The sequence below is a fragment of the Triturus cristatus genome, chromosome 8 (genome assembly GCF_964204655.1).
Source record: "Triturus cristatus chromosome 8, aTriCri1.1, whole genome shotgun sequence".
In the NCBI taxonomy this organism is placed as follows: domain Eukaryota; kingdom Metazoa; phylum Chordata; class Amphibia; order Caudata; family Salamandridae; genus Triturus; species Triturus cristatus.
This window is the reverse complement of record NC_140591.1, coordinates 520,142,475-520,214,563: the sequence shown is the minus strand read 5'-3', so window position 1 is coordinate 520,214,563 and position 72,089 is coordinate 520,142,475.

Here is a 72,089-nt window from a genome sequence, read left to right as displayed (position 1 = left end):
TGCAGCTGTAATTTAGAATACTTTTAATGTAGGCTCTGAAAGCATACATGTTATCACTTTGCATGATGAGACGATCGCCGAAGGTAGTTTCCACCTGATTAAACATGGTGGCAATTATGGTAGCAATCATTGCCACTTTAGCAGCGGCTGGTGTGTTGGCACCATCTGCTTTTACCATTTTACAAACAAGATGCAGCAGAGTATTGTTTCCAAATACTTATCCATGGACTCTGATACAAAAACTCTATCGTGCCAATGGTGTCAAAGTGGCTAGAGGCGATACTTCGATGACTTTTATTTTTGATACTGCTCTGAATTGGCTTTAGGGAAAACAAGTCCAACTCTGACTTGGCACATTCTGCTGATGCACAATGTAAGAAGGCCATGTTTCAGGTTGTTGTTCATGCATTCAGAGACAGCAGATGTCACAGCTCCTACTACATCCCACTACATCCTGGACAATGTTCGAGGCCACCGCTCTAACGTGGGTTTTTGCAATTTCATAGCCTCTTATCAAGAGAGGCATAGCTATTCTGAAAAAACTATGTACTTTACAGGGGTCCCTTGAAAGAATGATGGCCCTCCATATCCGGCCTGGTGTCTGTAATCGTCCCTGCACAGAATGGAGTCACCGTATGTTTTCATGATCACCATGATGACTTCCTAATATTCACTGTCACTGCCTTAAATGAAGCTTAACAATAACTTTCCCGTATTTAAAGGACAACGGCTCAGATTGATTGTCGAAGATCATGACCAACATAGTGTCAAAATGTTTTTTAGAAATTGCTATGTAGTCAGGTTTGCTATATTGAATATTAGTCACCATGTAATTTCCCCCCTTCACCTGGACCCATCTTAACAATGGTGAATAACTAACGCAGATCCTCTGTGGCTCTACAATGTCACTATACACATGGAGGTTATAGAACCCTCCATTAATATCTGGGCAGAGAGGGTCCAAAGCTACCTGGCTTTTTATATGTTGTACTGTTACCCATACACCTAAACGCTGTATCACAATTTGGAGCTTTAAGAAACCCCTTCCTCCTAACCTTATCTAATACTAGCTGAATATTCAAATACGTTTTGATGCTGGCTATGGATTTGTTGATGGCCTTGACACCGCAACAATGCTTGGGTAATAGCCATGAGAAAAGCCAGCATGGATGCTCCAGGGGTCCTGATCATGCTTTATAGTAAATTTGTCCTCGAGCATTGTACATGTATTTCATGTTCTTGGGTATTGGATTTTGGTTAGGGCTACCTCCCAGTCCCGTTTTAGGTCCACAGGTTTAACCAGTTTCACTGTATAATTAGAAATTTAATTGTCAGGGTACCATGTCCTTCGGAACGTTGGATGGTAAGGTCATATATAACGTTGTCTCAATATTGTTGACTTCAGTGAGCTCCCGGTACTCATGCACCCTGCAGGGAGCTGGCCAGCGCCCAACTGTTAGATTTCTCGGTCCACTCCGTCCATTAGACAAAGAGTTGTCTGTTAGCCTCGCTACCTTTTCATTTCAGAATCTTTTAAACCCTGTACACCTGGTGTGGATCATCTGGTATCTTTTGTAGCTCTTCGTTGTAAAAGGTACACAACACCATTTCGTCATTGTAGTCCTTTAGCCTTTAAATTTATATACCTGCTTTATGCTCCACACTCTCCACTATAAATATTTTGGCGCTAAAAGTCTGCTGGTAGCCCTTCGTAAAGACCCATTTCAACTTTGAACCCCTAACAATCACCTTCTTTTAAAAGAGGCTTCTTTACCTTGGCAGCAAAACAGCGTCTGTACACCGTTCTCAACATTGCTTGGAATTATCAGTCATCACCTCTATGGGAGAAGTTTTGATGGTTCAGTAATAACTGGTGTTATACGCATCTATAAATGCCTGTAGAACATCCACATATCAGTAGGTGTTGTAGGCTGTGCAATATCTCCACATGATAGATTTTAAAGTTCTGTTAAAACGCTCTATAACAGCAACTTTTGCCTCTGTGTGCATTGCAAAATGATCAACAGTGTGCTGTTTTAATAATCTCTGAAACAAGTTGTTTCAAAATTATTTGCCGGCATCTGTTTGCAGTTTTTTAGGGGCATGCCCTTTCCAGAAGATGGCTTTAAAGGCAGTGGTGATGTAGTACTGCTTTTATCGCTTAGCGCTTCTGTAAAGGCGTACTTGGATAATACATCCATTACCATTTATATATATCAAGCCCCATTGTTATGCTTGGCTAGATCTTGAAGACTGATTATGTCTTTTCCCCAGATAACCAGGTCTTCACCTGTGTTCTGTTTACTGACTCATTAGGTCGAGCCTAGCGCAGCGCGTATATGCTGCCCTATGAGAGGCTTCTTGTGAGCACTCCAAACTTCTCCGAAACTTCTTCGTGTGGGTGTGACGCTGCCCACACATTTGATTGACCTTTGCGTGTGGCTTTTAATAATGAAAGCACACAAATGGTCAAAGGGGGGTGCCCACCTCTTCTTGAAATGTTCACTCCCACGGCGTTTGGGTCTCGGAAGAATTTATCCATCTTGGGAGGATGTGACGGACGTCCCCTGCTGCCTCACTTTTAATAATCTTAGCGCCACGAGCCCAGCAACGTAGTTACAGCTTATGCAAGTAGTGATTTGCTTCAGTTTGCCATGTACAGCATGCTGGGTGCCTTTTTCTTCCTTTCATGATGTAGTGATTATGTACATACAGCTGCTCCCAAGGTGTACTGGCAATAAGCCACAGCTGGTTTGCACAGTGCAAATAAGATATTTGGGCTACTCAGGCCCAAGCTATCCTAACATCTTCATGGCGAGATATGGGGGTCTTATCTATTAACGTTCGTGTGATTTTGCATGTAACACTGCTGTTTGATGCTCACATCTTTTTTACAAGGTAGCTTCATACCTCATTGGGTGCCCCGCGGCAGTAGTTTACCACAAACTTTGATGTATTAAATGGCTAATGTAATGTAAAGGATAATGTGCTGCATGACTAAACATTTAGAAGGTCCCAAAGGCGAGACCTATTGGCTATGCCAATGCTTGTTTTTCTATGAGAACCATTCTAAACAGAGCTTCAGCACTTCTGACCACACTTGAATCATAATAAAGCTTCCTTAACCCATCCCTCAACATATTATCATCCTCTGCATCTCTCGAAATGAAAGATAATGGTTTGGTGTGAAGATATATTCAATTAAAAATGAAGAATGCTAGCAACACATAAACAGGGCATACTTTACAGTTTCATGGTAAAAGTCTTGTCGTCGTTGTTGGACACTTTGCTGACTTTTCACTACATATAAATATTATGACACATGCTACATATGTTACTAGGGGCCCAGCAGGTAATTTGCCTTAGCATCACAAGTTTTGATATTTTTACAGCTACACCCTCAACGGCTCTAGAAAGGACTTCCCGCTCACCCCTCCTATAGCTTTGTACAAAAGATCATACAATTCTCTGTCATACAATACAAAACCTTTATTTCTGAAATAATCTTCGGTCAGAAGCTTCATGGCGATATGTAAGGTGGTCGTCGGTGATAGTATTAATGCCCTCCTACGGCATTTGTACACGCTCTAGTATTCATCCGTTTTAGGTAGCCATGCATTGATACACCAGTTGGCTATGCACGTAGGACTGTCATACTGAATTGCCATGGGCTGCTCACCAAGCTTCAGATAGCACAGAGTAACAGGTTGTATTTCAGCTTTTCTTTCTTTAAGCAACATATATACCAATCTAGCAATACATATGTATCCTGGACGTAACTCAGAATCATCTTGTGCGCCAACATTCTGATGCTTGTTCTAAAACTAAGTAAGTATAACACGTTAAATAATACATTAATGACACACTATCGGGAGAACTGTAATTTCATTACCTCTTTCTGCCATCCTTATAACAAAATACGTACACAAACCTTGCACACAACAGAGTTTTGAGCTTGGCTAGCTAGAGCATCGGATCTCTTTGAGTGTGGTCGACAAGATCTTTAGCATATCAAGCTGGACATTTTTTGTTTCCTCAGACAAACCTCAGACAAACCATGCACCAACCTTCATAGTTTATATACTTTTTTCAGGTCTAGCAAGCTACATATATGACAGATTGTTCTTGAAGTGTATGAGTTTTATAGACACTCATGAGCCTCCTGCTGCGGATCATTTATTTTATGGCCATAACAGAGGTTACAATAGTCACGTTTGACACACTTGCTCACAACAATCGCACTAAAAACTTTCACAGACTAAAGCCTCCGGAGCCGATTCCACCAGAAATCCCATATCTTAATAGACTGGTGAGTTAGGAGCTGTTATAGGTTCTTCATCATCTTCATGCCTATGAAATTGTTTTTAGCATTTGCTTTGCTACTCAGATCTGTTGACTGGGTGTGAGTGTTTGATTGGTTCTGATGCTCCGTCCATCACCACCCCCTTTTGTACCGCTTTGTTCGCCATAAGTTGGCAGGGTATGCTCAGACGTGAGTCCCTTGCTCACTTTGCCACTGGATTCAAGCAAGCCTGGCTTAAGACGGCTGAAATGCCAGAAACCGGTCCTAGGAAGCTTGTTTCCGGTCCAGGGAATGCATGGCTTGGCAGTTCGAGCTGGACTGTTCCCATGAGGCACAGGGTCAGACTGATTTGCATATGGCCATGTCTGAACAGGGGTGGCAGAGTGGTCTAAAGAACGGTGATGGATCAAACCCAGATCTGTTGACTGGGTGTGAGTGTTTGATTGGTTCTGATGCTCCGTCCATCACCACCCCCTTTTGTACCGCTTTGTTTGCCATAAGTTGGCAGGGTATGCTCAGACGTGAGTCCCTTGCTCACTTTGCCACTGGATTCAAGCAAGCCTGGCTGAAGACGGCTGAAATGCCAGAAACCGGTCCTAGGAAGCTTGTTTCCGGTCCAGGGAAGGCATGGCTTGGCAGTTCGGGCTGGACTGTTCCCATGAGGCACAGGGTCAGACTGATTTGCATATGGCCATGTCTGAACTGGGGTGGCAGAGTGGGCTAAAGAACGGTGATGGATCAAACCCAGATCTGTTGACTGGGTGTGAGTGTTTGATTGGTTCTGATGCTCCGTCCATCACCACCCCCTTTTGTACCGCTTTGTTCGCCATAAGTTGGCAGGGTATGCTCAGACGTGAGTCCCTTGCTCACTTTGCCACTGGATTCAAGCAAGCCTGGCTGAAGACGGCTGAAATGCCAGAAACCGGTCCTAGGAAGCTTGTTTCCGGTCCAGGGAAGGCATGGCTTGGCAGTTCAGGCTGGACTGTTCCCATGAGGCACAGGGTCAGACTGATTTGCATATGGCCATGTCTGAACCGGGGTGGCAGAGTGGGCTAAAGAACGGTGATGGATCAAACCCAGATCTGTTGACTGGGTGTGAGAGTTTGATTGGTTCTGATGCTCCGTCCATCACCACCCCCTTTTGTACCTCTTTGCTACTCAAGGCTTCGCTGCTGGAGACTTTAATAGGGGATATCCGTTGCAGCAAATCCTTGATCGTTTCCAACCGCCAGCAGAGCTCCTCGTCAAAACTGGTGACGTTGTGACCACCCTCTTTAAGGTCGCTCTGCTGCGCGTTCTGGTCCATTGCAGCAGGTCTCAGGCTATTATAATATCTATCAATAGTGTTCAAACCACCGTCAGAGGGTGTCTTTTTATTGAGGTGGCTGTATCTCTTCATATTGACCAAGCAATCTTTTTCTGGAGGGTGGCTCCTGGGTTTGGCATAGGCTGCTTAGGGTCTCCTTATATGTATTCTAAACATCAAAAAAAGGGGCGTACTCCTCTACATCACATCATGGTCACCTGATCTCCAGTGGCTCTGGTTCATTGAGGGCTGCTGCACAGTCCTAACCATGTAGAAAAACCATGAGCACGTAACTAACACGTGACCCATCATGGCGATGTGACCCCCTGGAAATGATGTCACTTCCATGGAGGGCCCTCAGAGGGCCTGGTAGTCCCGGTAGCAGAAGTGACATCACTTCCAGGGCAGGACAACTGTCACTTTTTGCTTGATATGTTTGGTGTCCCTGTGTACTACTGACGTTAATGCCTTCTATCATTCAGGACTGATTAATATGTCTTATCTAGTTCAATTTGTTAACTATTCAATAACAACTAGCCAATTCAGAACATGATTAATAAATAAAGAAGCTAACAAATCCAAAACGACTTACACATAAATGAAATTATGGAATAAAAAGTCATGCAGGAATTGAACGTTATGAACGAAACAAAAATCATTCACTAGGAAAGCATTACAAAAAGATGTTAAACGTGTTCCTATGATAAATCTAAAAAAGGTGAAAAATGTCAGCATATCTAAGTGGTGAACTACGTGGCTGAATCACAAGTGAATGAATACAGTCTGGTAAACGTGAGGGGCTAGTTTCAGGATTTGGAGCTGGCTGTGATTCCACTATCGGAAACACAGCACTTGCCCGGTCTCTAAATGAGGTTGGCGTACACAGCGTCTGTTAATTTTTGGCAGATGGTCGGTTACCGGCTCCTTCTGAATGAGAACCTTACTGTGTATTTTAAAAGCAGTTGCAGAGGTCTTATTGTACCCAGTTATAAAGATGAAATGCCAATATTTAATGTTACCTCGGTTACTAGAAGAACAACACATACAGATGGTTCCCTTCCTTGTCATTTTCATTAGCTGCCTCGTCAATAGTGGTTGCATTCATGTGTGAAAATATAAAACTGTGTCTTTTCTTGCAAGGAAAGGTCTGAATGATGGCTCCAGAGCATTTTGTCTTGCTTTCACTGTATACAAGATTCCCTGTAGATAAAAGATGTGAAAAGGCGGCAGGTAAGAAATTTAATTCACAACAAAGAGAAAGCCTTGACCTGTCACAAACAATTTCCTGGTGGCTACCGAAATTCACTCATTTGATCATGAGGATAAGCATTTCTTTGTAGGATAACGTGTCTCTTACATTAACTTCGAGCATTGTGAAAAACATTATTATAGCCTGCCGTAGCGGGCTATACCGGCTATTAAAGGCCCGAACCGAAGGCGAGGGACTTTAACAAAGCAGCGGGACTTTAATAGCCAGTATAGTCCTGCTACGAAGGGCTATAAGGCTATTAGAACATTCTATTGTACATTCTGCCAATAGAGGGCAGAATGTTCTAACAAATAAAACAAAGCCTTCAGGGAGCGCAAGGGGATTCAAGTCCCCTCAGGCTCCCTGAAGCCTTTGTTCACAGCCAGAGCTGTGAACAAAGAAACATTGGAATGTTGGAGCTCCGTGTTTTTATCAGCCATTATAAGCCCGGAGCACTCCATTGTTTTCAATGGAGCTTCCAATACTCCAATGTTCTAATATAGCCTTATAGCCCGCCGTAGCGGGCTATACCGGCTATTAAAGGCCCGCTGCATCGTTAAAGGCCCGAGCCGAAGGCGAGGGACTTTAACAAAGCAGAGGGTCTTTAAAAGCCGGTATAGCCCTGCTACGAAGGGCTATATTATAAGGCTATTAGAACATTCTGCCACTAGAGGGCAGAATGTTCTAACAAATAAAACAAAGCCTTCCGGGAGCGCGAGGGGATTCAAATCCCCTCAGGCTCCCTGAAGCCTTTGTTCACAGCCAGAGCTGTGAACAAAGAAACATTGGAATGTTGGAGCTCCGGGCTTATACCAGCCATTATAAGCCCGGAGCACTCCATTGTTTTCAATAGAGCTTCCAACACTCCAATGTTCTAATATAGCCTTATAGCCCACCGTAGCGGGCTATACCGGCTATTAAAGGCCCGCTGCATCGTTAAAGGCACGAGCCGAAGGCGAGGGACTTTAACAAAGCAGAGGGACTTTAAAAGCCGGTATAGCCCTGCTACGAAGGGCTATAAGGTTATTAGAAATTTCTGCCACTAGAGGGCAGAATGTTTTAACAAATAAAAGGAAGCCTTCAGGCAGCGCGAGGGGATTCAAATCCCCTCAGGCTCCCTGAAGCCTTTGTTCACAGCCAGAGCTGTGAACAAAGAAACATTGGAATGTTGGAGCTCCGGGCTTATACCAGCCATTATAAGCCCGGACCACTCCATTGTTTTCAATAGAGCTTCCAACACTCCAATGTTCTAATTATTCTTACAGACAATTAGAAGGACAGTATACAGTGCCACATTAACGAATCATGATTTAGCGAAAACCTCGGTTGCTGTTCAAAATATAAATTAACTTTCTCTTTCAAATGATTTAAGTAATCAAAATATAGTGATTTTCTGTTCATTTAAAATAAAAAGAGAGTAATGTCCTTTAGTGTCTATCTACAGGGGATTCACTTTCTACCAGTCTGCCAGCAGCTCCTTAACGAAGATTCCCCAATTACCTTCAATTAGTGTGCATCTCCTAGGGCATCATCCACTGCTACAAAACAGTGTTTTGGGGCCCCGTGCAAAAATATGGAAATTCCCCAAAATGTTCACTAACAATGACCATCTCATAGTTATGGATAGGCCATGGATTGAATGTGCCTCCCCCTCATTGCACAACGAAGGTAGTAGAGTGTGCTATGATATGCAAAAGGCAGCCTTTTAATCAAAACCAGGAGCTGATCTATCAAGACACCAGTGCAAAGTCACACAAAGTCAGTGCTTAATTTGTAAAATAATTAGTGCCAGGGCCCTGACCAGGAGACCACTGCAGGCCGCATCACCAATTGCCCCTGTCATCGCTGCCATTGACAGTACCAAAACAACTACTAACCATCTCCCTCCTGCAGGTGGGACAGTTCAGAATATTCCAGGTCCCCAAAACTAAAGGAATGACTGAGGAGGCAGATATTGGTAATGACTAACTGTCTTGATTGCACTTGTTGACAATCAAGTGCTGGTGCCGAGCACCAGAAACCATCAGCTCAAATTAGGCACTGCACAAAGTGTCACAAATCGACCCAATGTCTTGATAAATTATAAAATGTTTTGCACTGGGAAGCAGTTCTAAATGTAATGCAAATAGTGCTCTGTACTGCGCATTGTGTTACTTTGCATCAAACGGGTGTCCCATGGACAGTACATGTTTTTTTCATGCAAAACTCTATTTACTACCCTATCTACTACAATTTCTATAGAGGGGCTTGCACCAAAAATGTATTTCTCCTTGAGGCAGACATTAAGAAGGAGGATTTCTCTTAACTTACACAAATTGCACGTGTTCTGCACTGTACAGCTCACATCCAATGTGTGCAAAATGTAAAAGTTAGCCTAAGCAAGTATTTTGTACTGGAAGGATGCCCTTCAGTAAACAACCTGCACAAGACATCACACATACTCCATTGCATTGTGGTGCCAAGTGGCCTATTTGTGTTCCAGCCCTGAGGATGACAGCAGCAGCACTTTATCCTAATATATACAACTCTGTGATGCTCTCTTTCTACGGGGAATGCAGCACAGCAACTTTGGTTACTGCACGATTATTCTATTTTTTAATAAATCTGCTGCAGAACTTTGTCTTGCCAGCAGGAAATTGACAAACACCTTTGAAACTTTGCATCATAGTGTTGCAGTTAACTGGCAATATTAAGATGTGTTTTGCAAAGCACTATGGCCCTAATTTCGAGTCTGTCTGTTCACAGACAGCCAGACTTGCGGGGGCACAATGGTGGCAGTCTCCCAATCACCCCACTAGGAGTGGGGCAGTTGGCCTGCCACAGCCCCGCCGCAGCTGCCAGGGAACACCATTCCCTGGCAGTGTAGAGGCATCCATATGCTTGGCGGGACTGCCGCAGTGCCGGAAAGCATATCAGGAGTTTCCCCTCCGCCAGAGTTTACATGGCGGTTCCTCTTCCATGAAAACCCTGGCAGAGAGGAAACAAAGGGGCCCTACAGGACCCATGGTGCCTCTGCATCCAGTGGATGCACATGTGCCCCCCTGTGTTCATGCACACCAGTTCCTGCATGGCATGGACTTTTCAGTCCATGGTGTGTAGGAACTGTTTTTGGCGTTCCCATTGTGGTGCCTGTTTTTAGAGCCACCGCTATGTGAACACCAGCAAAAGCCTGCCAGACAGAAGGAAAATTCTAACCTGGTGGGCGGCCCGACAACGGCTTTGGCAGTGTGGCGGCAGGGTGGACCCGGCACTGCACCGTGAAAGTCGTAATCAGGCCCTCTGTGTTAAACAGCCTATAACAGTGATTGACCTTAATATCATTGCAGAAATATCAAGTGACAACAATATTCTATCATCATATAATATTGTGCTTTTTAAGGTTTATTTTTTTGTTTTTATTGCTTTATTTTCTGTTGTAGTTTTTACTTGATATATTATGAATATCTTTTCTGACTTTTGGATCATTATTGGGTTTGTAGGGCAATAGGGTAGGGATCTTTCAATATTATATGTTTATTAATATTTTTATAAATTTATTAATTGATATAGTCAAGTAATACACTATTTCTTCTATATTTTCCTTAAAAATGAGTTAAAGATTTAGTGGTGGGATTTTGGGATCTCTGTGCATAGAATTATTGATTACAGCACTTTCTCAAAAGTGTCTGAGAGCCTGATTTGGAGTTTGGCGGAGAGGGTACTTCTGCCCCAAGTATGATGGAGTACCCTCCCCCAAACCCTCAATCGAACCCCTAATTCGCAGATGGAAGAACCTTAAGTATGTCAGCGATGGAGCCTACTCTGGCTCTGTTGCTGACTGACTCCTCAAACACCCCGAGAGAGTATGGGTCATTGAAAGTTTTCACGGAACACAGTCCACCTGATTTATGTTGGATGGCGTTACATTTTTATTTTTGTTTTGCTGTTCACCACTGTAAAACCTGGTTGTGAGAGACAGTAAAAAAATATATAATGGCTTCCCACATGGTAGGAGACAACTCCTCATTAATTTCTGCCTTTTCAAAAACAAAACCCTGCTTTGCGAGTTTGAGGGGCAGTTGTCGTGTTTGAGGAAGCTATCTGTCAAACCTTTAACACATTGGCATGAACAATATGATGGTGGTGTTCCTGCCAATGACTAGAGATCTTTGCAGGCCCGGATGTGAATTCATCGCCTTGACAGAGTAAATACAATTCTCTGCACTCCAGATCAGGATGTAAGTTTGGAGTGGGAATAATGAGTTTAACCTCCACAAAGTCCAACATTTTCCTCAAAGTAGCTAACGTTGGAGTGGGAATCACACATTTTGACTTGACTTCTTGAGAGTCTAATAATATCCATAGCATTACTAGGTTTTGAGTGGGATTAGTTAGTTTGCTCACCCTGCAGTCCAACACTTTCCAAAAGAGGCTACCTTTGTTGTGGATAGTAACTGTGATCTATCCAGAAGCCAACACTTACCCCAAAGTGTCTAAGTTTGGGATGGTAATAGTAAATTTTACCTCTCCAGAGTCCAACTCTTTCTTCATAGTTCTTACATTTTTGAGTTGAATAGTAAGTTAAAATAATGTTTTACTTATTGTTATTAACATTTCTAACTTTTATTATAAAACATTTTTTATATATTCAATTTCAAATTTTTCTGTGGTTTAATGATACTGTAGGAAACAATTGCATTTAATATTTGTTATTTTCTAAGTTTATAATGTAATGAAATGAAGTGTATAACTTTTTATGCTATAAAACTGCTAATTAAGTACTCATCAAGATTGTCACATGTAGTTAGTAACAGTTTTATTGTTCCGTAATACATTTACAGTACATTCTTCTTTTTACATTTAAGTAGTTTTGTTAGATATTAACAAATATCGTTGTTAAATTAAATCTAATTTATCAGTATTTATAATATATCTTTACTTAAATATTTCAAACAATTGATTTTATGTTATGTAATAATTTTTAATAATTTCTAATCAATTTGGAAACTCTGTAAGTGGTTTGTCCTCATTTCCATAAACTATCACTATACTGGGACATTTTAATTATCACTTGTAGGATCCGAATAACCTTGATTCAGTTGAACAAATTATAGTCCTGGCTGCTTGATATAACAAAATATTTGTTGTCCAGAGATTTGTATTTTTGTTAATTAGAGAAGTCATTTAGCTTGGGTAGAGATCGCTAATCCGGGCTGAATTTTTCTGTACAGCATTTTTAAAAATGGCGGATGTGTTGCAGTGCTGATGTGAAATTTCAGAAGCCATGAGACCTATATACTTCATTTTGGTGTCAAAACTTAGATTTTTGGGGTCAAGTAGTCTTATAGAGATGGAAAATAATTCCTCAGATCATTCCTTCCACCATTTTCCAAAATGGCGGCTCTATAATGATGTGTTCTAGCCATCATATTGGTAATTTATTTTAATATTGTTTTTGTTTCAGGTTTTCCATTGATTCAAATGCATAAACATGAGTGAAGCAGGTGGTAGCAGAGGATCTTTACCTCCTGACAGAGTGTTGCTAACTACAAAATCTGAAAACTACTTTAACAAAGAAAAATGTGCCATATGCCAAACTAATCCGAAAGAAAAGCTAACATCAACTGCGGCTGGATAGAAGAGAGTTTGAGATGTTGCAAAAATACAGCAGGACGAAGTTCATAAAATATTGAAACTGATGGATGAATAGGATCAAATATTTTTTCATTGTAACAACAAGTGCTACAAGTCATATACAATGGAAAAAGAGGCTGTGAAACATTTGGCAAAAATAACAGAAACCATTGAATCACAACAAGAGTCTGAGCCTTCTGAAAAAGTGACAACAACCAAACCCAATGCCAATAAACTTAGAAGATCAATGGCTACCTCTTGTCCACCTCCAACAACTGATCAGAAAGCGGAGGATCCTCAATGTGTTATCTGTGGTTTAGCCAAAACAAGGGAAAACGGGATTGATGAAAAAATAAAGTACAGGGTATGAGTCTCAAGGAGGAAACATGTTTTTATCTGCAGCTAGTTTCTTCCAAGATGACGTTTTCAGCTGAACAGCTGATCTAAACAGCGAGGTGAATGTATTTGCAGCAGATCTGTATGCCAACCCAAACTGCATGCATGTATGTATTCCAAAATATGTATGTACAATGAGCTCCCAGCAGCATCGTAACCATCAACCTTCAGTTAAGTTTGCACTCTTTGAAAAAGCAAATGAAGATTCAAAGCCACTTTTGAGTCCTGTCTAAGGGTTCACACTCAGTGATAATCAGAGAAATAATGGTCAACATTGATGACTGTATTGATCTATAATACAACTAAGATTTTTTGGGTGAGAATGTACAATGAAAGAATTAGTTTTTGTCATTCTAACAAAAAGAATGAGCCACTTATGGTATTCTCGGCTGATTTGACTCCTGAAGCTCTTGCTGCCAAAATAAGATCACAGGATGCAGTAAAATCAACAGAAAGCATTTTAAGAAACGACCTGAAAGATTTAGATTTTGGACTTAATGACAAATTTTGAGAGGCCCCAGAGCTCGGCAAATAATGGGAGTCAACAAGAATGCCTGATGTTGTCTTAAGATGTTTTACATTATTGTTTGATATCAACAAAGTAAACTGTTACAAACTAAAGTTCTTAAGTTTAGAACAGAAACCAACATGAACTTGCAGATGTTACTTCGCCAAAGCATTGCTGATGTTTCAGTGAACACTGAATTTCCAATTATTGCAAGTGGAATGATTGTCAATGAGGAGGTGATGCCTGCAGAGATATATTCAAAAAGGTTTGGGCCATATTGTTGTATAACTTAACAGCCAATTGGAGGAAGCTGACCTTTATGTTGTGCCACATGTTGAGTGGGCTGTACGAAATGGTTCCAATCGAGTCATTGTACTGTCAAATGACACAGATGTTATTATTGTGCTACTTAGATTTGTTGCAATATTAATAAGTCAAGGATTGTTGGAGTTATGGATATGTTATTGAACAGGCTAGAAAAGACCCTTAATCCAGTTACATATTCTGGACAAGAAACGTAACCCAAAAATGCCCAGTGTTCTTATCAAGGCAAATATTGTTGCATGTGGTGACACTATGAGCAAAATTGGAACAAAGCTTGGAGCTTTAACTGTTGAACCTGTGAAGTTTCTAAAAGGATTTGCTGAGACAAAGGAAGAATATGACTTTAAAGACGTAGAAAAATACCTTGTGTGTGTGTGGAAAATGAGTTCTGACTGTCACATATTTGATGATCTTCAGTACAGTGAGTTCAAGAAATCAGTCTTGCTAAGTGACCTTCCACTGACATCATATTCTGTGTGTGGACACATTAAAAGAGCATTCTACTTGATCAGAAGATGTGTAAATGTTTTGGATCATGCATATGTAGAGAAAGATCTGTGTGAATTTGGTTGCGAAGATATTGATGGGGTGCTAAAACATACGAAATTTCTAAAGCCTCTACCCACAGAACTTACAAGTACATGTCCTTGCAAAACCTGTGCTACAAAAAGGTGTCCCTGTCGATATGCTCTTCTGAAATGTTCAACATTCTGCAAATGTACCACAAGCAATTGCCTAAACAAATAAAGAAAGTAAACTATGAAAATGTGTCTAAAACACTAGTGATCAACATTACTTTTTTATATTTAGATCACAAACATTGTTTGGTGTATACATAAAAGGATTAAAAAACATTATTATTTCTACATGTCTTTTCTTCTTCTATTATAGCCGCCACTCTGAGGAGGTATTTTCTGTCTTTATAAGACTACTTGACTTCCCAAACCTATGTTTTGACAGCAAAAAGAAGTATGTAGGTCTCATGGTTCCTGGAATATTACTTCATCACCGCAACACATCCTCCATTTTTTAAAATGATGTCCAGAAAAATTCAGCCTGTATCACTAATGTCTACGCAAGCTAAATTACTTTTCTTATGATCCCAAAACACAAATTGAAAATGAAAATCTCTGGACAACAATTTTTTTACAGAGGTTTAATCAGGGGGCCGGAGTTATTAATGCCCTTTCAACTCTTGGTTTTCTTGATTAAGTAAGGATGCTACACATGTTGCTATCCAAACTTTGAATGCATTTTTCTGCAACCATGCTAGGCTCCTTTTGACATTCCATTTCCCCTACCCCTAGCTTGTTTGAGCCATTTTGCTATGCCACTTAGATTAGAAATCCCCTATCTAACTCACCATGTTCCAGAGGATACAGCCCCCCTTTTGGCTGCCCCTTTGCTAGTATTTATTATCAGAATTTGGACTTCACCCAACAGGCAAATCCCTCTGGCATTCTAGATGACTTTACTCCTGCTGCCAAAACTTGAATTTGTGGTCGAGGGGGCCTTTAATCCTGCTGACACTAAACGTCCATATAAGTATAAAAGAGGCATGAATACATCCCCTGGTAAATGAAAGAGCTCCGCGGGTTGAATACCTCATTCAAAAAAATAAAACGTGCCTGGAGACAAAATTATGATAACAAATCGTGAACTTTAAATGAAGTAGCCTTACATATTGACAAACAATATAGCAAAACCTGTTTACTATTCTCTTATTAGCCTAACAAAAAAAACTACCTGGTGACTCAGTTTAACACTCTGGAGTCTAATACAAATTTTGTCATTGCCACTCAAGAACTATGTCACAATTTAGCTTTTTTCCTTTGGAGAAAACATTGAGAGTATTTCTTTAAGATTCAGCATTTGGTCTACCAGTATGACCAGGTTTATTTGAAGTGACGTTCATCTTAGTACAAGATACTTGTTTAGACAATTTTGAACCTATTGATAGAAGTTAGATATTCAAGTTTTTTCAGTCCACAAAGACAAGATACCTTTTTGATTCTTGTTCCCTCTTCTCCATTTCTTAAGCTGATCAGCAATTATATTGGCCCTGTGCTGCAATCTTTCCTTAGCTTCATGGACTGTATTATTATCCTGGAAACAGGTTACCCCTCATCTTGAGAAGCCCTCAGCCAATCCTACTCAAATCTCCAAATATAGGCCTTTCTCATTACTTCCCCTTCCAGCTAAAATGATTGCAAATGCAATCAATGCACTGTGTTTTGCCTACAAGAAAGAGACAACCTTCTTGTCTCATCCCAGGCAGGTTTTAGAATATCACACAGTGCTTGCATGTGCTTGCTTGTGTATAGTAGATGATATCAGATTGATCCTAGATGATTGCAGCTCTACCACCTTGACACTCTTTGGCATTCGAAGGGTTTCACACAGTGCTTTTACCTAGATTGGCTGTAATAGGGGTCTATAAGAATGCACTTATATAGTACTGATCTTTTTTCACTGATAGAACACAGTCCATTAGCATGCCTACATTTCACTCAACCCCTTTCACTCTTAATTGTGGTGTCCCACAAGGTCCTTCTTGAGCCCAACACTGTTCAATGTTTACATGGCCCAATTAGCTCCCCTAGTCACAAACTCTAGTATTAAATATATGTCATATGCCAATGCATCCACCAAAGATAACTTGTGTCAGTGTATGTCTACCATAACAAAGTGAATGAATCTGCTTTGTCTCAAGCTTAGTGGGCAGAAGACTGATATCCTTTTTTAGAAACCCAAGCCTCTGCTTGGGTCACAGTGGTTTACTGAAGCCTTGGGCGTTGCCCTTGCTCCAGTAAATTTCGTCAGGAATACAGGTGTCATTTTTTTAAAATTAACTTACTGTTCACTGCTCAGGTGAATCATGTATCTGCCATGTGTTTTCAAATATTTCCGCTGATCCCAATCACCATGCCCAAAACAGTTATTCAAGCCCTTTTAGGTTTCAGGTCCCCTTCCTCACCTAGCTGATTCATGTTTGGACTATGAGGTCCGGTGTGCTGCAAGGACCTTTAAAGTTGACAGAGAGGAAGGGCTATGAATACCAATGCACTCTCCCACAGTGCAGGATATGTGCAGGACGCACTCAGGTGATGATCAAGCCAAGAGTGGGCCCATCTGCACCTGAAAGTGGCTGGGACATCTCTCTTTCATTTGCCATCGTCACAGAGGTAGATTGAAGACAGCCCATGATGGGTAAGCCTAAATCTGTTGGTAAACCAAACTCTCCTAACAGTAGCAATATTATTGACTGATTCATTGTGTGGGCTATTGGTGTGTTGAATAAGGAGATGAAATTAGCTGAAAGAAAATTCTCAAGTCAGGTGCGCGCTCTGGATGGTGCAATGGATAATAATTGTGTTTTAGCTTTTGCTCCTTCCCCCATGTGTACAACTATGAGCAGCCCTAGCCTCCCCCTCACTACTACTAACCACAACACTCATGCAATGGAGCCAATGTTCATGCATAAGAGGAAGGTGCTGAGACAGCCTATCACCTGTAAAGTGAGTGTCAATACTGTAGAAAGCAAGCCATGTTCCAGCCCACTGGAATGAGTGCTTATTGAACAATGTATGACAGAATGGATGGTTTACTTAAGAGCTTATTAAACCATTATCAGAGAGATTGTCACATATCGAGGTGACTCTGCCTTTAACTGTATAAGCTAATACCATAATATTACCCTCTGAAAGGCCTTTGGTAACATCGCTGGTGGAGTTAGTGTCAATCCAGAGATGACAAGCATACCATCCATTATCCTAACTGCAAGTGCTGAAAATAGGAAATTTGATCCAGCTGAAAATACTGCATTGGGTGAGGGAAGGTGCTTTGAACAAAAACAGGAATGTGCCTCACAAGCAACCTATATTCAACCTTCCTACAGCAGCCTCTCTCCATATGTTCTAACTTTATTCAACATCCCTCGGTTAGAGAAAGGGTAACTGAAAACCCAAACCAACTCAAGAATAAGGTTATCCACTGGCTTACCAAACATCTTCATTTCAACCTAGCCAAATCTAATCAAATTTTCCTGTTGAGGTGAGTATTGCAAATTGGTTCTGCTCTAAAATCATTTGGAGGGGACACTTTCATAATCAACTTCAAAAGCCCCCACATTTGCTTTCCTGTGTCTGTCATCCCTGTGGTGGATCCAGTGATATTTTCCCTTTGGTTCTTATTATAAACTTATTTTATGCACATCTCATGTGCCCTTGAATTTAAAAAGATCCTATGACATTATGCGAGAAAAATCAACTTTAAACTCACTATCACTTTTTTTATTTACAAGATGCAGCTGTTGTTGATTGACAATTCTGGCATCCAAATCATAGTAATACAAATGTAGTTGGTGGCCCTAACTTTAAGTTATCTGTCTCTACTTCAGGTGGTATAATCCATCCGAGCCCAAGACTTGTAAGGGTTGGGAGCGTAAACATTATGCGCGAGGCCACCAGGGCTAAGTGTAGTGCTTGGCTTTTCGTTATTGAGACTTTTGACATTATCTTGATACAGGAGACCTAGGAGGTGTCTGCGATTCAGCATGATGGATATTGCTGCTACTCCATGGTTGCCCAACTATCCAGCTTGGGGAGAGCTAAAGGGGGCCTTTTAATTCAGCTGAAGTTATCATTATACTTTAAGGTTATCCCTATAAATGTTGACAGTGAAGTGATGCAAATATTAGTTGTTAAACATGGCAACTATTTATTTTAATTTATTCATATATAACTTCTATAATGATTCATTTTTCTAATCAAAAAATGCCAACTTCAAGAGATTGTTCCAAGTAACAGATAACATCTCTAAGCAATACAGGGGGATGTTAAACTGTACTATTATGATTTTATGTGGGGATATTACTGCTGTTTTAAATGTATATACATTGGAACAAGACTATAGGATCTATTCTGTCTTATTCAATAGTACCTTGAGTTCTAACCTCAGAAGGACAGAGTTAGGGAATTTTAATCTTGAAAGGTATTTGATAAATATTTATGAATTGTGTCATCTCAAACCCCTTACTGTCCCTCCTTTTTTTACAAAATTACGAAACCTTTAATATGGGTGTATGAGATCAGAGTCCTCTTACAATGCTGATTATTCTCCTTGTTTCACAGCCTACCATCTGGCCAGGTTCAAGAATTCATTTGTGCCCCAAAGATAGTAATTTGAGAGTGGAATGAAAACTACTGAACACCACCATCTTTTTAGCAAAATGTATTAAGGGTAGGCTTGAGACCCTTGAAATCTGTCTCACAGGAGAGGGAGAGAGTGGTACTGTAGTTGAGTATTTCTCTGTGAAATGTATGTTGAGAAAATTCCTTTGTGAAACCTGTCTCTAGCCTGGACCTTCAGACTCATAAGTAGTTTGACTCAGCATGTTCTTTAGCAAATCAAAATTTGAGACTTGCCCTGGGTACTAGACCCAGGAATAAGGAAGACATATGGAAGTACAGGTCTTATTATAAGCATATCCTTAAGCATAGAAACAAGGAGACCAGTTCAAATAACCTCAAATGTATATTGAAAACTAATAAATAGAAAGATATGAAAACCTTTTGGTGTATGGTTTATCGTATTGGAAGCAGCAACAGAAGTATGACACTACTTAGTTGTAACATCACTGAAGATCATTATGTCTCTCACTTCTGAAGTGTTTATTGCCTCAGTAGCAATGAAAGAATGTATATAAGTCAGCCTGCTGTTGGAGCATTTAGCGTCAGCTTAAAGATAGATCTGGATGAAGTAATTACAGCCCTCTAGGACCGCCCTTCAAATAAAGCCCCAGAGTTGGATGGGGTTCCAATTAACTACTTAAGTGTAATTAAGATATCTGGGCCCCTTTGCTCACCAATGTCTTCAAACTATTGAATGTTGCATCTTTGCCATCCTCTTGGTCATCCTCCTTGATAGTATCTATTCTTAAGTAGGGGTATCACTCAGACGCATGGTGTTACCAGACGATCTCTTTGATTGACTCAACTGTAAAATTACTGGGGAGAGTGATTTTTAGTCTGAGAAGATCCCCAGTCAATGACCATAACAGGTTAAGCTCTTGCCAGTATGGGTTCAGCGAGCGATTGGGCACAGTGGAACAGCACCTGAACCTCCTACTTATTACAGGAAAATATGTTGTTGCTAGGCACTGTCCACTATACCTAGCCTTCATGGACCTGTTGAGAGGCTTCAATCACATCAACAAATCCAAAATTATGGCCAATGTCACTTGACAAAGGTTTGGATCCTGCCGTCGTTAACTTTTTTTCCACTTTTGATGAAAATTTAACCGCAAGGGTGAGATATGGACAAATGGCAAGTGTTCTGAGCCTTTCAGTTTAGAAAGAGGGGTCCAACAGGTTTGTGTTTTAGCACTGATCTTATTTGTCCTCTATATGAATGATTTGAGCTATCATCTGACACTTTACGGACAAGATGTACCAAGGATCAGCAACCTGCACGCAAGCTGAGGAGAATGTCAAAAATATTATTTTTAATGTATTTTTACCTGTGGTAGCTCCAAAAGTTGAAGAATGATTTTTTGAAATATAGAATGGTCTCTTATCTGAGTCAAATGTCATTCCTCTGACTATCATTTATTTCACACTAAGATTTTGATGTTTAGAAGACACAAGTGAATAGTGATTTATGTGTCCAAATCTTCTACCTGCCTGGGTCAACCCATCCTCCTTTTATTTTTATCACCACTTTCTCTGTCTCTCTTTCCTTTTCTCTTTTTCCCTCTCCTTCTTCACTTCCAGCTGACTGTCAGATTAGTCTGGGAACACGAAGACGTATTTATACCACTTCATAGTTGACCAAGAGATAAAGCATCCACCGCAGGCTCCTGCCTGTGCCTCATCCCTGGTGGTCTAGTGGGTGGCATCTTTGCTCTGCGGCTGGTCTGCCTTCTGTCCTTGTGCTTTCTGCCTCTTTTTCCCATCTGCCTTCTTTGAACTCTTTTGTACTTTTTTATTTTTCCCCCTTTTGGATGCTGTTTTCACTTTTCACTCTCTTTTTCTGCGCCATGACCCTGCTGCTGCTCAATCGCCACCGCCTTCCCACTTCCAGTGCCACATTTCCCGCTTCCCGCCTCCATGCTGTCTAGCCCTCCCCCTCACACTACTTAATGGCAGCTGTTGCGCAAAAGGCACCCCAAAGGCAAGTCCGTCTTCCCCTGTCTGCGCCTGGACCGCACCCAGCACCACAGATGCTGGTTCACCAAATCGATGCCAGAACCCTCCTTACCCTAAACACCGGACGCCAACCCGCCTGATACCTCGTGCCACTGAAGGATACCCACGGACCTTTCTCCTGCTAAAACTGCAGCCGCACCCTCACCTACCTCTGCACTCGAGCTTCTCTCGCCGCATGGCTGCCATGGGGATCGACGGGGTTAAACAAATAAGATGGCTAGAATATGTTAAATTGTTTTTATTAAAATTAGGACACTTAGAATATTTTAACAAGCCTCTTACAATGTGTCCAGGAAAGATCTTAAAGCCAGCTGTATGCACCTTCTGGGTGAAACCAGAGCTATAACTGAAATGAAAAAAACAACGGTTCTAGCTCATCATCTTACTCTGTTGACCCCAACTATACAACCATATATTTCTTTAATTATTGGTGATTATGATTGATTTTTATTGACACGCTTCAGGCTGAATATTCTATATAGATCCTTAAGTGTCCCCGAATTAAATGACTGGTCAAGAGCCCTATGTAAATGCCCGTATGATGTTTCTGTACAGTCAAATATACATATATTATTCTTCTGCAAATTTTATATTATACCGAGAAGGAGATGGCTTATTCCTGTACTAAAAAAACTAGGATTGAGACAATGTCGCACTGCAATTCATTGAAAATGAAATCGTTTTTCCTCTTTCACTGGTTTAAAAAAAATGTTTTTAACTATCGTAAATCCATCATAATGTGATTTTATTTATGTATCTAAATTGTATTAAAAGCAGTCACAATATGATTACGAATTTTATAACGGAGTTTTATTCACTTGATAAATGCACTGTGCTTTTATGGTTATTCTTTACAGTAACCGAATAAAGATCTTTTGAATTTGACCAAAGCAAACACAATGGGATGATGGATGGAGCACTGCAACATTTCAGACACTCACCCCCAGTCACAGATCTGGGTTGAATCCATCATCGTTCTTTAGCTCACTTTGCCACCCCAGTTCAGACCCACCCAGATGCAAATCAGTCTTGACCATGTTCCAAATGGGAACAGTCCAGCCCGAGCTGCCAAGCCAGGTCTTTCCTGGACCGGAAATAAGCATCCTGGGGCCAGTTTCGGGGAACATCCATCATCAGCCAGGCTAGCTTGAATCCAGTGGCAAAGAGACCCACAGTGCACCCAACCGGCTCAGCTGCATCCTTGCACATGCTCACTTGACAAGCACGCCACGGAAAGCTGGGACCTCCTCGACTCTGTCTCTCCCGACATCGCCTTCCTCATGGAAACCTGGTTGAACCCCAGCTCGGGCCCGGACATCGCCACCGCCATCCCTGACGGCTACAAGATCACCCACTAGGACCGCACCAAGTAACCAGGTGGAGGCATCACCATAGTCCACAAGAACTCCCTCCACCTAACCCCTCACTTGGACAACCCAATGACAACCATGGAACATCTCCACTTCCAAGTCCAGACAAACCCCAACACCACCCTCTGCGGCACCATCGTCTACAGACCTCCTGGCCCCGGCCAGCCCTTCACCGATGCCATCATCAACTTCATTGCACCGCAGCCTCTCGCATCTACCAATTACATCCTACTTGGTGACCTCAACCTCTGCCTAGACAACCCCAACAACCAGAACACTGCATACCTTCTGGAGAACCTCACCAACATCAGACTCAAGCAGCTACTCACCTCTATGGCCCACTCAGACATGCTCAACCCGTCTTCCCCGTCAGCGAAAACATCATCTACAGCCACACCGCTGAACTCTTCAGGACCGACCACCACTACGTTCATTTTGTCTTCACCAAAACCACCATACACCACCGCACCCACCCCCTGCTGCAACTGGAGCAAGGTCAACGGAGAACATCTCACCACGTCCCTCAGCACAACCACACTGTCGACATCCGCTGACGCTAATACCTCAGCATGCAACCTCCACTGATGGATCTCCAACTGTTCCGATGCGCTGGCACCCCTCAAGAAAGCACCCGGCAAGCAAAACGGCAAGAAATTCAGTTGGTTCACTGCCGCCCTCCGCGAGAACAGATGCATCTGTACACAGCTCAAGAAGAGATGGAGGAACAGCAATACCCTGAAAGTCCAAGCAGCCTTCAAAGCTGCCGTCACTGCACACCACCTCCTCCCCAAAACTACAGAGAAAAAGGCCCTCCAAGAAAGAATCAATGCCAATGTACACAACAGCAAAGAACACTTCACCATCATCAAGGAGTTCGCCAAACCCAACAGCGAGACCACAAAAGTCCCATCCTCCCAAGAACTCTGCAACAAACTCTGCACCTACTTCCAACACAAGATCGAAGTAGATCTACAACAGCTTCAACACCCAAGATCACCCACCACTCTTGCCACCACCACATGTGACAACGACGTCCCCCAACAGATCCTGCACAACTGGACCCCGCTCACCATGGACGACACTCTCAGGACCATGGAGAGCATTCACTCCAGAGCCCCCTCCTACCCCTGCCCACACCACATCTTTCACAGAGCCGCCACCTCCGCCCTCGAACTACACTACTTCATTGACACCGCCATTTTCTCCGACAATCGGAAACATGCCGAGATTAACCCCTGCTGCCGTCTGCCGACCCAACTCACCTCAAGCATTTCAGACCCATATCCCTGCTCCCCTTCCCAGCCAAGGCCCTCAAGAAGGCCATCTTCGCCCAACCCTCCAAGTTCATCAAAGCCAACCATGTCCTGTACTCCTCTCAATCCGGCTTCCGAAGCAACCACAGCACCGAGACTGCCCTCCTCACTGCCACCGATGACATCCACTCCCTCCTTGACTAGGGAGAAACAGCAGCCCCCATCCTCCTAGACCTCTTGCCACCTTCAACACCGTCTCCTACCACACCCTAAACATAAGAGTCCATGACACCAGCATCCGCAACAAAGCCCTGGTCTGGATCTGTTTCTTTCTTACCGGTAGAACAGAGCGAGTCAGACTACCACTGTTTCTCTCAGAACCCACAGAGACTGGATGCGGAAACCCCCAGAGCTCTTCCCTGAGCCTCATCCCCTTTTTGTGTCTGCATAGCTCCGCTCACAGCCATAGTCAGGAACCATGGATTCAACATCGTCTCTTATGCGGATGACACCCAGCTGGTCCTCTGCCTCACCAACGAGCCCATAAACGCCAGAAACAACTTCCACGGCGGGATGAAGGTCATCACCACCTAGATGAGAGATAGCTAACTCAAGCTCAGCTCGAAAAAGATCGAAATTCTCATCCTGGGCCCAACACCTCTGCTTGGGATGACGTCTGGTGGTGTTAGCAACCCCCTCCATACTCACGGGCCATGCAAAAAACCTCGGCATCATACTGGACTCCTCACTCACTATGAACTGCCAGATTAACGCCGTCTCATCATCACGCTTCCGCACTCTTCACCTGCTTCAATAGATCTCAATATGGATCCCCACTGAGGCCAGAAAGATGGTCAGCCATGTACTCATCAGCAGCAGACTCAACTACGGCAACACTCTATGCAGACGTCACCCAGAAACTCCTCAGGAAACTACAGAAAGTTCAATATGCCGCAGCCAGACTGGTCCTCAATATGCTCCACCGCAGCCACATTTCAGAACACCTATGAGACCTCCGCTGACTCCCAGTCAAAGAAAGAATCACCTTCAAGCTCCTCACACATGCCTACAAAGCCTTCCATACCTAAACCACCGCCTCTCATTCCATGTTCCCACCAGACTCCTCTGCTCCACCCAACTCGCCCTTGCCACCATCCCTCAGATATGCAAGACCAGCACCAGAGGAAGATCCTTTTCCTATCTTGCCCCCAAAACCTGGAATAACCTGCCTCTCCACCTCTATCTCTGTCACTGAGAAAATTCAGGAAGGATCTTAAGACCTGGCTCTTCGACTGAACCACAGCACCCAGTCAGACCTGCAACACCTCCTGCCCCCAGCACCTTGAGACCTTCACAGGTGAGTGGTCACGCCTAACAAATACTGATTGATTGATGAAATTAAACAGCCAGGCCTAAAAGTAGTGAATTCTGAAGACACAATTCATTTAAAGACTATCATTCAGATGTGAGAATCACATAGCTTAAAAAGCAGTAAACAAGCAGCAGCATGTATATATTAATTGCAAATTATAACCTTAAGTATAACCTTGAGTAGAGGAGACCATGGAATTGTTCTTCGCAAAACAGCAAAAGAAACAAATGACAATAAAGCCACAAACCAATAATGAAATTAAAAGAGCAAATTTATATAAACTGCTGATGTCCATTTAATTCAACTAAAGAAGGAGTTGGATTTCTCTCTTTCCTTTTAGTAATCCCTGAGATTCTGCTTCACACAGATTGGAGTGTTTACAAATCTCGTACAGTCCTGGATGTTCAGTTGAAACCCACATGTTAAGAGTTTGCCATAGTATGAAGTTCACTGCCCTTTCACACTTTCTTCCTTACATCCATCCTTCTCTACTGCTTTGACACCTATCATCATCTCCATCGATTAAAAAAACATCTTCAGGGGGCATGGCCATCGAGGCCCCGATGGTTGACATCTTTTAGACCAGCTCCCCCAGATCACCACCAAATCCATTTTCATCTTGCCGAAGACTCACCACTGCAGTTTCTGGAGTCTGACCCATGGCTTCCTCTCCCCCTGCAGTACCGAATGAAGTTTTGTTGGGCTGCTGGGGGCTGAGATGGTGGGTGATCCCCGTCAGATGGGTCGCCAGTTTGTGACCGGATTCTCTCAGGCTGTTGCAGCCACAGGTTGTGTTGGAGGACAACCACTGGAGCTGGATAGGAGTAGGGACCTGCAGAGGGGAGACGCAGCAGACCTGGAAAGATGAAGAGGCTGAGCTGGCCCTTCGGTGCTGGTAGGGGCGTAGCTGGCTTTTTCACGCCTCCCCCCGGCCGTTGGCGGTGCAGCCTTTCCCCAATAGCCACGCATTGATGTGTGGTCCCAGCGGTGAGACCCCCTCTACCCTGGCAGGGAAAACTGGTCCTGCATAGCTAGAAGACACCGCAACAGAAACCCTGATTTGGAGCCTGGGCTCTCTGGAGCTGGTGCAGGGTTGACGCTGGATTGGGTCGAAACGGGGAGGAGCCCCTGTGGAATTGCTCAAGGAGAGACAATTGCAGGCTGGTGGTCCTGGAGCATGGTTGGCCCCCCTCTCCTGAGTAGAGCCTCCACTCGGCTGATGATTACCGGGGCTAATGCTACGACAGGACCTATTGGCCAAAGGCCTAATTTCTCTGCTTGCCGTGTGCGTCAGAGGCCTTGTGGGATCCGCATTCCACCTCACCTGCATTGTACTGATCTTTATTGCCACAGACTGGGGAGATAACATTCTGCAGTGGGTGTGGGCTTCCTACTTTGCCAACTACGCCAGCCAGTTGGTCGACTGCTCATGCTGCCCCCTAGGCCATCTGCAGCACACCTAGGCCTCTCCACGGGCTGCTGTGGCTTTGACATGCCCTGTTGATACCTCCAGATTAAACCTGCTTCCGGGGGAGGTATGGGTAAAGATAAAGGCCCTTCTTCCAAGACCCAGCCAAGAATTCACTGGTTCACTAGGCTTCTCTGCCTATGGGAACACCTCCTGAGGATGGTCTACCAACACTCTACACAGTAGAACCTGAAGACATGGACATTATTCTAAAAGCAATGTAAGCCTCAGAGGAAGCAGTGGAATTTAAATCATGGAAGTGAAAGTGGATATGATCCTGCTCCGACAAAAGACCGTTGCAATTTCGCTTCTAGGGTCATGGAAGCAGAGGAGAGGGTTAGTACCCTTGACATCAATACACTCAAATCCTCTGTCAGCAAACTCCTAAACATTTTTAAGCCTGAGCGTAGGATACTGAGAATCTAGACTTAATAACCTGTACTTTGTAGGGTTCCTGGAGGGGGCTGAGGGTTTGAATCCGGAGACTTTCCTTGAGCCCAGGCTGAAGTCCTGAGTGCTCACTGAACATCTCTCTCAATTGTTCACATTGGAGCATGCCCATCAATACCTGGCCTGAAAACCTCCCCCTGGTGCATACCCTTGACTGCTTATTTCCTGCATCCTGAACATCTGAGACAGAGACAGTATCCTGCAGCATGCAAGCTAGAGATCTCGTTTTTCAATCAACACAAATTATGATCTTTCCAGAGTACTCCCAAGCTGTACAGCCGAAGTGCAAATCCTTTCATGAAGTTAAACAAAAGCTCAGATCAATGAATCTGCAGTGCATGCTGATGATTCCAACAAACTTGAAAGTAAAACACTTGCACCCATTTTTTTATACCCTTGAGGAGGCCTGGGACTGGGTGGCTCAAAAAAATATTATCCATCCGTCCTCTGGATCCTTGAGCTGGGGACCGGCACAACAAGGTAGCCGGCACCTGGAACCCCAACCACAACACCGAACGTGATCACAAAGGACCAGAAGCAATCGCTGGTAAGCATCCGACTCATCTGAAACATATGAAAATGTATTATTGCCTTTAGCCACGCAGTCCCACCTTCTGCATCCTTCTCTCCTGCCTCCTCAAATGGACGGCATTGCAGAGCATCTCCTGATCAGGGACTCTCCGGTACCAGGATCCCAGGGGGTGGCCTAGAGCATGCTGCCTGAGCCTCAGAGTTGATCTACATCTGGCTTTAATGACGAAGGAGTTTTTGCAGCATTCTTCATATGTAAAAATATCCTTCCACAGTGAGGGTCCCTGCTCTGTTTTGTTCTATGGGGATTTTGGGCAACAGATGCTTCTGGAAGGCAAATAGGGTGGGGGGAATTGGGATAAGAGAACTATTTGATTTTGGTTAGATTTGAAGTTTCTGTTATAATGATTAGTATACACACACTCACAATACACCAGGCTCCTCATCAATAACCCCTTGCTAATGGCCACTTCAGGAATGTCATCCCTATTAGATGAGTCACATATACTTGAATGGCTGTTGCTATCCCTGAAGCCCCGTACCTGCCATGACTAACTTCACAATCATAATCTGGAACGTAAACGGCCTCCTAGACTGCATTAAGTGCACAGCTGTCCTGGAACACGCATACAGACACCCTCCATACTTATGCTCCAGGAAACTTACCTATTAGGCACTAAATGCCCTTTCTTAGGCCGCTATGTGTATGCTGGTGTGCTCCAAGTGAGCTTCTCCAGGGGAAACAGGGGGTGGCCATACTCCTGCACAGAAGTTTCTCCTTTGTGGTAACCTCTGCGAGCCTAGACCCACTGAGCAGATATGTAGGGATAGAGGACATGCTTTAACGGACTCACTACAGCCTCCTCAGGCACCACAACCTGCCCTGGAAGTGTGCAGACAGTTTGCTCTAGGCTTTTCCCCAGGCATCACCATTACAGGGGGAAACTTTAATGCAGTCCCAGACCTCCTTTGGGACTCTACACTGCAAGTCCTCGAAATCCTTAACCTGTTTGATGTGATCTCTCTAGGACTGTGTGACATATAGAGGATTTGGCATTCCTGAGAAAAGGGATTCAAGCATACTTCTGCAGTACATAGGACCCTGGATCGACCTCTTTCTGCTTCCAACTATAGATGCACTTCATAACACAGCAGAAGACATCATCCTGAGTGGCATCTCTGACCACTCACCTGTTCTACTATACTTAGGGACTCTAGCAGCCCCAAGACACCCCATTTGGTGCCTTAGTGCATGGCACCTCTCTAACCCCTAGTATGTTGAGGCTCTGGAGTTGGAAATCAGAACATATTTCAAAATTAACCAGGGCACTGTCTCATCTGCTGGCACTCTCTGGTCTGTAGGCAAGGCCATTATTAGATGTGGGACCAAAGAACTTCTGAGTCTGGCAGAAAATAAGAAAGAAGCCCAAGATGGCCGACCTGGAGGCTCAGATCCTTTAACACAATGCATTTTTACTCTCCTTCCTACCATGCAGAAGCAGCTTGGCCTCAATAAGACTTCCTTATTACAATTAGAATTAGAAGGAGCTCCAGTCCTGGAGAGCCTCAATGCAAGGTGTGTATGGACACGGTGACAAATCCAGTAAATTACTTTATTGGCTAGCCACCAGACACATGACCTCAAGAGTGGTCCCAGAGATTGCAGATCACATGGGCATCTGGAGATGCAAGCCCTCTGACATATTTTCAAGGTTTGCAGACCACTATAGTGACTTGTATGCCCCAGGCCCTCTGTTCTTATCAGGTAGGTCTAACTCTATACTACTTGATATTCCTCTTCCATCCCTATCTCCCTCACAAAGGGGCCGATACACAGAACTAATCTGAGTCAAAATCCTAAATTTACTACTTTTGGTATTCACAGAAGGCATTTAGTAGTAGTAAAGTTAGGATTTTGTCTTAAGTTAGGATTTTGTCTTAAGACCAAAACTTAAGACAAACTTAAGTTTAACTTAAATTTAATGTAAGACAAAATCCTAATTTAAGACAAAATCCTAACTTAAGACAAAACCCTAATTTAAGAAAAAATCCTAACTTAAGACAAGATCCTAACTTTACCACTACTAAATGTCTTCTGTGAATACCAAAAGTAGTAAGTTGAGGATTTTGTCTCAAATTAGTTCTGTGAATCGGCCCCAAAGGGAAGATCTTGACTCTGTACTTATGCTGGAGGAGGATGGCGATGCCTTGATGGATTTCAATGCGGGCAAGATGCCTAGCCCAGACAGCTATCCAACTGAATACTACCAAAGTTTTGTCAGGCTGATAATACCCCTCTTGCTGGACCTTTACCTAGAAGTGGAAGCTAAAAGCACATTTCCTAGGGGCTTAGATGTGGGGACACCCCCCTGGTTGCTGTGCTCATACAGGCCTAATTTTTTAATTAACACTGAGCATATTACCTGTCACTGTCTCAGGCGCCTCCATCTTGTATTGGCACATAGGTCTGAACTACCCAACACATGCGCTCTTCTTCTCGTAGACTTCATGAAGGCATTTGACTCTATCCATTGGCCCTTTCTAGACTAAGTCCTGTAGCACATGGGGTTCGGCCTTTGATTCCATAGATATGTCAGTCTTCTCTTCTCTGCACAAGAGGCGCAAGTTTACATTGATGGAACACTGACAGAGCCATTTCGGATCTCAGCACCAAACAGGGCTGCCCCCTGATGCCCCTTCTTTTTGCTCTGGAAATTGAACCTTTGGACCATCACATTCATTGTGATGCTCAGATACATGTTTGGAGCTGGAGCCCGGGTGTGGAGCATTGCATTTCGTTCTATGCAGATAATGTGCTCCTACACTTGTGCGAGCCCTCAGTTACAGGGCCTGGATTATTGAGGCTCCTGTCACTTTACAAAGAGGCCACTGGTCTATACAGTAACTGGGCTACATCCCTTTCGGTCCCTATATCACAAAAACCTAGACACAGGTGCTTGGCAGGAAAGGATTCCAATCCATCAACTCAGTTTTAAATACTTCAGCAAATATATTTGAGTGCTCCCAGTGCTATTCTGGTCCCTTAATATAACACACTCGGAAGTATGCATGAAACCAGATTTCCAAAACTGGAAGACATTACAGTTGAATATCCTAGGTAAAGTGGCACTGTTCCAGATGATGATCCTAACACACTTTCTCCATGTCTTTCAAACTTTTTCTTCAGTAATACCAGCTTGGTTGCTCCAGATTCTTCCGCTTCACATCCATTTCTTCTTAAAAGCAGGCAAAACCCCTCACCTTGCCTTTCAAAAATGCTGGCAACAGCCCTATGATGGGGGCATGGGCAAAGGTGGACATGAACCTTTATTACTGGTCCTCGCAGCTCCTACTGATTACGCGAGGCTAGGGAGACCCAGCATATAGACTAGAACTGAGCCAACTGGGTTTAGACAGGGTCCTACATGTCCTCTATGGAGGCCCACTTTACCTGGGTGTGCCAGAGCCCACCAGAGTGGTCGTCCAGACGTGGCAAACTGCAATTCGAAGGATGTACTGGTACGGTAGACTAATACAGCAAACTTTACTGTGGTCTGGATGCTGGCTTAGCCACGTTTCTCAATTAGAAGGCTTTGCCACTTGGGACAAACTAGGGATTAGACTTTTGGGAGATGTTTGGCAAGGTTCCAGCATTAAGTCGTTTCACAATCTACAAACCCAATACTCCCTTTCTTTGACCCAACTCCATAAGTATTTCCAGCTCCCTCGTGCTATTGAACAAACTTGAAAGACCCCCAGAATTTAACCCACTCGAAGCCAAACTTCTCCATGGCCCTCTAGGGAAAGGTGGTGTCTCCCAACTCTAAAAAAACACTTATAATTAACTCTCCCACTACCCTTGACTTGCTTAAACTAGATAGGAATCCTGAGTGGGTAATCTTCAGCAGGATAATTGGAGAGATGCTTGTTTGCCCCCCCATCCTTTAGCCATTTTGGCCCTTCCTACACTTTACCCAGCATAACTACCTACATATAACTTACATCACACTCCTACGACTCTAGAGGGCCACATACACACCTCGTCCAATTGCCCTCAGTTCTCCTCACTGGAGGAAGATTTCTTTCACATGGTGTGGCCCTGCCCTGTGCTAGAGGCATATTGGAACAACATTGCCGGTATACTGAATGAGGTTCTGGACCAGCAAGTGGACCTTACCCCACGGGTGGCAGTGTTAGGTATAATTGTGGATCTTGTTCTTCCCCACCACAACCAGACACTAGATGGAATTGCCACACTTTTAGACAAACACAGCATAGCAATTTATTTAACCACAGTCACAGCCCCTGCTGTGGCAAAATATACCTCTGTAATGGACTGGTGTGCTGTGATAGAAGAATCCATACATAGAGTCAGAGAGTCTTACAAGAAGCACAACAAGATTTGGGGAAAATGGTGGACTTATTCGGGTATTCTGAATGTGCATTGGAAAATTAAAGGGAAGAGTGGGATGGGCGAGGGAGTTTGGGGCAGACAGTACAGAAAACTTCATCTGGGGTTCCTTGTACACACCTGCTGTCATCGTGTATAATAAAATCGAAAAAAGTTGGTTATAAAAAAACAACTTCATTCCACATACATTTATGATAGGCAGTACTGTTCCTCTCCTCAGTTCACTCCCACCTCTTACTTATTTCTGCATTAAAACAGGAGAGGCAGTTCTAATGAAAACAAATCCAACATTTGAGAGATCCACTCGAACTATCAAACACTCAGTTATATAAAGAATGGCTGGTTCACTCAAATGACAGCAAAATGTCATATTTCACAGCTGCTGGATTCTGAAAATGAAAAGACATAGACCCCATGTCAGAAGGTAATGTTTTGACAGATAAAACCAACTGGCCATCAGTTCTAGACCTCATGAAAAGGCGTGGGTTAAATTCAAATCCCTGTGCAAGTAAGAGTTTGCACACAGATCAGAATTACGAGTTTTGTGATATTGTAACTTTTGTGATTTTCCTTTGAAAAATTCCTGCAGGCCAAACCTGCCAGACTTTATGGGACGAAAAAACCCATAAAAAAGACAGCACATGTGAAATGAGATGTGTTAAAAAGGATTCTGCATTTTATAACTCATTTTCATGTTAACAAGTCAGAATGGAAAGAATTTACCAAATGTGGTAATTAATTCATTCTGGTGTAATGGTATTTCCTACGTCTGGTAAATTCTCAACCTTATTCTGACCATCCTGTAATGTGGGCCCAGGTATGCTAATGCATACATGCTAAACATTTTATAAGAGGAAAGTGGGAGAATTTAAAAAACATAAACGGGAGAGTGAAGTTCCCTCATTGAATACTACCGAAGCAGATGCAATTTCAGGCTGTAGACTGCAAAAATAAAGTCATTTTTTGTCTTAAAAAATCAGGGGCCTCCTGCCTGAATCGGGTCTTTTGGTATGTACGCTAATGTGCTATTGCCCTTGGGAGTGGGGGAGAGAGAGTGAGAATATCAGAGTTAACAACATCCCCCTTATGCTGTACAGCGTTGAGTAAAATATAACATGAATGCCATAATGGGTCAAATTGTATCTAATGAACCAAACAACCCAGTCCCAGAAGGAGCAAACACGAATGTATGAATTCTGACTGAACATGGAACAATGCCTGTTGTTGTTCCTGTAAACTGTCCTTCTACCAATGGCTGTTTGTGTTTATTGAATCATCAACAAATTATGAAATATGCATAGGTACACATAGCTTAGTGAGCATTAGCAGGAAATAATAGATGAAGAGTAAAAAGATCTGCTGACATACACCAAGCTGCATGCAACAAAGTCCTCCACAACTCACTGATCAGAATCATGACTTGAGCCGTGGCGATGGGACTCAGATGTGAACAACTTTGAAACAAAAATACTGCTTCACATAGCAAAGATGAAGCAGCATACATAACATACTTTTATATGAAGGGTGCGTTTTGGTCATGGCTGATAACGTTCATTCACATCCATGTGTAATGCTGCATAATATATTAAGGTTTTACAGGTTGTGTTACCCATTGTAGTTGTCAACTGTTAGTATCAGAGGAGCTAGCATGTTACTTATGTAGATTAGGGCAAGACAAGTATTTATTTTCTTCCAAAATCCTCTATGTCTGTAGGCAATTCACTGGGCAAGGGTATAGGAGAGAAAGGTCACTGTCTTGATGTGAGTTTCACTGAGATACCACTCTTTTATAGACATACAAGAGTAAACAAATCTTTCTAGTAATAATTAAAAATAAAATTCCACAGAAACGTAGAGAACTAATTTATGGGCTCTGATAGGTATAGGGGTGTAGCCCAGCCAAGGATTAATTATTGCTATTAATTATTGCTAACAGAGAGTGTTATGGAGAACAAAATCAGCCCAGCAGACAAACCTTAAGGGTCTTCTTGTCAAGTCTTCCACATGTTCATATATACAAAGCTGTATTCCTCAACAAAGAGAAGAACTTGAAGTAAAAAATCTCCAGCTGAAGGGGCTGGGCCCTTGGATGTGGCTGCATGTATGAGTGGCTGTATTGGTGGATGAATGGGTGAGTTTGTGGCTGTATCGGTGCATGCCTGGGTGTCTCAGTGCATGTATCAATGTGTGGCTGGGTATGTAAGTGGCTGTATCAGTATGTAGCTGGGTGTGTCAGTGGCTGTATTGGTGTGTGGCTGGGTATGTAATTGCCTTTATCAGTGTGTGAGTGGCTGTATCAGTGTATGGCTGGGTGTGTGTGAGTGGGTCTATAAGTGGCTGTATGGGAGTGTAAGTGGCTGTCTGATTGTATAAGTCTGTGTATGTATTTTTTTTACTTCTACTCTGAAACATTTTCATAAAATAAAGTAATATAACAAGACTGCACCAACACATTTTTAAACCACATTATTCCAAGAATCGGTGATATTCACCAGTACAAAAAAAACAAATACGGTATGCATTGCTCTTTACCCCTTTTTTTGAACGAAGGACTAATACAACACTGTTTTAATAGTCAAGACACCATACATATATATAGCTTTCTTTCCTCTCCTTTTCCTTTATATTAAGGTAATTTACCTAGTCTGGCCGATTAGAGGAAGGCTTAGCTACAATTCGCGGTGTTGGAGGGGGATAAGACGAAGCCCTTTATATTTCAATCTTTGGTAAGATCATATATTATATTCATAACTATTGAAAAATATAGCATTAGAAAAGAGGGAAAGTAATTAGACATTCAGGTGTTTAGATAAACTGTAAATCAGGCACTTAATGTCTGATAAAAGAGAATTAAGTATATTAATATCAACTGTGTGAGGACTGAAAATAATTTGTTGTTATTAAAATAAAAAGAGAATAAAAAGATTCGGTTTATATGCCTTCATTCGATCTGCAAAAAATAGAACTGGGAAAATGATTTGAATTGATATATTCCTAGAAAATGATTGTCAGGATGAAACAAATGATGACTTTTGAATCAGCAGGTGTAGAACTTAAGGGTAACCATGGATTTTTGTAGCTATTTGAAAGATGTGTGCACAAGAAGCTGTAGAATATTAATTGATGTTTTTAGCACTTTTGCTGTATAAGAAAAATGTATATATAGGTCAATAGGGTTGAAAAGTGTTTTAATTGTATATATATGTAGATATATTTTTGTGAACATGTTTGTAAATATTCTTGTATCCGTTTGTTGTAGCCCTGAAGAAGTCCTCCGGGACGAAACGCTTCGGCTACGCTGTATGTGTCTCTTTATATATGTAAAGAAGAGAAGAATTCAATAAAGAAATAATTTTGATACAACACCTGCTGAATGGACAGACATATTTTATGATCATAAAATGACTTTGTGGAGTGCTGGATCACAGTGATTTGTTGACAAGTTGTAGGGTCTTTGATCCTAAGGGGGTTTAGGGGTATTTAACCTCATGATCCTTGGCACCCAAAGAATATTTATACCTTTGACCTGACTTATTGATTTGGTGCAATCAGTCTCTGCCTTATACCCCGTTTCTTTTGTGTTTCGAAATATTCACATTTCCAATGCTTCCCAATAATTTCTAGTCTCATCATGCAGCAGTGTTTTGAAAACAGTCTGACCCTTCACAGGTGTAAGTTGCAGTAGATTTCCAAAAACAATAAAATATTTTCCTCCAACTAGGACATCGTTATCCGTTCTCAAAAAGTCTTGTCAAATACACAAAGGCACACCTAAAGTTTGAGACCATGCTCACCTCATCGATAATTACAAGTTTGAACTTTTTTGATACTCTTGACATTTCATGACAACTTTGACCGGATAACTTAAGGTATTCCAGTTTGTTTTCATGTTCCACAGGCAGCATCAGAAGATGATGTAAAGTTATACCTTTGATATTGTGTGCTGCTAATCCAGTAGGTGTTGTAATCACACATGATAAATTACAGTTCGTAGTCTTCTGTAGAAAAGCAGTAAGAACTTGTAATAAGAATCTTTTACCAGTACCAACTTGACCACTGACAACAGTAGAGGCTCAAATGTTGAGCATGCACACTCTTTCTTGTCATGAAGCAATCCATGCTCAAATATATCTTTCACTTCCATATATATTAGGCCTGGGCTAAAATTCCGTTCCGCTCGCGGAAATTGCAATAATTTGACATTTTCGCGTTCCGCGGAGAGCGCTAAAATGTCAAAATTTCCGCAATCCGCATTTTACCGGAAATTTTTTGCTTGCTCGCGCTGTAAAATAATACATTCTCGCGTGCGCGCGATCGCCTTACCTGAATCCCCGCGTTCTCCGACAAGTTTTCCCAATCTGGTCGCGTTCTCCACGAGATGTTGGATTGTTGGTAGCCATTTGCGCTGTCTCGCGACAGTTCGCGCCCGCAGTAACATCATTCGTCGCGCGATCACGTCTTTCTTCTCGCGGTCATGCACCGCGAGACAAGTGAAAACAAGATGGCCGTGTCCGCGAGCAACCGCATGGGTAAGTTGGCGAGCCGCGACCACGCAGAAAATACCGTAAATGGGCGGGAAAAAAACTTCCGCATCTTCGCGATATTTCCGCGTGTTTGCGGAGATTTTTAACATTTTCGTGATAATTTGCGAAAGTGAATTTTGCAAATTCCGCCCACCCCTAATATATATCCATTTGATCATCATTTAGTTGTGCAACTAAATCTGCCAAATCAATTGTTTCCTGTCTTTTTGCTCCATTGCCGTCTCCACCTCATTCATTGCAATAGCAACCTAATTTTGAATGATTGGATGTCCAAGTGGATCTTGACTTTGAGGACCTGAACTTTGGCTGCTTTGTGAACTCTCTGTAGCTACCTCTGCAGCAATTGTATTGTGCTGTTGAATTTCATCATTCAACATTTGCAAGTAGTTTGTAAATATTAAAAACTCAGTTCTATCCTTTTGCAGCTTTGAAAGCGTCTTCATAGCAGTCAAACTATCCTACTAATTCTGTTTCAGAACACCAAGGTTTAAACAGCTGCAAAGTGCCAAATAGAAAAATGATTTTTTAGCAGTCTGTTTTCTATGGTTACTTAGACTGGCATTGCTATGTCACACCAAACACCCATTGCAATTAAGTACTGCAAATTTACCTTCATCTACATTTTCTGTCACATTGTTTATATGTGTGTAGTACTGAAGCACTTCATATAGACAGACATTTTCAAGACGTACACTCCTTTTTGGATAGTAAATATCGAACATAGTTTTTTCACAATGTATGTAATGTCTGCCTCAAACTCTTACAGATATTCCATTTCTTCAAAAGATTTAAAAACTTGATTCCTACTTGATGCTAGGCCTAGACTCACCCAAACAATTCCCGTCAACTCAGAATATAAGCTAGCAGAACTCAAATGGTCACAACATTCGTATGATCCATTTCCCTGTGTGAAATTATCTTTAAACTGAAGTTGTACAATTCCTTTTGTTATAGACTTTCCAACAGAGATCTCATCCTACACATCTTTCATCTCCATCTTCTCAGTTTTTGTTATATATGAAAGTAACATAATGAGCAACAGCTATAGAGTTGTCTGCCACACATTGAATATCTTGATTGGCATTCCACATTTTCAAAATCGCAGGATTGTAGTCATTAATATATTTTGAAGTCTCTGTTCTCCTGAGGTTGTAGGTGTTTTTTTGGTGAAATACAAGTAAGCTTATGCCTCACTGAAAAAGATAACACTGTTCACTCTTCCTTTTGAGATAACAGGCTATTTTACAAAAGTTTCCTTTTGCTCTGTTCTTCTGCCGACAGTACTTTTATGTGACTTAAAAGCAGTACTTGCTGCTTTAGGTCTTTTTCCTCAGTATCCTTTGGAATACTACATGTAACATGCTCCTCTATGAAAAAAAGTACATACTTATCTGTGTCTGTTCCAAATTTAGGTGCATGTTTTACCCACAACAGCATGTGAACATGTGGAGCCCCTCTTGTTGGGTACTCTGTTTGCCAAAAGACATCAGTAACTTCCCTAAGAAGGTAGATTTTTTTGTTGCAGATGAAGGACAACATGGCTTGAAATCTGTGGGTAAAATACCTACAAACATTTTCAGGATTCAAAGAGCAGAGTTCTCCTGGTGTCTTCAATGGATGTACGTCGTTACAACGCACACTTTTACAACGCATGCACTTACAACGCATTTTTTACAACGCAACATCCACTACAACGCATGCCATTACATCGCAGGACACTACAACGCATTTTTAAAAACTACCTTTACAACGCATTCCATTACATCGCATACTACCTTTACAACGCATACCATTACAACGCATAATATTACATTGCATTTAAGGTAAGTATTGGATAGTATAGGGGTAAAAATTACTAATCTTACTCCAGGGGGTGCAACAGTAGGGTAATTGTTGGATAGTATAGGGGTAAAAATTACTATTCTTACTCCAGGGGGTGCAACAGTAGGGTAAGTGTTGGATAGTATAGGGGTAAAAATTACTATTCTAACTCCAGGGGGTGCAACAGTAGGGTAAGTGTTGGATAGTATAGGGGTAAAAATTACTATTCTAACTCCAGGGGGTGCAACAGTAGGGTAAGTGTTGGATAGTATAGGGGTAAAAATTACTATTCTTACTCCAGGGGGTGCAACAGTAGGGTAAGTGTTGGATAGTATAGGGGTAAAAATTACTATTCTAACTCCAGGGGGTGCAACAGTAGGGCAAGTGTTGGATAGTATAGGGGTAAAAATTACTATTCTAACTCCAGGGGGTGCAACAGTAGGGCAAGTGTTGGATAGTATAGGGGTAAAAATTACTATTCTAACTCCAGGGGGTGCAACAGTAGGGTAAGTGTTGGATAGTATAGGGGTAAAAATTACTATTCTTACTCCAGGGGGTGCAACAGTAGGGTAAGTGTTGGATAGTATAGGGGTAAAAATTACTATTCTAACTCCAGGGGGTGCAACAGTAGGGCAAGTGTTGGATAGTATAGGGGTAAAAATTACTATTCTAACTCCAGGGGGTGCAACAGTAGGGCAAGTGTTGGATAGTATAGGGGTAAAAATTACTATTCTAACTCCAGGGGGTGCAACAGTAGGGTAAGTGTTGGATAGTATAGGGGTAAAAATTACTATTCTAACTCCAGGGGGTGCAACAGTAGGGTAAGTGTTGGATAGTATAGGGGTAAACATTACTATTCTAACTCCAGGGGGTGCAACAGTAGGGTAAGTGTTGGATAGTGTAGGGGTTTTAATATAATATTATGCGTTGTAATGGTATGCGTTGTAAAGGTAGTATGCGATGTAATGGAATGCGTTGTAAAGGTAGTTTTTAAAAATGCGTTGTAGTGTCCTGCGATGTAATGGCATGGGTTGTAGTGGATGTTGCGTTGTAAAAAATGCGTTGTAAGTGTAGTGCGTTGTAAAAGTTGCGTTGTAAAGGTTGTTCCCCGTCTTCAATGTTAAAGTTTGCTTCTCTTAAAAACTCAAGTAAGTTATCCCATACGTACTCTGCACAACTCAGAGTTACAAACCAAGTTGGTGCACCTAAATTTTGCAATACACTTGAACTCACCATGACGACGATACCAATACTTATTGGTCCCATGTTGGCATGCCCTCAAATTTATCAAATCGTACTCCAGATTCTCATCTTTTCCATGAATTTTGTCAGCACGACTTTTGCAGATATATTTTGTAGATCAACTCCTGTCTTAAGAATATGGTTAACAGCATAGGACGGTCCAGACAAATCAATGTCAAATAAGAGACGGAATACATATGATATACTTTATCGAATAATAGAGTCCTCTGAATATAATTTTGTTGACCTACACTCAGCTGCAGATATTTGCACAGGGTGGCTATCATACCGTCTGCCTGTTCCAGTTGGAAATAGTTGAGGGAAATATCGAGCTTCTAAATTTTTCTCCCACACACTCAATGGAGCTCCTTTAGCTTGTTTAATCTGATACAGTTCAATAGTCTGTCCCATAACCTCTATTGATTGCAGTAGATGGATACAGTAGTGATCATATATTTCTTCAGATCTACTTCTCTCCACTTTTTCAAACTGTCCACTGCAAGGCAACATTTCTTCCTCCATACAACTTCTATTTACAACAACATCTACATCTTTATAGTACACATTATTCTCTTTTAGTTAGAAAGCAGCTTCCTTCACCTTATTCACATCCACTAGTTCCTTCCTGATTTTTTGTTTGTATTGGGTACTCCATTTACTAGAATAACAAGCAATTCTTCCAAATCTCTCTCTGTGCCTACAGTTTCAATTTTGTGTTTAAAATCTAAAGGTAAGTACACAACTCTACCTTTCAGGCCTTTGTGAAGCTCAGTGGGTGGTAGTTTCCCTTTCTTTGGTTCCATATCAACAATGGCTTGAAAAGGGTGTATAGATTGCATCAGTGTTGTTTTATAAACCTTTAGATATCAAAGTTCCTCTGGAATTTCAGCCACCTCTAACTCATTGTGTATTACTCTGGCAAGCATTTTGTTGTCCTCTAATTTGCTATAGCAATACTTGCAGATGATCTGGCATGTTGACAAATTAAAACGTTCTTCCATAAATAAATGCAGTGCAAATTGTAGCCCTTTTTCTCTGTTTTCTTCTTCCAGTATTAAATATGCATCAACATTTAAAATTTAGCCTTTGTAGTGGGTGGACCGACAACAAATACAAGTATAGTTTGGTTTCTCTGTAGAAACTGCATTAAACATTGCAATTTTTTGTCTGAACTTATTAGTACTCATATCTGTGTTCTGTTTGTCTATACCTGAACATATGAACTCCTCATTTTGAACAGACTGCACTTCAGGATCAAAAAAATGTAAATGAATATCTTCACACATTTTTTCAACCTTTGATACTGTACCATCCAAAAGTGGCTTGTTCATTTCTCCTAAACACAATGCAGGACGTTTTACACAGTAAAGCCCTCAAACTAAACTTTGCATTTTCGAATGATGAACAGCCAACATTTGAAAATAATGGCAGATGCTTCTGCATACTTTCCTGGATAGAAACACCAATGAATGTCCTTGTCCATTAGTGTTTTTCCTCACTTTGCATTGATCTAATCCTTGCAATATTGCAATTTTCTGCATCACACGTTTACATACAAATTGATGTAGAAAAGTCTTTAATATATCAACTGATTCCTGGTGAACACTACCAATGCTACTGCAGTCCCATTTATACACAGGAGCATTTCTTCGCCTTTTATTGTACCTCTTCAGCTATCTCTTTCTCTACATTTCTAGAAACAACCTCATCTTTTGCAATGGGAGTACCATCTTTTACCTCATAGCATCAACCAGTTCTTTCAACAGCATGCACTAATGCGTTCTCTTGTAAGTAGTTTTCTTTAGTAAGGAAAGCCTCAGTACTAGGCATATACGCCTATTCTCCTTTGAAAATTTTGCAAAAATTACTTTTCTTAATAAGCCTTTTTAGGCTTTTTTCTTCATAGACAACACTGCTTTATCCATTGCTCTCACTCTGTTCAGAATCAAGAAAAATAGTTTGCACTTCAGGGCAAACGCTATATTAATCGTACTCTCAATATGTTGTTTTTGGTTCAATGCTGTCCTTCTTCTCTTACTCTCCCTCATGTCTCATACCAAATTCTATATTACCGTACTTTTAAACATTCTCATTCATATTTCTTTAAATTGTTTCTGTTTCCTTGTCAAACTTCAATATGACTTAATCCTTCTTCTGTGTGACTTGATTTTAAAACTCCCATTTAATAGAACTTTTCCCACATTTTGCATTTTTGCACATACTGTTTTAAGAACCTCCTTAGTCCTCTTATCAAAAGCTCTTTTCTTTTCCAGTACATTATCCACATCATGTGCTTTTTTACTCTCAGTTTCAAGTGGATAGTACAGGTTTCTATGTTTGTGTCTTCTTTCTATCTTTTTGGTCATTATATATCCTCTTTTTTAAAAACAAGTAAATATCTGAAAAGCAAATATAGAATACATGTAACTTTATATTATATACTACTTCATGACATACTATAAACAAATCAATAGCTATATAAATGTTTATCTGAGATTTTAATAGGTTCTCTTAGTGTCTATCTATAATTGTATAAATCTGTATATAAATGGCTCTACGGGTGGGTGTCTACGTGTGTCACAGGTTCAGTGAGTATCTGAGTAAGTATTTCAGTTCCCCGGTGTGTCTGTCACTCAATGTGCAAGTAGCTTTTTGGGTATCTCAGTAGCTATGTTACTGACTGTATGGGGGTGTAAATGGTATGGAAGTGCCTCTATGGATTAGTATCTGGCTGTGTTTGTCAGTATTTAACTGCTTGTCCTACTAACTCTGCTAGTAATGCATAAGTAATTGCTATGTGGGTACGTGAGTGGATGTGCATTGCCTCTGTCTCTGTGTGCCTTGGTGTGTAATTGACTGCTTGAGTTTCTAAATAGGTATATCAGTGCTTATAGGAATAGTTGATTGGGTGTATAACTGGGTAGATGCATGTGCAAGTGTCTGTTTACCTAACTATCTGAGTGCTCGGTATCTGATGGAGCAGTGAATAACTACATAACTGGATGTATAGGTAAGTAGATAGTTATAGTTAGGACCGAGTTCCCATAGGAAATCTGAAAATTCTATTTTGAATAACTTTGGCGCTGGTTGACTTATCTTCGTGAAATTTGCAACACTAATGGGGTGCTCCGCTCAGCTCCTAACCTGAAAGTCTCGGGGTGATTCGTCAAGCGGGGGCTGAGAAAAAAGGGGGGTCCCAAAACGCGTTTTCCCCATGCATTTTCCCATAGGACCTTTAGTCGAAGGTACAGCCCGAACGGCTGAACAGAATTACTTGAAATTTGGCGAAGAGGTAGTCCTCAGGCCAGGCATGTGCCTTGTGCTTAAATGGTGTAAATCCGTTCAGTAGTTCCTGAGAAAATCAAAAGTAAAATCACATATATATCTGGGCGGAGCCTAACCACACATCTCATCGTGAGATCTGATTGGCTGTCAGCACTTCATCAAGAAGTGTTGGCAGCCATCTTGGGACCAATATACATGATAGCACCTCATTAAAAAGCATTGCAGTTAATAGAAGGTTTTAAGACTTTAGTTACATTATAAATCATTTGTTGATGGTACCATTTTAGGAATTGTGGTGTGTTCTAAGGTGATTTTACCATGTGAAAAAGCCTTCTGCTGTGATATCATGAATCAAAAACTATTTTCTCATGCTTTTCCCACAGAGGTTTGGAAGGTGATCTATGAGCTAACTGAGAGCATATTTTCTGTAAATTCACATTATCTTTCTCAGTCATGTGAGAATGAAGTCTGACATTCTCAGTAAAACATGTACATCCAACAAGGGCAGAGACTGTCAGTTGATTCCTTTGTGTTCTACTGCAGCTTCCCAGAGTGTTCTAAAGAACAACTAGAGCGCTAACAGTCCTACTTATGACAAACGTATGGCACACCTGAAGCCATCTTGGTTGGAATAAAGTGGTAATTCTTAAAACATTTAATTTAAAAAGGAACAAAATGAGGGGGTTCATTTTGCCATAGAAAGTATGATTAGTGCAGCAGAAAGAAAACTTAGGGCACATTTTAAGTGACTTCTCAAATCCTCTTCTATTTCATTAAAAAATTCTGACATGCAGACTGAAACATGCACTTTCAATACCAGCAGCAGACTTCCCTGGTGAGCAGTAGCTTTACTACAGTGATCTAATAAGCAACTAGAGTGCTAACATTCTGAATTTATGGCAAATTTGTGACACATCTGAATGCCTTCTTGATGGAATCAAAGTAAAAAACTGAAAGTATTTCCTACTGAGGAGACTGTAGTAAATGAGGAAATTAGGAAACATCATACCAAATAAGTCTCCCAAAATGGCCACCAGAGACAAAAGAGCCCAAATGCAGCCCAAATATCACCCAGGTGTAGGCCAAGTATAGCCCAATGACAGAATGTCCCAGAGTGTTCTAACGAACAACTAGAGAGCTAACAGTCTTACTTATGACAAAAGTATGGCACACCTGAAGCCATCTTGAATGGAATACAGTGGTAACACTTAAAACATTTAATTTACAAAGGAACACAATGAGGGGATTCATTTTGCCATAGAAATTATGATTAGTGCTGAAGAAAGAAAAATTAGGGCACATTTTGAGTGACTTCTCAAATCGTCTTCTATTTCATTCAGAATTTATGGCAAATGTGTGACATATCTGAATACCTTCTTGATGGAATCAAAAATAAAAAACTGAAAGCATTTCTTACTGAGGAGACTGCAGTAAAAGAGGAAATTAGGAAACTTCATAACAAATAAATCTCCCAAGATGGCCACCAGACACAAAAGAGCCTAAATGCAGCACAAATATCACCCAGATGTAGCCCACATGTAGCCCAATGACAGAAGTGTGCAAAACACTTATTTTTTGTGTATTTGCAGTTTTATATAGTGCAGACTTGTCAGGTATTGGAATGCTTTACATGAGCATTGGTTACATCACACAAGATCAAATTCATTTTGGTTGTAGACATGGGGAGATTAAGTGATTTGACCACAATCACAGAATGTTGAGCTGAAGCAGAAACTCCAACCTGGTTCCCCAGTTGCAAAGTCTGCAGCTCTGGAAGTAACACCACATCCTCTCGCCAAGGTGCAACATTTAATCAAGTGGTCAACCGGATAAAAAAACATAAAGATTACAAATAATTTAAAAGTTCTTTGTCGCTCTTTGAAAACTCAGAAAATATGTCCTCATTTTAGTTTTTTAGAGCACTAACCATAATTTTGATGCAAATAAGACCCTCTCATATATGTAATTTCTAAAGGAAATACTCTAGGTATTACAGTTTTGATTACATCAAGATGACGTCAGGCGTTCCGCACTTTTGTAATAAATATAGAATATTAGCAATCTAGTTGTTCATTGGGATACTGTTGAGAGGCAGAGGCCAGGGGCATGGACTCTGAAAATTGAAGGCAGGTAGGAGAGTGCAGAGGCAACAATTTGACCACACTGGGCAGGCAGGAAGGGCAGTGGCAGCACAACAGACTATGGAGGGCAGTGGAAAGGGGGGGCAGGGGCAACAAACCAACAATACAGGACTGGCAAGAGAGGCTGTGGCAATATAATAGACCATTGTGGGCAGAAGGAAGAGGCAGTGGTAGTACAACCATACATGCCAACAGACCCGTTTCAGCCAGGAAACGTCCAATGTTTTTAAGCTCAAATGGGCTTTATTTGATCTGTCTCCTGTCTACAATCTCCTCTTTTTCAATGTAACTCAAGGGGGAAAATCAATACCCCAGTTTTTTTTCAAAATCTTCCTCTTACCAAGTTCAAAATGTTCACAAGTATGGTACATTGAATCATAGAAGGCAGGAGGAATTGGGGTAGGGACATGTACTCGGATAACAGAGGACAGGAGGGACATGGAGAGGTGCACCAAACTGACCCTACAGGGCAGGCATCAGGGTTTGCAGCAGCACAATACACCACACAGCGCATGTGGGACGGGAGTGCAGCACAACAATCCATAGAAAGCAATAGGGAGGGGACAGGACCATGCACATGGACAACAGAGAACAGATGGGAAAGAGGCAATGGTAGCTAGCTGACCATAATGGACAGACAGGAGAGAAAGCTGCAGCATAACAGACCATAAAGGGCAGGAGGGACGGATCAGGGGCATTACAATGGAACAGACAAGCCAGGAGGGAGGGAATAGGGGGTCTGCACATGGAAACAGAGGGCTGGGGGCAAGGTGGCAGGGCAGGAGCAGCAAGATGACCATGGAGGTCAGGCAGGATGGGCACTAGAAACAAGACACACCATGGAGAGCAACAATGAGACTGTGGTGGCATACACACAGACCATGGAGGGAAGATGGGAGGGGGTCAGGGGCAGCTAGCTGACCACACAGGGAAGGTGGGAGGGGCCATGGCAGCACAGAAGACCATGCATGGCAAGCGGGAGGGTTAGTGGCAGCACAATGGCTATGATGGGCAAGAAGGAGGGTGCAGGGGCATGCACAAAGGACCATGGAGGATAGAAGGGAGGGTCAGGACCTGGGCACAGACAAGAGAGTTCAGGGGAAGGGGCCTCACAACAGACCGCGCGGGGCAGGCAGGAGGAGCAGTTGCAGCACAACAGATCAGGGAGGGCAGAAGGGTGTGGCAGTAAAATGGACCATGGAGGACAGGAGGAAGGGGTTAGGGGCAAGGCAAGTGGACAGGCAGGGTGGAGGTGCCAGGGACAGGTTACAGTCATCTGACAATGCTAGGCAGGTGGGAGGGGAGTGGCAGCTCAACAGAACACTCAGAGGAGATAGGAGTGGCAGGTCCATGGAACATAGTGGGCAAAAAGGATGGAGCAGGGGCATGCACAAAGACATCGGAGGGCAGGGGGAAGGAGAATAGGGGCAGCAAGCTAAGCACAGAGGCTAAGCAGGAGGTCAATGATGGGCCATAGAATTGGGCATTGGAGGGCAGGAGGAGTGGACTGGTACATCATACTAAATTGAGGGCAGTGGCAGCACATCAGACCATGCATGGCAGGAGGGAGGAGGCTAGTCCATGGATTCAGACAACAGAGGATAGGGAGGAGGTGGATGGGGCAGCAAGCTAACTGTTCAGAGAAGGTGGGTATTAGGAACTTTATTGTTTTTAAAATGTGTGTCTGTGCAAACTACTTAAAATATGAACAAGTATGCAGCATAATCTCACTTTTATTCAGGAAGAAGAGGACGTTTGTAACTGTGACTCTGGGCTCACTTGGCAGAAACACCCCCTGACCCTCCACCCCCATCGCAAAATGTAATGCCCTTGAAAAGGGTATGTGGACGCAGTGTTATATAGAACATAGTCCTGAGAGCACGATTGAAAATGAAAACTAGATGTAGTATATGGTATAAACTATGCATCAAAAAGTGTGATATAAGATGAACCGGGGCGTGAAGTATAATATGAAATACATTGTGCGCAATGACAGATTCATTGGAGAGCGCGAGATAGCACAGGCACTAGCGTGTGCTATGCGATATGCGCCTTGGAGTGTGATATGCACAGGGCAATGTTGTGTAACATAACTAGTCTCTAAAGTTGTAATATAAAATATGTGCTGGGGAGTGTAACGTTGCATGTGACAAAGATATGGATCCCAGATTGTAATATGTATAGCATAGCGCTGTGCGTTATAACATACACATCGAGGAAGGCACGTTAGATGGGGCAATATAAGCCGTGCGAAGGCAAGTGTGGCATGACATATTCACGGGGTGGTGTTACAGTGCACATGGGCTAGAGAGTGTCATAGCATACGCACTAGCTGGTGGAATACAACACAGAGGCAATCGGCGGGCACTGGTGGGTGTAACGCAGCATTGGGCTCAGCCAGGAGCACGCTGTGACTCTCAAGTGAGGTTCGTCTCCTTTCCAGAGAGTAAAATAAAAAGTATTACACATCCGGTGGTGGATGTGTTTTTTATTAACCGTGAGGGGGGTTTCTTGCATAGTTTGGTCGAATTTTTGTCGAATCCCTTTTGAATGGCTTGGTGTGCGTATATATTAAATGTGCCCGTCAATAGCTACCGATGTTTGTATAAATAAACGACAAGGGTGTCTACTTGGAGAGTACCCACCAGCGGGGGCGCCGGGATTAGGCACGGTAGGGCGTCAGACACGTCAGAGCTTCACTAGCGGTGCAAATACATTCCCTGTGGATTCATTCTATGCATAGTCGCCTTTTAATGAATATCACGCAAATCGTCATGGTGATAGGTACATTCGGTTTGTCCAGCATGTCCTAGGTGTTTCTATAAATATATATATTTTTAAAATAATAAAAAACAAAGGCCGGCCCCGGGGGATGGGGTCCCCGGAGCCATAAGTGGCCTGAGGAGGGGGGCAACGCAGCCCCCTCCTAAAGAATTTAAATAAAAAAAAGGACATGACTCGGGGGTTGGGGTCCCCTGGGCCGATTAAGGCCTTGGGAGGGCCAAATTTATTTTTTTCAACAAAAAAAATGAGGGTGCAGGCCCTGGGGGATGGGGTCCCCAGGGCCAGTAAATTAGAAAAAGAAGGGGGGCCACACAGCCCTCCTTCTTAAAAAAATAAAATAAATAAAAGACCGGCATCGCGCTGGAGGCCACGCCCCCTCCTTGCAGCACTCTGCAAAGCGCCCCCTGGCCAGTTGTAAGTTGGGGAATTAATTCCCCTTCAATACTGAGGGTCCCTGAGGGCCAACTAGCCCAACAGGTATCTCCAGTGTGCGCCAGGGAGCTGCGTTGCAGACAGGTGTTCTGAGGCCACGCCCCTTTTTACACCTCTATGCAACGCAGCTCTGTGGCGCTTACTGGAGGTACCTAGTGGGCTAGTTTGACCCTAGGGACCCTTAGGATTCAAGGGGACTTAGAACGGCCACAGGGCGCGTTTACACAGTGGTGAAGGGAGGGGACGGGGCCTGAGGTGACGTGTACAAACACGCCCTGTGGCGCGTTTTAAGTTGGGGAAATAATTCCCTTTCAATCCTGAGGGACCCTTGGGGCCAACTAGCCCACCAGGTGCTTCCAGTAAGTGCCACTGCTCTGCGTTGCAGAGAGGTGGCGCAGGCCGTGCCCCTTTTTACACCTCCCTGCAATGGCGCTTACTGGACGTACCTAGTGGGCTATTTTGCCCCTAGGGATCCTCAGGATTCAAGGGGACTTAATCTCCCAACTTATAAATGGCCACAGGGCATGTTTACACAGTGGGGAAGGAAGAGGACGGGGCCTGAGGTGACGTGTGCAAACACGCCCTGTGGCGCGTTTTAAGTTGGGGAAATAATTCCCCTTCAATCCTGAGGGCCCCTGGGGGCTAACCAGCCCACCAGGTGCTTCCAGTAAGCGCCACTGAGCTGCGTTGCAGAGAGGTGGTCCAGGCCGTGCCACTTTTTACACCTCTCTGCAACGCAGCTCTGTGGCGCATACTGGAGGTACCTAGTGGGCTAGTTGGACCCTAGGGACCCTCAGGATTCAAGGGGACTTAATCTCCCAACTTAAAATGGCCACAGGGCATGTTTACACAGTGGGGAAGTGAGGGGACGGGGCCTGAGGTGACGTGTGCAAACACGCCCTGTGGCGCGTTTTAAGAGGTAGTTTCAATCCCCTGCCCTATTATATACTAGGGGCTTACAGAGGAGGTCATGCTGATCACAGGGGGACCCCAACGCATAGTGTTCCCTAGTGTATGTAGGTGTTTTCACTGTATTCTGAGTGTCTTTTAACATAGCACTGGCTCTAGGACTGGTTAGTCAGACTCAGTTACCACCAGTATCCGTCTGAAAAAGTTGAGGGTACAGGATGATTTTGCAACAAGGCTTCTTTCTGCTCTTCTGTTTGTTCTTTCTGCACGTTATCCTTCTTCCTGCACTTTTCTTCGTCTTTGAGGACTTCTGTTGCTTCTTTCTACATTTCTTTTTTTCTTTCTGTGCGTTTTTTCTTCTTTCTTCACATGTCCCATCTCTGTAGGCATAGTTAGAAATTAGCATTTAAAAAACCTTTGAAATTGACTGAAAAAACCATAGGTTTCAGGCACGTTATAGTTAGGAATTAGCATTTAAAAAACCTTAGAAATTCACTGAAAAAACCATAGGTTTCAGGGGCGGTATAGTTAGCTGGACTTTTCACTCGTACAAAACCATTGAAATTCCCCCGTTATAGTTAGTTCAGCTAACAATAACTCGAGCGCCCGCAATGCACTGCTGATGACGTCACATATTACATCACTCAGGACATGGTCAGTGACATCACTCATGACATCACTGATGACATCTCAAATGACATCACTAATTACATCACTGATTACATCATCCTTGTGATAGAGTGGCAGACCTCCTCTTCCCCTAATATAACCTTTGATACACACATTCAAAAATAGAAACTACAATGTTCAAAACAATGGACATACCAATACCAGTTACAACAACCTATTCAGTAATTCTAAGATCCACATACACATCCACTTATTCACCAACAGTCCTATGCAGTCACTCATACATGTACTGACTCATCATATGCACTCACACACCTATACATCCTGTTACACAACGCCATTCATCCATAGAGTTACTCACACACATAGTCACTCATGCTAATAAAGAATCAAACATCCATTTACTTGCATATACAGTTATACACACACCACCACACTTACTTCTACAGAAACTTACACATACTTAGTCTTTTAAACAATCACTTATAGAAACACATACTTATTCATACAGGAACTCTTTCAATCTCTCACTCTCACATACACTCACTTATATACACCAATAGTCACATATACTAGTTTAAAACAGATGTAGTTACTCATAAAGACACTATTGAGACAGTCTATCACTCACTAACACACCCATGCACACACTCATCCACCCATACAGTCCTGCACACATGCTGTTTTCTTTTTTTTTCTTTTTTTTTTTAATTTTTATTGTCAAAAAGAAGTATTATGATTATACATTACACATTACAGCAGAGTACTTATAACATGTTGTAAAACAGAAAGAAAAAAGAAAAAAGGAGAAGAGAAATAAGCAGATAAATCAACTTAAAAGTGAAATCATTATTGCTGAATTCAATAAACACAAAGAATGCCTCAGCGTTTTACTAACCTAAAATCCCCCATATAGCTCTATATTTTAGGAGAGCCCGAGCTCCCCTATTCTTAGCCAAAGCTTTCTCTCCTTCCCCAATTTCTTTAAGAACAGACCACCATTCCATCTCTGTAGGAGGTTTAATTGAAATCCATGCCCTAGCAATTACTAAGCGCGCAGTAACAATCATTATAGACAGTAAGGAAGAATACTTTTGTGCACATGCTTCCTTATACCCTAACGTCCGTTCAGTTGTTGACAATCTTATATCAGTAATGAATCTTTCTGACATTGTCGATAAAATTTTATCCCAAAACTCCTTCAGCATGGGGCATAGCACAAACATATGAATAATATTCGCTGCATATTGGCCGCATTTAGGGCAATTCTGGCGCGATCTTTGCTGGGATATAGAATTTAAATCTCCAGTTGAAGACCATTGAGCAATCTTCTCCGGTGTATAATAAAGACAGCATAAAGTCCGAAATTGCTGAAGCTGAAGATTAGTAGAATGAACTGAGCGAGAGATATAATCAAAAGCTTGCGTTAGTCTGTCTCTTGTTATAGTCTCACCCAGTTTCTCGCTCCATTTAAAAGCTAATTTTTCACATCCATCCCCTCTATTTTCACAGAGGATCCGATATGCTCTGCTGATAGTAGCCTTTAAGTTCTGTCCATATATAAGTTCCCACATAGCAGCCTCCTTAATCAATCTTATTCCCAGACTCCTAACCAGATGGTCTTAAATTTGTAAATACTTAAAAAAAAAGGTTGTAGGAATCTTAAATATTAAAGAAAGGTTCTCGAACGGTTTTAGGCCATTGCAATCAAATAATTGGCCCAGTGATTGTATCCCATATTTAGCCCACTGAAGAGCGATCCTATCATGATAAATACCGGGAAACATTGGGTTACCCCATAAAGGGAGTCTACTATGATTTACAGGAAGAGAAAGTCTAGATTCAAAATTCTTCCAGATATATACCAGATCTCGTATTGTCTTAAACTTAACACGCTTGAAATAATTAGGGTCATGAATGCGATAAAGAAATAGTTTGCTATCAGCACCAAGGATCAGCCAATGCCAATGTTCCACCAGTTCAGGATGCAGAAGGCTCCGTAGGCGGTCTACAAAAGCAGAAAGATAATAAAGTTTCATATCGGGTAGATCTAATCCTCCCTGATTATACGGGAGCTTCTTTAATGCTATAGCCCTTCTTGCCTTCCGGTATCCCCAAATAAAGCTGCTAAAAATTCCATCTAGTTTTTTAAAGAAAGCATTCGGAATACGTAATGGAATTGATCTAAACAAATAAAGAAATTTAGGAAGAATATTCATTAATGATATTGCATCTGCCCAAGATACTCAGAGGTAGTTTATGCCATACTTTTAATTGTTTTTCTACTTTATTTAGTAAAGAGACATAATTCAATAAATGTATTAATTTTATATTGGCAGAAATTTGAACTCCTAAGTAGGTAGCCTTCTCACAGACTCCTTCGATCAGATCTTGCGATTGATAATTAAGCAGAACTTGAGTTTTTCTGCGATTAAGTTTATAGCCACTGAATTGACCAAATTTTTCTGCCTCTAGAGTAATTTGTTCTAGAGTCTCCTTAGGTTTAGTAGTAATCATAGCTATGTCATCGGCATAGGCCATTAATTTAAGGGGGCGATGTTCAATATTCAGCGGGGAAATTCTTTTATTCGACAATAAAGTTCTAATAAATGGCTCGATATACAAAGCAAATAATAGGGGTGAAAGAGGGCACCCCTGCCTCGTACCGCGCCTTATAGGGAAATATTTAGTATTAATATTACAATAGAGCAATTTTGCTTTCGGATCTTTATACATGGCTGTTATCAAATTCATAAACTTTTCTTTAACCCCATATCTAGAAAGTGTTGCCCATAGATAGTCCCAGGCCACCCGATCAAATGCCTTTTCTGCATCCAGTAAAATCATACCAAAATCAATTTTCAGTTTCTCTGCAGCATCAAAAGCGGCTATTGTTGTATTAACATGGGCAGTTGTATCCCTCCCAAAGATAAAACCGTGTTGCTGAAGAGAAACTAACTTAGTCATCAAAGGGGCTAATCGAGTGGCCAATATTTTGGCAAACATCTTAACATCTGTATTAATTAAAGAAATTGGACGGTACGAGGCAGGTTCTTTAGGATCTTTATCTTTTTTTAAGAAAAAAATTATATTAGCCAGATTCCAGGAAGGTGGTACTTGGCCTGAGCTAGCGACTTGAGATATCAGTTTACAGAGTGAGGGAACTAAGAGGTTTTTGAAACATTTATAGAATTCTGCTGGGAGGGCATCCTCACCTGCAGCTTTTTCTAATGTAAGCCCTTCTAGCATTAGATACCTCCTCTTCCGTAATATCTTGTTCTAAAGTGATTGCATCTTCGTCTGTCAACTGAGGAAGATTACTCTGATGTAGATAATTCAAGATAGCAAGTGGATCCGCCGGCGCTTGACCTAAGTCTGGAGAGTCCAATTTTTTGGAAAATATTGAAAATTGATCAACTATTTGGGCGGGGTCCTTAAAAAGAACCCCCCCCCCCTTCCCCCTTCAAAACCTTGATCTTGGTTTTTTGCTGATTATCCCTAATTTGAAAAGCCAGAATTTTCCCGATCCTGTCCCCGTATTCATACTGTAATGTCTTGTGTTTAGTATAACAAGCCGCAATTTTTTCCATTAAAAAGCTATTAACAACAGCCTTCTGCTCCAGAAGGAGTCTATAGAGATGGTCTTGCTCTACCCTTCGATGCAATACTGCATCAGCATGTTCTATTTCAGCCCTAGTAAGCTTTTGGAAAGCATACTTAATTTGGCTGTTCATTAGTTTATTTTGCTTGTATATAAACTGCTGGGTAGCACCTCTTATATAGGCTTTCATTGCATCCCACACGACCAAGGGTGAAGCAGAACCAATATTATCTGTAAAAAAATCAGATATTTGTTTCCCAATACAGATCCGATACTCTTCATTTGAAACTAACTGTTTAGGAAACGAAAAAGGACGAGTAGCTTTAGTAGAGCATTTTGCATAAAAAGAAAAAATTAAAGGGTTATGATCAGAGGACACTTTGGGGCATAGTTCAAAATCTGCAAGTGGTAAAAGGCTTTCTGAAACCCAGACCATATCTATTCTTGAATACTGGCGATGTGGTGCCGAATAGTATGTATAGCCAGGTTTATTTGGATATAAGACGCGCCACACATCCTTTAAAGAATATAATCTAGCCAGATCCAAGATGGAAGCTCTCACCTTCACCATTCTTGCAGCTAGAGGATGGCTAGTGGAATCTAGTCTATAAGAAATAACACAGTTAAAATCCCCCATCACTATCAACTCCCCCTGCCAAGCAGTCAGCTCCAGAGCTAAATTATCAAAAATTGTGGGATCGTCTGTGTTGGGGCCATAAACAACACAAAAAACATAAGAGACACCGTTAATTTCTATTTGTGCAATGGCCCACCTCCCTCTTTGATCTTCTAGAACTTTATGGACTTGGCAAGAGAATGCTTTTGAAATACAGATAGCCGTTCCTCTAATTGATATGCTTTGAGAAGTACATACAGCTACCTCTAAGCCGAAATATTCAAGAAGTCGGCGATCCTTATAGGCTAAATGCGTTTCTGTTAATAATACAACCTGAGGCTTATAACTCTTAAGTTCTTCATAAACTAATTGTCTTTTAGACCTTGCGTTCAAGCCTGCAACGTTCCAGGCTAAACATCTAATTAATGCCATGTCTGCTTAAAAAACAATATAAAAAAATTAGAAACAAATTCAATGTAGATTCGCTATTTTTACTGCTATTACTCTCCCATAACCATATCAACACAATCAGAGAAAATACTCTTCTTTTTGATTTTTTACCCCACATTTTCAACCCCCTCCCAACACTCAGCCACATTGCCCTGTCTTCTTTAAAACCATACTTTCTCATTTCCTTAGAAGGAATCATCCCCCCCTAACTAGCTGCCGTTGGTATGGCAACTATCGCTTCACCTACCCGTGACCCGGCCCCCCGATAGACCCCCCAATATCTGACCTATTTTCAACAAAGTCTCAGAGTCCAACATCAATCTGCAAAAACTATTTACCCCCCATGAAGAAGGAAGAGAAAAAAAAAAAAACATATATAAGCCCTAATCCCGATATACTCCTATTTGCCCCTAGTATGATGTGAGATTTGCCACTTAGCCAACACTTTCTTAGCTTCAATATCTGACAAGAAGTAAAAAGATTGTCCATCTTTAACAACTTTTAGCTTAGCCGGTTCTTGTAAAAACACTTGGGCGTCGGTAGCCTTGAATGGATCAATTAATTGGCGCAGTTTCCACCTTCTTTCCATAGTTGCCTGACTTAGGTTAGACCTGAAAAAAAGTGAAAAAGTATCTACATTGATCGGGGCATTAGGGCGTGCTTTAAGAGATAGTGCTTGTCTCAGCAAAAAATTTCCAAAACAAATCAAAATTGGACGAGGATATTGAGCATTAGCTCTTTGCATAGAGAAAGGAAATCTGCAAGATTCTATTCAGCCCAGCGAAGTATTCTGCCCGGACTCCAACCAAGCAAGCATAGCGACTGGAGATAACTTAGCTAAGAACGATAATCTACCTACTGGCGCTGAATGTATTGAGCGTGGAGTCTTGTCTAGTAACGAACGGACTTCAGATACTATCTTAGCCCCGGGGACCACCACCCCCGGGGCTTTACCTTAAGTGAGGGGGTCGCGCGGCCCCCCCTGGAGCCAATGATGGCCCTGGGGACCGCCACCCCCCAGGGCCGGCTCCTGCAGTGTCCCGGGGTGCCCACCCCGGGACACTGCTGTTTGCTATGGCAGGGTGGGAGCCTCGCGGCTCCCATCCTGCCATAGCAAACTCCTTTGGTAATTGGAAGAGAGAGCAGGAAACCTGTTCTCTCTTCCAAATACCAAAGACGATTGCTTTTCCACACGGGCAGCAGCATGTTAGCTGCTCCTCATGTGGAAAAGCAATGCCAGCTCCAGCAGGACGCGGGGAGCCGGCGGGGCCGTGGGGGGATTGGGGACCCCCCCACGGCCCCCAACGGAGGCCAGGCCCCGGGGGATGGGGTGCCCAGGGCCATAGATGGCACAGGAGGGGGGCGTCGCAGAGAGGTGTAATGAGTCCACGCCCCTTTTTACACCTCTCTGCAACGCAGCTCCCTGGCGCTTACTTGAGGTACTTGGTGGGCTAGTTGGCCATCAGGGGACCTCAGGATTCAAGGGGACTTAATCTCCCAACTTAAAACGCGCCACGGGGCGCGTTTGCACAGTGGTGAAGGTAGGGGGCGGGCCTCAGGTGATACTGTGCAAACACGCCCTGTGGGGCGTTTTAAGTTGGGGAATTCATTCCTCTTCAATCCAGAGGTCCCCTAGGGGACGAAAAGCCCACCAGGCACCTCCACTAAGCGCCACTGCGCTGCGTTGCAGAGTGTTGTAAAAAGGGGTGTGGCCTCTGAACACCTCTCTGCAAGGCAGCTCCCTGGTGCATACTGAAGGTACCTGGTGGGCTTGTTGGCCGCCAGGGGACCTCAGGATTCAAGGGTACTTAATCCCCCAACTTAAAACACCCCACGGGGTGCGTTTGCACAGTGGTGAAGGTAGGGGGCAGTGGTGAGGTGAGATCTGTGCAACACGCACTGTGGCGCTTTTTAAGTTGGGGAATTAATTCCTCTTCAATCCTGAGGGTCCCTGGGGACCAACTAGCCCACCAGGTACCTCCAGTAAGCGCCACAGAGCTGTGTTGCAGAGTGTTGTAAAAAGGGGCGTGGCCTTTGAATACCTCTCTGCAATGCAGCTCCCTGGCGCATACTGGAGGTACTTGGTGGGCTAGTTGGCCCCCAGGGGACCTCAGGATTGAAGAGGAATTAATTTTCCAACTTAAAACGCGCCACAGGGCGTGTTTACACACGTCACCTCAGGCCCCTCCACCTTCCTTCACCATTGTACAAATATTCCTCTAAAATCAGCCGAACTGCGAATTCTGATTTACTCACCTGTTATCAGAAGAGAACCCAGGGCTGCATCTTTTAGCCCAGCACTGACCCTGAAAAGTAATTCTAAGCGTACCTACCAGTAACTTGTATTTCCTTCCATAGGAATCCATTGTGTGGTTTTCACCAGAACATTTTCAAAGTGTCCATTTTTGAAACGTACAAATATTCCTCTAAAATCAGCCAAACTACGAATTCCGATTTACTCACCTGTTATCAGGAGAGAACCCAGGGCTGCATCATTTAGCTCAGCATTGACCCTGAAAAGTAATTCTTAGCGTACTTACCAGTAAATTGTATTTCCTTCCATAGGAATCCATTGTGTGGTTTTCACCAGAAAAGTTTCTAAGTGTCTATTTTCACAAACTAAAAATATTCCTAAAAAATCGTCTGTATGACTTAAACACATTCTTTCAACTGTTTACAGGAGGTTGGCCAGTGCTGGATCCAGGATCCACCACTGAGTACGAAAAAGTAACAATAACGCTACTTACCTGCTAAGTGAATTTTCTGCTATAGGATAACATTGGTGATTCTATGGGAAAAAGTTTCTAAGTGTCAACTTTTAAAATACAATAATATTCCTTAAAAATCACTACTGTAACCAAAGCGCTTTTACTCAACTGTTTACAGGAGATGTCCAAGGACTGAATCTAGGATTCAGTCTTGTGGTTAGAAAAGTAATCCATAAAGTAACTAATTGCATTTAACTAGAAATTCACATTGAGCTCAATGTTGCTTTGTGTTTGAAATTGTGTTGCCCATTGCAACAACTGTAACTACTGTACTTAAAAGTCTGTTGCCTATTTGCCAAGTATTTAAACTAAAGTAATTCATTCTGAGAAAGTATATTTTGTATTGTAATGTATAATGTAATTATAATGTAAAAAATATATCTAAAAATAAATAGTTTAAACAATGTAGTAAATCAGTATCAAAAAAATCAGTATAACAATTAATACATTCAAAATTGTCATTTAGAAAACCTTTGAAATTCACTGAAAAAGCCATAGGTTTCAGGCCTGATATAGTTAGGCATTAGCATTTAAAAAACCTTTGAAATTCACTGAAAACAACATAGGTTTCAGGGGCGCTATAGTTAGGAATTGGCATTTAAAAAACCTTAGAAATTCACTGAAAAAACCATAGGTTTCAGGGGCGTTATAGTTAGCTGGACATTTCCCTTGTATAAAACCCTAGAAATTCCCCTGTTATAGTTAGTTCAGCTAAGTATAACTCACGCCCCCGCAATGCACTGCTGATGACGTCACATATTACATCACTCATGACATGGTCAGTGACATCACTGATGACATCACTGATGACATCTGAAATGACATCACTAATAACATCACTGATGACGTCATCCATGTGCTAAATTAGTGCATCTTCTCACACCCTTTGATATACTCAATCAAAATTTCAGACGTCCATACTCAAAACCATAGATACTCCAATACCAATAACTACATACCCACTCATTGACTCTTAGATCTACACACACATCCACTCATTCACCTGTACAGTCACTCATACTTACAGTCACTCAGTACAGGACTATCAGATGCATTTATACAGCTACATAGACACTCACACACCACCAATCATCCATAGAGGTACTCTCACACCTAGTCAGTCATGCAAATAATTAATCACACTCCCACTTACTCACCTATGCAGTTATACACACACAAGTTCACTTACTCATAAAATAGTACCACATTCTTACGCTCTTATACAATCACTGATACAAGCACACACTCATCCATACAGCCACTCTCACAATCACACACTCTCACATATACCCACTTATATATTCTTACACACATATATACTGCCTTTCACATATGTAGTTACTCACACATGTACCACTGAGATATACATTCAATCACTAACACACCCATACATACACTCACCCAACCATACAGCCCATCACAGATGCACTCTTAAAACCATGCACCCATAGAATCACCCACTCACACATGTATGCACAGAGTCACACACACCCCACCCACACAAACACTCAGGCACCCAAACAGATACTCAGACAACCAATCAATAACCCATAGAGACACTCATATAGCTATTAACAAAACCATGCAGCCGCTTATACACCAACAGACAGACAGATACAAACATTCACACAGTTTAGTCACTAGTCTGCAGTAAGATATGTTTAATGACTCACTTATACAGTCAGTCACGCACCTACTAAATCATCCATTCACACACTTATACACCCACTCATTCTTCCATAGGTTTTTCCCTATATATATATTAAACATATTTAAAATTTACAGAAACACACACTCACTGGATGACATCATCAGTGATGTCATCAGTGATGTCATTTCAGATGTCATCAGTGATGTCATCAGTGATGTCACTGACCATGTCATGAGTGATGTAATATGTGACGTCATCAGCAGTGCATTGCGGGGGCGCGAGTTATAGTGAGCTGAACTAACTATAACTGGGGAATTTCTAGGGTTTTGTACGAGGGAAATGTCCAGCTAACTATAACGCCCCTGAAACCTATGGTTTTTTCAGTGAATTTCTAAGGTTCTTTAAATGCCAATTCCTAACTATAACGCCCCTGAAACCTATGTTTTTTTCAGTGAATATATATATAATGGCACTGTCTAGCTATATGAGTGGTAGGTACATAAGTACTATTCTAGGAGTTTAACTGGTTGTACAAGAGGCCGTGCCATTGTGTAAGAGGCTGCATAAGTGTCTGAGTATCACTGTATAAATGGGTATATAAGTGGATGTATAGGTGGGCACCTGGCTATGTGATTGGTTGAATGGATTTGTGAGTGAGTGTATCAGTACCTCTGTGGGTGTGTCAATGGATGGATATGTAACTGTGTGGGTGTGCTACTGGGTGTGTTATTGACTGTATGGGTGTCTAAATGGGCATATAAGTGGCTGTATGGATTGGTAACTGGATGTGTTAGTGGATGTTTGGGTGATTAACTGTGTGTGCAAGTGAATCTATTAGTGGTAGATACATAAGTGCTGTGTGTGTGAATGTATGTGTAAGTGCCTCTGTCGCTCTCTGACTAGGCGTGTGAGTAGCTGTATGGTTTTGTAAATAGGTATGTGAGCAGATGTATGGATGGGAGACTCAGTGGATAACTGGGTATATGGGTATGCAACTGACTACCTGAGTAATGGGTACATAGTTGCATAGATGTGTGAGTCAGTGTAACAGTGCCTGTATGAGTGTGTGAATGACTATGTAAGTGGATGTATGGATGAGTAAAAGGGTATGTGAAAGGATTTAGGGGTGTTTGACTGAGTGTGTTAGTCACTCTCTGGCTATATGAGTAGTGAGTACATAAGTGTTTTTATGGAATATAACTGGGTAAGTGCCAGCCTGACTGTTGGAGTGGGTACAAATTACATACTATTAAATTGCATACTATTACCAAGCCCTCATTTCTAATTTCAAACACAATTATTCATAAATGTTTTATAAAATAACTATATGTTAAGTGTTCCAAATTTTCTTTCTCCTTTCCTGGTCACTGGGCCCGATTCACAAAGGTAAACTGAGAAGAAAGTCTAACTTTACGACTCAGATTATCTTTGTGAATAGAGCCGTATGTTTTTTACTTAATGTCCTCATCTAACCGCCTATCTATTTTCCCTTTTACTGTAAAGGTCACGTTTTCAGTTTTTTACAGTACACCCTAATTCACATACCATTAAAATCTCTTTGCCATTCTCCAGCTGCTGTTCTCCAGCTCTTCTTTTAATATCAGTTAATGTGTAAATCTCAAATCACAAATATAGTAATGCTGTTCCACTCTCAGTACAAAAGTACAAATCCTGACTACCCTTCCCACTCTCTTTTAACCGATACTGCTGTACTCAGCAAATCTCAGGCTGCCTTTCATGTATTAATTATGTTATTCCACTTCGAAATGGTCACTTGTTTTCAGCCCATTCCATGTTTTTTGTAAAGAAGCCTAATGTGGTAGTCTGTTTGGGCAGATCCACTGCTGCGCTCAGTGCAACCTCCTGTGTACATTTGAGTTGGATCCACACGGAATCCCATAGAATCATTTAACAATCTGCTGTTAATGCTTTGTAATTATATTTAACTTTGTAAAAAATAGTCAATTAGAAGCCAAACACTCCCTAATGAGAAATGTTTATACACTACTGTGCTTTTAAGTTATATAGTGCAGTCTCTTTTATTCCCTTCTTTTCACACTCTTTTGGCTCTGTTTCCAAAGTAACAATGTTTGGAACACTCTCTGCTGCACTAGGTCACAAGTTCACAAGACTTTTGCTGAGCAGCATGCTTACTTCAAATTAAACTATAGCATATGTGGCTGACTGAGAGTGTGAGAAAGAATGGCATTGACAGGGACCTAGGTTTACATAATGTAGACATTGCTTAGGTTGGCCAGAAAGGGTTAAGGTGGCATCAATTGCTGCCTTTGGTTGAAAGCATTGTGGATTGCCAACATCCAGACCTTATGATTATCCACTGTCGTGGCAATGACCTAGGCACAACTACTCGGGTAGGACTGGAAGTCCTAATGAAGGATACCTTTGATAAATTAATCACACTTTTCCCATATACTGCCTTGGTGCTCTCCAACATTGCCACACACAGAAATGGAAGTGGTCAACCACATGTTGTCCACAGATAGACAAAGCCAGGAAACATGTCAATAAAACTATTTCTGCATTCCTTCAACAACACAGGCTCTATATACCATAACAACTCACACTTCGATATGGATGGAATTTATCAAAAAGATAGTCTATTTTACAGATGGAGTCAACAGGGTGTTCCTCAACAACTTGAAAGACTGTATCCTGTTCTATGTGTAGTTATCATCTACACATTATAAGCACATAGGCTCTTTTCAGAGCCAACCCATTTCCCAAACACTGGATTGTTTTGTTTTGTTTTCTTTTTCTCTAGTTTCTCACCTGGATCTGAATATCTGTCACGGATCCACAACCAAAAGCACACATTCAGTACAGAACAGCAACACATTTTGACTCTGTGATGAATCCACGGATCTGTTCCAAGCCAACATCACTCATTCAAAACCACAACAGATTCAATACAGTGGGTGTATGAGTGGCTTTATGGGTGGATGACAGAGTGTGAGTGTCTGCCTGGTTGTGTAAGTAGGTGTGTGATTGGCTGTGTGGGTCTATATATGGGTGTGTAAGTGGTTTTGAGGGTGTGTGATTGGTTATTTGGGTCTATTAGTAAGTGTGTGGATGGTTGTATAGGTTTAGCAGTGAGCTAGGGAGTGGCTGTATGGATCAATGTGTGGGCATGTGAGTAGTTTTATGGGTATGTGAGTGGGTATGTGAGTAGCTATATGCGTGTGTGAGTGGGTGTGTGAATGGTTGTATAGGTGTGTGAGTAGCTGTGTAGGTGAGTGAGTGGTTATATGGATGTGTGAGTGGTTGTGTGAGTGGTTGTGTGAGTATTTGAGTGGCTACATGGGTATGTGAGTGGGTGTGTGAGTGGTTATGTGGGCGTGTGAATAGGTATGTGAGTGGATGTGTGAGTGGCTGTATGGGTTTGTGAGCGGTAGTGTGGATGTATGAGTGGTGTGTGACTGATGGTGTGGGTATGTGAGTGGTTATGTGGGTGTGTGAATAGGTATGTGAGTGGATGTGTGAGTAGCTGTGTGGGTCTGTGAGTGATTTTATGGGCCTGTGAGTGGGTGTGTGGGTTTGTGAGCAGTAGTGTGGGTGTGTGAGTGGGTGGGTATGTTACTGATGGTGTGGGTGTGTGAGTGGTTGTATGGGTATGTGAGTGGATATGTGAGTAGATGTGTGGGTGTGTGCGAGTGGATGTATGAGTGGCTGTGTGAGTCTGTGAGTGGTTATGTGAGTGGTTTTGTGTGTCTGTGAGTGGCTATGTGAGTGGTTGTGGGGGGTGTGAGTGGGTGTATGAGTGGTTTTGTGGATGTGTGAATGGTTGTATGGGTGTGTGAATGGGTTTGTGAGTAGTAGTGTGGATGTATAAAGGGATGTGTGAGTGTGTGTGTGGATGTGCAAGTGGATGTATGGGTCTGTCAGTGGGTGTGTGAGTGGTTGTGTGGCTGTATGAGTAGCTGTTTGAATGGTTGTATGGGTGTGTGAGTTGGTGTTTTTTTTAATTGGGTGCTGGATCTATGGCTCCATCTTGGGTTCACAAGGGGGGCCGCGATGAGTGCCATGATGGATCCATGATCCTCGTACATGTAAAAAAAGGTTTTAGGCAATTTCTTGCCCATCAGTTGTCCCTTAGCGACCCCTATATTGCACCCACGGTGTCAGGGTACTTCTACCCTGAACGCTTTTATTATATTTAGCATCATTTTTGGAGTCCCCAGGCCATGTTCCGAGTTATAGAATGGTGTCCCCAACTCTCTTGTGAGGTTCTGGCTGACCAATTACGGCAGTGCTGTTAGTGCATGACTTCACAGCTCCACCGCAGTGGGTCTGCGGTGGATCTGCATCCCTAGATATCTATAAATCTTTTTCATTTAATAACTCCAAAGCTAATGAAAGGATTTATACAAAAATAACAAAAAGGTAACTTTCTGCACCAAGATCTAACTTCCTGCCAAATTTGGTATAATTCCGTTTAGCGGTTCGGGCATTAGTCATGCCTAAAATCCCTAAGCAAAATTAAATAGAGAAAACATATTTCAGGACCCCCGTTTTTCTCGACCCCCGCTTTACGAATTACCTCAAAACTGTCAAGGCAGTAGCTGATGTGAGTGGCAAACTAGTTTTGAAAATTGTGTGACGATTTGTCAAATGGCATTAAAGTTATGGGAATCAGGTTCTAACTATATCTTTTATCACTTACTTGGCTGCTGCTCATCTGCGTATTGCGGGAAGGGCATCGTGTAGCTTGGAGGAGGCTTGGAGGGGGGCAAAGGCAGCAGTACGCTCCGGGACCGTAGGAGCGTGACCGCCATCTGGGGGTAGCATAGGTCAGTGGGATAGTTGTTACATCCCTGACACTACAAATGGAGGCACTGACGCGACTGCGCAGCGGACGCGCCGCCAGAGTGCCAAAGGCAAGCCCGTCTGCGCCCATCCGCACCGAGCCATCGCCAGTCGCCACAACCCCTGCCCCTTTCCTAGCTGATCCACTTAGATATTCGCATGCCGAGATCTTGAAGCTGGAGATTAAATGCCCCTCCTCAGCCTGGGTTCCCCTGGATGGCCCTTTTAAATGTAAGTTGTGCTTGTTCCAACTCCAAGGGGAGGAGTCTGTTTTATGCCCTCCGGACCACACAGACTTTACGTTTTTGAGTCTGAATTGCCGTTCGTTAGTAAAACACCATGCCGAGGTTTTTGATCTTTTGGCTGAAGAATCTTCAGATGTACTACTTTTAACAGAGATTTGGCTCACACAAGACTCCGTTGCAGAGACCTGGCTGGCTCTTCCACAAGGTTTTGTGACTAAGAGCGTAAATAGAGTGGGTAACAGAGGGGGCGGAATTGCAGTCATTGTGAAAGAACCACACTCCTGTAGTTTTATTAAGGAGAATATAGCGGACTGTGAGAGGCCCTGTTTAAAATCATGCTGAACCATAACCTCACTGTTACCGGCTTTCTCATTTATCACCTCCCAGGACCATCCTGTGTGTTTAGGGAAGATTTATTGAATGAAGTCATGTTACACGCAAGTAGAGCAGCGAATTTTACCATCTGAGGTGACCTAAATCTTCATCTTGAGAATGGTGGGAAAGAGGAGATTGCCAGTTTTCTGGCTGATTTAGAGGCTTATCAGCTGGCTCAGTGTGTCCATGAGTGTACGCATGCTGCAGGGCACTTACTGGACTCATTATTCTCTAACCTAACCTCGCTAAAGGTTCGGCCAGCTGTTCTGCAGGTCTGGACAGATCATTTTTTGGTCTTGTTTTCATTGTGGTGGCAGGGAAAACCGGCATTGAACAGGCCCGCTCCAGTTTTAAAACATCCCTGGCATAAGTTGGACAGCAGTCATCTTTCAGTTTTTTGGTCCAGCCACAGGCCGCAGCTGCCACCAAACATTGAAGTTGCAAATTCGCGTTTTCATGACTGGCTGACGCTTGGCTTGGATAGCTGCATCCCGGCTAAATTGGGTGGGAATAATGGAGGGCAGTCAAACCCCTGGTTCGATGACTCGTTGACCAAAGCCAAAAAACATTGTTAACAGCTTGAGCGAGCTTGGAGGTGCTCGTATGATTTGGTAGCAAAAAGCAAATACCGAGCGTCTATTAAGCTCTACCATAAATTGATTCAGAGAGCACGAGGGGAGTTTATTGCCGAAAAAATCTCGGCCAGCACCAGCCCATCTAAGACAATTTTCTCTCTGCTTAAGTGCAGGAAGAGTGCGGGCGCATCAGGGGACTCTCCAATTTCAAGGAATCATCAGTGTAACGATCTAGCCAGGTATTTTGTGAACAAGGTAGAGAAGATATATCAAAGCCTTCCTACCTCGGCCTGTTTGGACGTTGTGGGAGGGCCAGTGGATACTGGACCCTGGGCGGGCAACGGTTTGTCATCTTTTCCCCTGTTGTCCTCCACTGACTTTGAGACCCTCTGTTCGCTGGTTGACCCTTTGACACCCGCTCACTTCCGTCAGTTTCATGCTTTGATTTCACCTGTGAGCTTAGATTTGGTCAACCTCTCCCTGTCTTCAGCATCTGTACCAGTGGCGTGGAAACACTCGAAAGTCATTCCTCTCTTAAAGAAACCGTCTCTGGACCCTGCTGAGCCGGGAAATTATTGCCCTATTTCTCAGCTGCCTTTTCTGGCTAAGTTGGTTGAATCTCACGTGAACACTACTCTCACTGAGTTTATTGAGCATAATGCCATCCTGGATCCTTCGCAGAACGGCTTCCGAGCGCGCCACAGTACAGAGTCTTCTCTGTTGGCTGTAATGGAAGAAATCCGAGGGAGGCTTGATGTCGGTGATTCTGCGGCCTTAGTTCTTTTGGACCTAAGTGCTGCTTTCGACAATGTCTCCCATGAGATACTTCTAAATCGTTTTCAAGATATTGAAATCAGGGGCTTGGCTTTGGCCTGGTGTCGGTCCTTCTTGGAGGGAAGATCTTTCCAGGTCCTGGTGCCACCTTTTCAGTCGCAGTAGTATGCTTTGAAACAGGGGGTGCCTCAGGCCTCAATATTGAGCCCCTACTGTTTAACATTTATGTACAACCCCTCACGGTGGTGGCTAAAAGAAGAGGGTTGTCACTGGTGTCGTATGCTGACGACACCCAACTGGTGATTGCCTTCTCTAAGAGATGTAGTGTTACCCTGGAAAAGTTTAAGGAGGACCTGCTAGAGGTTGCGGACTGGATGGCAGCAAACTGCTTGCAGTTGAATGCCAGTAAGTCCGAGGTTCTGCTGTTCGGTAAGGACCGAGATATGTGATCCGAGCAGTGCTGGCCGGATCGTCTTAAACCGGCTCCTTCGCCCAAAGAGGCAGTAAAGAACCTTGGTGTGTGGATCGACAGTGGTCTTACCTTTGATACACAATCGAAAGCTGTGGCAGGGATCTGCTTTGGGCTTCTGCGAGGTTTGAAACCTCTTCTGGGTTTCTTTCCTCCCAAAGTGCGTCAAACCATTATCCAGGCGACAATTTTATCTAGACTGGATTATGGTAATTCTCTCTATCTTGGTGGCAATAAGTTCAGCATTAGGCGCCTGCAGAGAATTCAGAACGCAGCCGCACGCATTCTGGTGGCACTTTCGAAATCTTGCTGTTTCCCATGTTCTTCCTAAACTACATTGGTTGCTTGTTGAAAAGCAAATCCAGTTTAAAACACTTTGTGTGTCTCACAGGATTCTGACTCAACAGGCACCTCTGGGGCTGGCCAATTTGCTAGAGTTCTATGTGCCATGACGCACTTTAAGGTCTGCTGACCAAGCCTTGGTTAGTACTCCTCGAGTCATGAGAGCTAGAGCCGGAGGCCGCTCTTTCCGCAGTCTTGCGGCGAAACTCTGAAATTCGCTTCCTGTCTCTATCAGAGGGATCCAGAATCACTTTGCTTTTCACAAAGCCATAAAGACCTGGCTTTTCCCGGCCTAACTCTAACATTCTTTCCTCCTTGGTCACTCTCATTGTCTTTGGTGGCGCTGGGACGCGCCGTCGCTGGGGCAGCCATGCGCAATACAAATCCGACTATAATAATAATAATCTCTTCAGTTGTAGGGTCGAGGGAGACCCGGGAAAATAAAGAATGCCATTTACCTTCAATCCTCAAGTGCATTCCTTCTTCTGATGGGAGCAGGATGGATCGTGGATATATATATGTATATATATATATATATATATATATATATATATTACCTACTGGCGGTCGACAGTAGGTAGTTATAGTTAGGACCTAGTTACATAGGAAAATGACAACATTGTATTCCCAATAACTTTGTCGCCGATTGATGAATCTTTGCGACATTTTCAAAACGAATTCTTTGTTGAGATCAGCTCCTATGTTGAAAGTTTGGAGGTGATTTGTCAAGGAGGGGGGGCCGAGAAAAAAAGGGGTGTCCCAAAATGTGTTTTCTCCATGTTAATTTCCATAGGAAATTTTAGACAAGGCTACAGGTCGAACGGGTGAATGGAATTACCCCAAATTTGGCAGGGAGAAGGGCCTTGGTCTACAAAGCAAGCTTTTGTTTATTTGGCGTAAATTTGTTCAGTAGCTTTTGAGAAATATTGAAATGTACAGATATCGATATTTGGGAATTCTGCCATCTGATTGGCTGAGGCGTTACGAGCACGAGCTTGTTGCTGATTGGCTGCGAGCGGTACGAGCGGTTGCAACTAGGAAGTGTTAGCTGCCATTTTGTGATTCCGTTGAAGTGAGTAAGGTGAAAAAAGGGGGAAAAAAGGGGGAAATAGGAGGGTAGGAGCACTGTAACCTCTGTGGGGTGTTTAGGGTGTGCTATAGAGGGGGTGCAAAGCGAAGTATTTACCCCTACCAGTGTGTAAGTGGTGGGCCACAGAAATTTCACCTTACTCACTTCAACGGTAGAGCCTGATGCAGGTAAGGTGAGCTGGTGCGGGACTCGGGGATTAAAGCGTGAGCCCAAACTGTGTGTCTTATGCTGTGAAGTCATGTGCCGTGGCCGCTGCACTACAGTTGTGGAAGTAGTGTCCGGATGTGTTTATAACTAGTAGGATGAACTACTGACCCGTACTGGTATGAAAGTCCTGGGGTACAGAATATATGTGAGGTATTGTCTAGAGTCTCATGTTGCTAAGCTGAGCTGCTGCCGGAGTCGGGGATTAAAGCGTGAGCCCAAACTCTGGGGCATATGCTGTGAAGTCATGTGCTCTGGTCGCTGCGCCACATCTGTGCAAGTAGTGTCAGCATGTAGTTATAGGTACTTGGATGAACTTTTGTTTAGAACATTGTAGCTTGTGAATGGTGCTTAGGTGGAGTTGTATAGGGAGTGCAAAGGTAAATCAATATGGTATTTGTTGAGCGCAAACTACTCACCCCTATGGGTGAGTAGAGTTGGGGATCAAAGTGAGAGGTCTGTGCTGCAAAGTGAGATGGTCTGGACGCTGCGCCACAGCTTTGTGGAGAATACATTTTACAGAGGGTGCGGGAGTTGGCGTTATATGGCCCTAAAATAGGGGGCCTAAGTTGTAAGTTATAGGGTGACTCTAAAAAGAGCCCTTGTGTTCATTAGTTGGAGCTACAGATAAGTGCGGATGCACAGCTTCAAGTTATTCAGGAAAACTCGGTTTCCCTGATCTGTGAAGTGTACTCCATCACTTCTGTATATATCCGCCATATCAAAACGTATGTTGTTGTATATGGACCCCATTTTGTGGTCTCTGAGGTATGCAGAGACAGCTTTGTTGACTTTTTTCCGAGATTTTTCAATCTGAGGACAACATTGTTTGGACAATTTCCACTTATGTCTTTGGCATATATTGGAATATACAAAGACAGTTTGAGGCAAAAGTAACATCAATTGTCCAAAGGTGTCCTTCATAAGCATTTCCAAACCTATCCTAGTCAATGTGCCTAGGTCGTTTCCATCACAGTGCACAATCATGAGGTCAGGGTGTTGGAGATGCAAACAGGTTTTAACCAAAGGCAACAATCGGTGCCACTTCAATCTTCTCTGTGCAAACCATTTAATGTCCACATTTTGTATACCTAGGTCAAAGTCAATACGTCTCTGTTCTGCATACCTCTTGCACCAGAAAATATAGCTATGTCCTATGATCCACACTAGCATTTTGAAGGTATGGCTGGAAGGTATGGAAAGATGTCTGTAGCTCATGCAGTTCCTTGGTAGAATAAGAGATATGTTTAAAGATGGGGAACTACTTTTTATTGCCATTCAAAATGATACGTGATTGGGAGACGAAAAGCATTCTTTTTTTAAAGTAGGGTGTACATACATTTTGTGGAAAAGCATCTTTGTGATTGGTTAAGAAAAAGCAGTTTCAACGTGGAGTACGTATCATAAGATAAAAGTTGTCAACTCAACCACACCTGCTACTTGCATTTGGAAGGCACTGTTCGAACTTAAAACAATTGTGAACTTTTAACCTGCATGTGCTGTTAAATTTTCGAGAAAATATTGCAAAAAAATATGGTTACGTTTAAAAAGATTGATGAACTTTTAACCTGCAAGTGTTGCAGAATGTTCTAGAAAGTGTGTTGATAGAATACGTTGCACTTGTGACTTCTATGTGTTGCTGAATATAAAAAAAACTGTTTATATGGAAAATTAAAAAGAAACCAAGAGAGAGAAGTTTTGAAACATAAAAGAATCAAGGAACTATTCTAATTTGTTCTTTACATGTATTTATGTGTGGAGCAACACAATTATAGACAGAACAGCACCAGGAAAAGGAAGAAGCAAGGATTGGGGGGACGGGGGGAGATGGGCAGAATGATAGACATGCACAATTAAGTATAGCACAAGTATAGACAAACAATGGTCAAAATGAAACACACCAACAAGGAGCACAAGTCACACAACTCGCCAACATCACACTAGTGAACGAGCATAATAGTGAATACCATGCTGCATTCATAGAGGATGTGTCCAAAGGTGTTGTGGGATGTCTGCGACCGTGGTCATCATGGATGAGATGCCCAGCACGTGGCACATGGGCGAGTTCACTGTCTGTTACATTGCAAACAGCTGCTCCTCCCTCCCACGAGCTCCCACACTTTTGTACGGTACGCTGTTGTATCTCGTGCACTCGTACGGCACACCATTGTAATACCTATTTGCGCATGTGCTGCGGCATTCCAAATACACCATCATGGTGCCGTTTGGAGGTGGTGCATGCCACTTTACAACATTGACTGCTGCGGCCCTTATGGCAAGCCACACCAGAACACAGAGACACACTTACCGCACTTCCTGTACACCGAGATGTCCGAGACACCCCGTTCCCGTTGTCAGATAGGCACACCCCTGAGCTGACCTGTGTACTCCGGACTAGCACACTCCGGTTGTGCATGCAGGAGGATGCGTGCGTAGCTACATGTCCAGGCTCACTGCCAACGCTGAGGTGATAGCACACTATGATGTTGCAGGGTTTGTGCCTATCATGCTTACATAATGACCAGAGGGACACACTTGCTCAGATGCGGGTTTGGTGGGTGTTGGCGGTCCCAGAGTTGTTCTGAAGAGTCTTGTGGCCCTCATGGGTATCCCTGTATCATGCTCATTTACTCTATGGCACCTGTGGGTGTTCTGGTGTGGCTCTTGGCTGTGTTCTCTTTCATGGTGCAGGTAGTCGTCCTGCTTAACACCATCAGAAAGCAGGTGTAAAATCCCTGATGCTAACGTGGCTTATCGCCGGAATTTGTTTCGCATTGCAGTTGGTGTGAAAGTTGTGATGTGATTTTTTGCGTGTGCAGGACAATATATGAACTGGGCAGTGTATCTCGTCAAGATCCAGCACCTGACGCCCGATTCCCAATCAATATAAATACAATGAGGTTTCGTAAATGATTTTGTTTGTACACTGTGAGTGCAGCCACTATGTCAGTGCAATTCAATACAGGATTTTAGTTTTTAGAATAAATCGCAAAGGTGTACCTCGTGTCTTTTTGCACGGGAACGGCTAGTCTGCATTTCATTATCAGCACTTTAATGGAAGTAAAGCTGAGATAAATCTAACACACTATTCAGAAGTTGGTGGAAATTGCAGACATCACCAGTATTCCCACGATAAGTCCTCCAAAATTTAAGACCATGGTGGACTTCATCAAATAACAGTAATAAAAACAAGAAAGAGTTACACAGCAGTTAATAAAACAACCAGAAACGTTATACATTTTTTTTTCAAACTTTATTTTTTTATTAACATATAGCAACGATAAAGTAATAAACAAAATGTATAAAAAAAAAATACAAAATAACAAGGTGGAGCACTGCTGTGGGGACCATGGATGTGGATGACAGAGCCTGGAAAATAAAGCACAAAATAAGGACGTGTGTAATGCGCATATCAAAGGAGAGAGACATAGAGAAAAAGAGAAGGAAAAAAAGCTAGAGAGAAAAAGAGAGGGAAGAAGAGAAAGGGAGTGAGAAAGGGAGAAGGAAGAGAGAGAGTTAGAGAGATAGAAGGAAAAGAAGGAAGGGGAAAGAGAGAGAGAGAGAAAGAGAGAGAGAGAGAGTGAGAGAGAGACACTGCCGCCCCTGTGCATCCATGAGCAAATAATTACCTGGTGCCACCGGAGTGTGCAGCAGTGGGCACTCCACATGCCCGTCAAAACCCATCCCAGATATGTCTCTGAGTCCTGAGTAATGAATGGCGGAGAGCACATCAGGTGCTTGGCAGATCGCACAGATGTCGCTGAGTCCTGAGTCATGAATGGCGGAGACCACTTCATCTTCTCCATGGCACAGCAGATCTCACACATGTCGTTGAGTCCTCAGTCATCAATGGCGGAGACCACATCAGCTTTAGGGGCCGCTAAGCCTGTGGAAGTTAAGTTTGTGCCACGTGGTGGTACGCCCCTGATGGCCATATGAGTTTCGGTTGGCACTAACCCTGTGCATCTGAAGTCCGCGCCAAGGGGGTGGTAGGCCCCTGAGGGTTATACAGATTAGGGTGCGAGTAACCTTCTGCGCAAGTTTTGAAAGACTCTTTATGGTTGAGACACGTGGAGCGTCCGGCATCTAGTCAGCACCGGCAATAAAGGATGTGACATTGTCGATCTATTATAGTTGCTTGGTCACATGGCCTGTGACGCATGTGCCGGACGTGTGTGGTGTGTGGGTAAAGCTGCCCTCAGGGAGTGGGCGGGGGATGTGGAGAACTAGACCACTGACCTGCACAGGAACAGCAAATACGCCTGCGACAGGTAGGTATGTGGGGCCATCGTCGGAACGTAATCTGAGTGGCGTAGCGTGGCGTATGATGGAACAGGGCAGGGATAGCTACAATGGCACGGACGGCTCGTAGTACTGCGTCAGTGAGTGGAGTGGACGGGCCGCAGCTGTCCCTCTGCGAGCCTGGGTGCGAACTGTTCATAACTCACACTACATAAGTATTGAAAAATCATTCTGTGATTCAGTCCATCAGCTGGCATTTGTCCGAGGTATTTGTGAAAACATATCTGAGATCTTTCTGTGATAGATACCCCTT